The 72,089-nt window shown below is 42.2% G+C and overlaps 1 protein-coding gene across 1 annotated transcript; it reads left to right on the plus strand.

Moving 5' to 3' along the window:
- Window positions 1-19,193: 19,193 nt before the first annotated feature.
- On the plus strand, window positions 19,194-58,081 carry CHKA (choline kinase alpha). Its single transcript, XM_077819871.1, has 12 exons — window positions 19,194-19,507; window positions 29,334-29,445; window positions 37,225-37,278; window positions 50,519-50,632; window positions 51,232-51,365; window positions 51,709-51,813; window positions 52,241-52,299; window positions 52,676-52,763; window positions 54,244-54,352; window positions 55,203-55,309; window positions 55,831-55,912; window positions 56,768-58,081. Exons 1-12 carry the CDS (start codon window positions 19,194-19,196, stop codon window positions 56,825-56,827), a joined length of 1,338 nt encoding a protein of 445 aa, XP_077675997.1. The 3' UTR covers window positions 56,828-58,081.
- The last annotated feature ends 14,008 nt before the right edge of the window (window positions 58,082-72,089 follow it).

A 72,089-nucleotide genomic window follows, 5' to 3' on the forward strand; every position in this document is an offset into this window, starting at 1 on the left:
ACTTTTTGTCTGGAAATCCAATAGTCTGAGTCACTCCATGCTGCCTATTTATTCTGTTTCTAGGAGCTGCTGTGGGTGTCACTAGCTTGTCCGCTGCCACCGTGTACTGCAAGCTAGGTAATAACATGAGGACTTCATGTTTCTAAAACTAAATTCTCTTACACATATGCTGCAACTCCAGCTATCTGTCAAGTCGTGTGCACACTGTCAGATTTCCTGGTGCTTCTTCCAATTCTTTCCTCCGTCAACTTGCACTTCCCCCTCCAAGTTCCATGCAGGTTGCTACTCCACCCCCAGCTCTCATTTTCCACATCTCTAGCTCTCTAGCTAGCCCTACCTGTATTAATCCACTGACCACTGAAGACTTGGGTGCTGCAATCCCCGAAGCAATTTAGGTGCCCAAATTCCAGAGTTAGGTGCTTAAGTCCCCATGTGCGGCACCAGTACAATTCATGAAACTGTCACGGGGCTACCACCTAACCATACAGGTGCCTAAACTCCAGGAGGAGGAGGTGCTTGCTTTATAACTTAACCCAGTGGTGAAGACACTTACCTGGGAGGTGGGAGTTCAATTCCTCCCCCCTCTGCCCGAGGGGGAGAAAGGATTTGAAGAGGGGGTCTCCCACTTCTCAGGAGGGTGCTTTAACCACTGAGCTATGGGATATTCTCAGTCTCTCCTGCTGAAGTTGTTCCACTGTGGATAAATAATGAAAGAGTGATTGGAGCAGGGGCTCTGGACCCAGAGTCTCCCACCTCCCAGGTAGGTGCCCTAACCACCAGGCTTCAGAGTCATTCTGTCTCTCTGTCCCAATGATTCTTTAAGTATTTATCTACAGTGGAACTAGGCAAATTCTGAGCCGTTAATATATTTCCATTGAGGCAAACAGATGCTTAGAAACCTCTGGAAATAAAGTATTTTGGAACTCATCAAACCAAAACCATTGCTGGCAATACTCCTGGTGTCACATCTGCCACTGTACTGCAAGCACATATCAAGAAACATGCAAAAGACTTGGGGCTGAGGTTTCACACTGCTCTCTGCAGGAACCAGGACAAGGCTATAACAGGGCCAATGATGTGACACTTCAGGCTCATGAGGTCAATATTCGTGCTGTGACTGACATTGTAACTGTGATGACAGCAGAAGATGGTTCTAGTTCACTGCAGGGCACAGCCCTGTAAAAATCTTTGTGTGGTTGATGGAGGGATTCGGAGTGGGTTGTGCCACCTTCATTCTCCCCCAAGCATCAGAGCCAGGGCTCCCAGGAGTTCAATGCACAGTGCTAGAACTCCCGGAGCTCCTGCTGGGCAGCTCCCAGAAGCTTTTGTATCCTCTGAGTGCTATAATTAAAACCTGAGCCACCTATCTTCAGAGGAGCAGAGATGCACACGGAGAAACACCATCAGCGCAACAAGCTTGTAAATCATTGACTATACCATAGTGCTTAAGGCTACATAGTAAATACTAGGCATTGAGGGATTTCCCCAGCCCAACATCCGACTCTGTCCAAAGCTGCACAAATAGAAATCCAAGACCTTGAGTAAGAATTACTAAAACAAAGAGTGTGTGAAGTGGTGTGTTAGGGGACTGGCCTTCGCAAGGCCAGGGAGGGGGTGTGGAACACACCTTACACAAAGTGGCGCTGAGTAAATAAAAAGGCCATGGGGCACAAAAACACACGGGCCAGAGCATTGTGAATTGACATATTTTCATGAATTACTTTGGAGGGGGTAGGGGAGAGAAATATACACAATTAGTGTGTAGTCCATGCTAGATTTAGGAGCCCTCTTCTATACCTAGGGATGTAGGTCTCTTGCTGTGCCTGCTGCAATGCCATAGAGTTAGAAAGAGTTCTGTAGGCACAGCAGGAAGACCGTGTGCGTGATTAGTGGTCCAAACTAGAGCTGGGGGTGAGGGGGACTTTTTCCATCATGTGAATATTTTCAGGAGTTCTGAAATTTCCCATTCTGCACTGGAACAAAAGCGAGACCTTTCAACGATTTTCATCAATAAAGGATAGCAGGCGCACATGCCCCAGGGTAGCCAACAGCTTACTGGTTTGGGTACTCATGCGGGTTTGTAGTCCCATGGTGCCTGATCTGGAATAGGGATTTGAACCCTTCCCTCCTACAACCCAGGTGAATATCCTGGCTATTGTGGGGGGAAGGGGCAATTTCTCTCACTCTCTCTCATGCTACTTTGTATAAATTTAAATAATCATGGAGCCAGAAGAAGCGAGGAAGAGACTGACTCCATAGCCCACGGGTTAAGGCACTCACCTGTGTTGTGTGTGTCAGGGGCACCGGAACCTCTGTAGAAGTGGGGGGGCCACCAGTGCCAGAACCGAGGGGACCAAGGGGCCATGGCCCTCCACTTTTTAACATGGGCACAGTTTGGGGGGCCAGGGCCAGCATTGCCCCCCAAACTGCAAGCCTCGGGCAGGTATAGTGCTGGGGGGGCCTTGCAGGGGCTATTGCCATCCCAAAATTTTCCTTAGCACCCCCACATAGCTGCTGCCACTTTCCAGCCTCTGCTCTCTTACCACTGCCTAGCTGCTGCTCTCTGGCCGACCTGGGCCGTGCCCCTGGCCAGGCTGGAAGCTGGAGCCAGGCAGTGGTAAGAGCCGCCCAGAGAGCCCAGGCCACATTTGGACCCTCCACCTGCCCTGGGTGGGAGCGGGGTGCCTGAGAGCAGCCCCTGACCCGTGCCACCCAGAGCAGGTGGAGGTTCCAGGGCTCTCCACAGTGACCTGGGCTTCCTAGGTGACTCTTATCACTACCCAGCTCCAGCTTCTGGCCTGGACAGGGGCTTGGCCTCAGAGGGAAGAGGCTCATCTGCTGCGAAGTGCAGCCTCTGCCGACACCACTCCGTGCCAGCTCGTGGGGCAATGCCACCCCCTTGCCCTCCAAACTGTGCCCATGTTAAAAAAAGGGGGCATGGCTCTCCTATTTTTAAAAATGGGAGGGCAGGACCCCCCTGCACACACACACAGACACACACACCGGTTCCAATGCCCCTGGCATTAGTCAGGTTGGAGTCCCTGCTCCAGTGACTATTTAGCATATACAAAGTGGAACAGTTCCAACAGGAGAGATTGGGAGAAAACCCCAAGCTGTAGAATAACTACTGGACTGGTAGTCAACTGGGATGTGGAAGAACTGGGTTCAAGTCACTGATCAACTACATTTTTGTGAAATCCAGTACGTTCCCACTTTTGACAAACTGATATTTCCCAGAGATGAACCATTTTGTCAAAACATTCATAGATTTCAAGGCCAGAAGGTACCACTGTGATCATCTGGTCTGGCCTTCTGAAGAACACAGGCCACCATACTCATTTTGCATGGATGAAATATATGTTTACAACATTTTGGTCCCTATTGACCCGGACCACGTTCTAATTTGTGACTTAGGGTATGTCTATACTACCCGCTGGATCGGCGGGCAGCGATTGATCCAGCGGGGGTCAATTTATTGTGTCTAGTCTAGACGCGATAAATCAACCCCCAAGCACTCTCCCGTCAACTCCTATACTCCACTGGAGCGAGAGGTGCAGGCAGAGTCGATGCGGGAGCATCAGCAGTCGACTCACTGCAGTGAAGACACCGCGGTGAGTAGATCTAAGTACGTCGACTTCAGCTATATTATTCATGTAGCTGAAGTTGCGTAACTTAGATCGATCCACCCCCCCACCCCCCAGCTCTGTGTCCGTTTACACCAGTCCACAGCCAGGACTTGTTCATATAGCTGTATCATGACCTACCAGATGGCTCTGGTTTTGCGATAGCCATCCCTCAAAATCTGGAAATAAGATGGGTGTTAGTATTCTCTCTCCTAGAAGATAAAATTAGAAGATAAAGTTAGAAGGGAACTCCTGAGTCTTCTAGTCTGGGGTTCCCAAAACCAGATACATGTACCACTGGTGGTACGTGAATTTGGTGTTCCATCAATTCACTTCAAAACCATTTTTTGCAAGGTGGTAGGTGAACCGATAGTTTGGAAATCTGTCTAGTGCTTTATTCTCTCCCTGCATGACGGCAGGATTGTCCTCCACACTAATCTCCCAAGTGCAGTAATAATAGCAGTGAAGTTTTATTGTACTAGTTATCAGCCACCAGCATCAATTGAACCAAAGTAGAAAACATTAACCTTGTTGCTGCTGCATTCTGCTGCAGCTTGTGTGCTGGGTCACAATGCTGAAGCTGGGAAATCCCTAAACCTCAGGTATTGAGAAGTAACAAAGGTCAAATGTTTTTGCTTCAGAACATAGCTGGGACATTTTAAGACAGGCAACCAGCAAGCCATGGGCCTCTTGCCCTCCCCTTCTTCCAAGCAGGAGGATTTTACTGCCCTCTCATTGCAGATAAGCAGCTCTTTCTCTTCCCCCCATTGCTAGTAGTGAGCTGCCCCTACCCTCTTGTCCTTGCTAAAAAGGCACCTCTAATATCACAGTAGCCAATTGATTTCCAGCACACATCTCATCCCTACCAGCCAGCTATTCATAGGGAGATAATGCAGGTCTCTTTCCCTCCTCACCCCCACTGGCCAATACTTTACAGAATTTTCCACATCTCCAAGGGATGTTTTTCAGTCCTTGTGCCACTGCCAGTCATGCACAAGTCACTATTCTGAAATTTGATACAAAAGGGGGAAACTGAGTTTACACGCACACACTATTATAAAATGAAAAACAAATAATAGTAACAGCTTCACTTAAGGGCATTTCCTGGGGATTCATGACAACATGGAATTAATGGCTTGTTGTGGGCAATCAGCACTGCCAAGGTGTCTAGTTAGCCAGAGGAAACACCGTGCACTTTGATGGTGGTTACTTATTTCCAAGTTCTTATGATATATCTGGCATCTGGATTTCAGGTGTCACCATGCCACCAATTTTGGTTCCAACTATTCCTTCAGTTAAGAATATTGCTAAGGAAAGGACTTTGTTTTGAGACCCAAGACAGTGCTTGGGTTACGTTTCTGTATCATATTAAAAACAGGAAGAGAGGCCAATCTGTTCTGGGAGATAAAGATATGTGTATCTCACCGGAATTGTAAGACCATACATTGTGGACTGATTGTGTTGCTAGTCTATCTTCATTATTTGAAAACTAGTCCTTGGAAATAGTTTGTTTCTTCATGTTTACCAAAAATAGCAATTGTAGAGTCACTACCAAAAGTGAGTTTTAACAAGAGATGGAAATTTAGGGTAGACACTTGTGATTAATAAATGTCACACATAGGACTGGTTGGCAAGGGGATTTGCTGCCTCTTTCCACTGGGTCACGGGTTTAGATCTTTCCCAGTTCCAAAGTGACCAGTAGTTGTTAACTCTGTTGTTTCTTTGGAGGCATACGTGAAATGTGATGATAATTCCAGTCCAGCTCCCAGAAGAGTAAAAATCCCACCACAATTATATCCCAAAAGCAGCTGCATGCAGCTGGAAATCAGACTATTTTCACCCCTTCAATGGTGCCTCCTGGTCAGTGTTAAGGTGTCTTTGCACAGCAGTTTGGAGAAGCCTATACTGACACTGCTTTTGTTGAACCTCTTCTGTGGATAAATAAATGCAGAACCTCAGTCTGCAGGTGAGTGCAATATCTTTCATTAGCACTAAAGGCACATTTTAAAAAGAGATTAAGCACCCCAACTACATTGGGAAGCTAGTGCTTGCTTATGATCAGCAAAAATAAAATGTATCCAGAAGGATTTGTATTGCTCCCACTCAGCAGAGCAATTGGAATTCAAGGCTAAGCAAAGGAGATATCTGTATTGCAACAAATAGCGGATTACTAGTGTGGATGTAGCAGACAATTCCTCGAATCATTCTATAAACAAACCGAATAGGGGCACTCCCTTCTCCAAGCTCCTTGAAATCAATGACAGACCCATCCAGTTTACCAAAACTGGGGGAGGTATCATTATATCTTACGGTCAAATTCCATATGCATGCACCTGACTTATTTGGAGCCTGTTACTACAGCATCTGGGCATTGTATAACAAACTATGCTATGCACTGTCCTCAGTGTCCAGTGTAGAACAATTTATCCTACACCATCCCTTCCCTCTACTGCCAGAAAACCTGCCTGACTGCAGGATCAATAATCAGGCAAGTTATGGCCTAGTAAGTTGTATGTGGTATGGAGCCATGAAAAGCATCAAACCTAGGCTCTGATGGAGAAGAAGCCAGTTCCAAAAATGAAGGCCAGCTGCTGGGAATGCCGAGTCCCCAAGAGTTCAGATCGACATAGTAGATCTCAGTTGAGAACAGAGGGAGAGATTATTGCTAAGGTAACTCAGTCTGAGACTATAGCCTCTTAAACTGCAGTCATATCTATCTCTTGTTTGAACCAATATTTACTTAAGCCTGAATAATGATTTTTATATGGAGTCTTGATGTTGAAACAACTTCTACCTTACTCAGTTGGATTCCCCATGTCTGGTTAATATATAACAAGCCATATTTGTAAATTCATTTGTTTCAAAATAGAGTAGAACTGAGAACTCCTTGATACTTTATTTAATGTCATTAGTCTATAAGTATGTATTAAATATCTTTAAAGGAAAAAGGCTGGTGCTTAGTGGGAGCACACTTATTTTGAGAGCAGGTTTTTTGTTGGAGTAAAGCTACGTCAGATTTATTTCCTAGTGATGTGTCTTCTAGTAGTAATATTAATAATTGTATTACTCCTGCACTCAAGGTAAAATGCAAAGATAACAGAATTAAACCATTACATTGCAAAGTACAACAAACAAATGCCAGATAAAAAGAGAGGCCAATCCTAGAGTTAATCCATCAGTCTCACAGCCTACAAACTGGATGTGTCCCAAAATAACTTGCGGGGCTTTTGAAATATCATCACAGATAGACATTGCCAGTGATATTTGACACTGATATAATGCCTTTTGTCCTGAAGGATCCCTGAGTACTTCACAAGGTATGGGCCCAAGTCTCCACTCCTTCGCACAGGTTTTATGTCAGCATAACTCCACAGAAGTTCATGAAAAGTCAAGCCTCAGATATGTCCAATCATAATATCCAGCCACTTCTGAAGTGGGGGAAAGGGAGAAAATGTTGGCTAAGGATACCAGAGCAAGCAACTCTTACAAATGGCTTGGGATATTTAGGATGATATATTAAAAGCTGCTTAAGGGATTTAGAGACAACTCTTTGACATCAGTCGGGGAGTTGTGTGTCCCAGATTCTCTAGGAAGAGTTAAAAACCTCAGCATTAGTGCCTATGCAGACCTGACTAGACCTTAGTTTTTAAGGTCTCAGCCAAGGCCAGTTGGAACTTAATGTATGTGTCTCAGCAGGATGAAAAGCAGAGCTATCCCTTCTCAGTCTGTGACAATCTCTTGGATTTGGTGATCTTCTGGCCTTTATCTAGTCTGCTCTAGAACATCTCTAAGTGATGTTTTTAACCCAGTGACTTCCTCCTTGACAAGTTGTTCTCTAAATGATCTCACTGTTAGAAAGGGTTTCTAAATGTGTAACTTTAATGGGCCCTCTAGCTACAGGTTGTTGGTTGTTAGTTAGTTGTTAGTTTATCGTTAAAGATGATAAACCTCGTCTGGGTAACATATGAACTGCCTAAGCTTTTGTCCAGAATGAAAGCTGTACCCACCTCACCCTTCACTCAGTATGACATTCTGGGGTGCAATCCAGACCAGTAAGGGGGTATGTCCACGGCCAGTGCAAAGATGTTTCGCGCCCTAGGCAAAACTTCCACCTTGCACCCGTCCCCCTCCCCTGGTGGCAGCTTCCCGCACCCACTCCACCCTGAGGCGCCCCCCCTGTGGCAGCTCCCCGCCCCCCCCACTCCCCTTGGCCTGGGGAGCCGTGCAGCAGCTCCCCCCCCCCCCCTCGGCCCGGGGAGTCGTGCAGCAGCTCCCTGCCCCCCCCCCCCATTGGCCTGGGCAGCCGTGCGGCAGCCCCCCCCACCACCACCCTCCCCCGGCCCAGGGAGCCGTGCGGCAGCTCCCCACCCCAGCTCACCTCTGCTCCGCCTCCTCCCCGAGCACACCGCTGCTGTTCTGCTTCTTCTGCCTCCCAGGCTTGCGGCGCCAATCAGCACCCCCCGCCCCCATTACTTGCTGCAGGCGGCCCTTCCCGCACCCCCCTACCCCAGCTCACCTCCACTCCACTGCCTCCCTGGAGCACTCTTTTGGCCACCCACAACCACTTGGCGCCCTAGGCGGCCGCCTAGTTTGCCTAGTGGTTGTACCGGCCCTGCGTGTGTCACCATCTGCCCTGCAACCTGGGGTGCCTTGCAATGCTTTGCTGCTGTGGCTCTCAACCTGGGCTCCTCACAAACAGCATGTAGGCCACACCCTGAGGGTCTGTATACAGCCACAGCCCTGGTCCAGCAATTCTGACCCTAGCAGCCTGTTAGCAAACACCAGCCACACTCTGGCTTCCAGCAGCCTTGGCTATTACATGCAGGGTGACCCAAACACTCCCAATCCTGAATTTTCCCCAAAAAACATGTGTTCTGCACTGTCTAGCCCTCTCAGACAGTCCGGATATATTATGTCCATTGCCCCTTTAAGGGGTTCAAGATACAACAGTTTGCCACCCTATATGGAGTTACCCGGACAGTTCACAACACTGGATTAGTTTTGTTTAAAGAATAAAACGAGTTTATTTTACTCCAAAGAGAGAGGTTTTAGGTGAGTACAAGTATTAAGGCTTTAAAGTCAGAAGTGATTTCAAGAAAAATGAAGATAAAATGCTTCGTAGTACTAAACTTAACAAACTAGACGAGGTTCAAGGTGAAATTCTTACCACAAGTTTTCATTAGCATTGCTGAACAATTTTCAGGTACAGATCTGCTCCCAAGGTCCAACAGCTGTTTCTTTTGTAATATTAGTTGAAAACAGAGAAATGGATAGGAAGAGATAACTTGGGGTGTTTTTGACCCTCACTTTTATAGTTCAGTCAAGCTTTGAAATGCATTTTCCTGAGTGTGACACCTAAATAAAGTCCTTTCCAGCCAACGGCAAGGAGACATGGAGTCTGGTGGAGGAAGTTCCACATTGTTTCTTTTTACCTGTGTATGCTCAAAAGCAGATTTGCCTCGTCTCTTGCTTCCCGCTCCTTTCCATGCCAAAGAATGGCCACCTGATAGATGATGGCCAACTAGCTTTGATGACACCTGGCTAAGGGTGTCAACTTGTCCTTTGTCTTTGAGAAACAGATTCATGCACTTACCAGATTTGTCTGGTAAACACACTTCAGTCAAGATTTCAGCTTATGATCAAAACTTTACGTATAATGTTGCTACACACATTTCAACATGGTATTATTGACCAGCAAGTTATTAGTTCTCAAAAGATACCTCACAAGGCATATTTTGTAAAAAGATTATTACACTAGGGTATGAATACAGAGGTGCGGTCTGTTGCACTCAGGCATGAGAAAGTTTGGCTAACTTCAGATAATGTTGCACTCCTTTAGAGTGTATGGATGAGCTGTGGCTCTCAGACTATCTTCAAGGCTGTCATTTAAGTTGCTCTCCAACCATGGCCCCTCCACAATAGCTTGTGGCAACTATGACATCGATTAGCCAGGAAACTTTCAAAGTAGGCATAATTTTGTGAGGAGAGCTTCAGAGGTGATGGAATAATTCCCCTCCAGACCACACAGTCTGACCACAACCATTAGTGCAGTCTCAAGCATGCAACAGACTTAGAACCCCACCCCCACAACGCACTTGTTCACCATTAATTGAATGACTATGCTAATTATGCATGTTTGGTTATTTCCTTTTGGCTTATTAAAACCTATTTGTAACAGCTCTTATGGCTTTAGCTGTGGGCTAAGCCGAACCTCAAGAAAGTTACACAAATAGAAACAGCTAAGCTAAAACTGTAGCAGCTAGACTCCACTCTCTAAACACATTCTAAACAGACGAAAGAGTTGCATCACTCATGACTAACCATGCTCTCGAGTCACAAGTGCTATTACAAATGTTATTTCAGATTCAATTATTAAAACCTATTAGCCTAACATACATAGCTAGCATAGTAAACTACTGCACAATAAGCAAAAGTGGTCACCTTATCTCAAAAAAGATATATTGGAATTGGAAAAGGTTTAGAAAAGGGCAATAAAAATTATTAGGGATATGGAACAGCTTCCATATGAGGAGAGATGAATAGGACTGGGGTTTTTCAGCTTGGAAAAGAAATGACCAAGGGGAGATATGATAGAGGTCTATGAAATCATGACTGGTATGAAGAAAGTAAATAAGGAAGTGAAAAGAAAAGGAGTACTTGTGGCACCTTAGAGACTAACCAATTTATTTGAGCATACGCTTTCATGAGCTACAGCTCACTTCATCAGATGCATAAAAGTGGAAAATACAGTGAGGATGTTTTTATACACACAGACCATGAAAAAATGGGTGTTTATCACTTCAAAAGGTTTTCTATCCCCACCCCACTAAAGAAGTGTTATTTACTCCTCCTCATAAAACAAGAACTAGGGGTCACCAAATGAAATTAATAGGCAGCAAACCAAACAAACAAAAGTAAGTATTTCTTCGTACAACGCACAGTCAACCTGTGGAACTCCTTGCCAGAGGATGTTGAGAAGGCCAAGACTATAAGAGGGTTCAAAAAAGCACTAGATAAATTAATAGAGGATAGGTCCATCAATGGCTGTTAGCCAGGATGGGCCGGGATGTCCCTAGCCTCTGTTTGCCAGAAGCTGAGAATGGGCGACAGGGGATGGATCACTTGATGATGACCTGTTCTGTTCATTCCCTCTGGGGCACCAGACAGATAGACAGGATACTGGATTCGGAAGACGGGATTCTGGGCTAGATGGACCTTTGGTCTGACCCAGCATGGCCATTCTTATGTTCTTATAGGGAGAAGAAAATGGATTATATGGTAAACCAAGTCATTCTAGGATTAGTCTATGAGCTACTTCATCATATAGTTTGAATGTGCACAGGACAGCAGACTTTGAAGTAAGTGTTACAGAAATAGTTCTGGCAATTTTGGGGAGCAGTGGGTTCTTTTTACCTAATAGACATGGCTACCAGAAATTGGAAGGGGAAGGGGAACTATTAATGTTTTTCTTTCAGTTGCCCACTGAATTAATTAGGTACGTACTAGTTTGTCCAAGTGCAGAGCTTTCTCTCTTCCCCAGCAATCTGTTTGTTTAGTAAATATTAAAATTAAACCCTATGTTATGTGCAGGATTTACTACCCTGTTAACAAGAAATGCCTTAACATAGGAAGGAGAGTTTTAACTGGTTTGGCTGTTGTATTTTCCAAGCATCTGCACACAGAAGTATCTTAATGTTATCAAGTTCTTAGCCAATGTACACATCCTCAATTTCATATGTTTTACTGTAAAATCAGCATCAGCTGTCTCTGAAATATTATTGACAGAAGTGAGTAAGTCTTGGGAGAGTTGTAACATACAACTCTAACAAGTGACAGATGTCTCATCTGGGCCTTTCCCCCCACCACCACCACCTCTGTAAGCATACTTCCTCCCCGCAGCACACACATTGCCAATGGGAACATGCTCCTTACCACGCACAACTGAATGAAACCAGGGCTGGCTTTGGACGCTCTTTCTTACTGTGGGTTTGTGAGATTGTTAGCAGAAGCTTTTCACCACAGGGTACATATACCACTGGCAGCCATTAGCCCCGTGTATGGCTACAGTAGAAAAAGCAAAGAGGGACTGGATACAAACAAAATGAAATAATATTCTTCCTGTTCAAGGCACAGTTTAGGCTCCCATGAGCACTTATCACTGATTGTTTTCTGGTATAAAGAATGGGTATAAATGAACTAGAAAACTAGTATTTGATGCATGTCCTTAGCTAAAAAATACTCCCCTCCCACAACTGGTTGAGTGTGTGTTGGTTGTCCAGAGGTTATTGCCTTCCATCTCACCCACGGCTTCATTCCAGTGATAAAGTAATTCCTGTATGTATTTTGGACCAAATTCTTAAGTTTTTACTCAGACAACTCTGTTGAAGCAAATGCAAGTTCTGCCTGAGTAACCATCCCTAAGTTCTACTTGCACCTCTGCCACTGACTTGTCTTGTGATGTTAGGAAAATCATTGACCTCAGTTTCCTGTAATACTTACAAACACCAGCTAATGAATCCTCATAATACACCTGTAGATAGCACACTCAGAGCTCCTCAGATAAATGGTGGTATAGAGACAGAGGTGCTGGAACTAAAGGTGCTGGGGGTGCTGCCGCACTCCCTGCTTGAAGTGGTTTCCATTATATACAGGGTTTGCAGTTTGGTTCAATGGGTCTCCGCACCCCCACTATAAAAATTGTTCCAGCACCCCTGGATAGAGAGACATATAAACAAAGGGTAGCTACCTCTCCTCATTCTCCTCCCACCCCCCAATGTTTTAACGCAGGAAGTTCCTTTGGGGTAAGTCCCCCAACTGGATTGTTAATAACTAGATTACTTTCAGGTTGTGTTTTTTCCTAGACCCAGTCTTCAATTTGACAGACCAGAGCATGCTCTCCTGATGCCATCATGAACAAGACAGAACCAGGGAGCTGACAGACCATTTTGTAGCAGAGGATAGGCTGAGACATTGCCACAAGAAAGAGATATTTCCCCCTTTGCTTGCTCCTCGGAAAAGCCAACCTGATTTTCTACTAACAGCAGAATAGCATGAGGATTGATGGGGGCAGGTTGAAACCTGCTGGAGTGGGAAATGCACAAATGAGTTTAAGAAAGTGTGGAGGGTCCATTAACAGATTGGATAATTGTTCCTTTATATTTTGCACTGAAATTTGAGGGCAGGAGTTAGGACAGAGACTTAGTCCCCAGAGCAGTCCAGCTAGAGAGTGTCAGAGAGAAATATCGACTGCCACATAAAGAATGGCTCCCTACCACAACAACCTTGATTCAAGATGACTGCCTGTAGGGATCCATATTGTAGGTGAAGTGCATGAGCTCATAACTTCTAAATACTCATGTCCTTTGAAGAGGGCAGTGAGAATGGATCGTGCTGGTAATCGCCTCATGGTTGCTATGGTAAGTAATTACTTTCTTCTTTGAGCATAACCTGCAATGATTCCCATTGCAGGTCCAACTGGCAAGGAGCTTGTCTGAAGAATCTGAGTTGACTAAAAGACTGCACGACCGAACCCCATTGGAGGTTGAGAAGAAATAAGCAGAAATTTGAGGGGACATACACAGAAGCATTTAACTCCAGTGCTTAAGAGTAAAACATCTGTTAGAAACCCTGAACTCCCTGGTGCTATTACTAAGGTGGAACTGAAATAAGAGTGGGACTTATATCTAAATCTCATTCCTGTATTTTAACCACATGATCATTTGTGTTCTAGGAATTAATTTTATAATTCTATTTTGGGATTTTGGTAATGAGCTTCATTCCAATGTATTATGATGTTACCAGAAAGCCTTTGCAAAATTAAAGCCTTATTACGTGCATTGTCTAATTCCCAACAATAACATAGACTCCTTTTGGGGAATAAAGTGCTGACAAACACAGTTGCAAGCAGTTAAAATATGGTCACAGATTTTTCCTTTTAATTTTAATGTGAATTTAGCATTTGTAAAAAGTACCAGCTTGCCAGGTCTAGAGTAAAGTTCTCATTTCACCCACAGAATAGGTACAGCAGAGGCATGTCAGTACAAACTTTTCATACATGGATCCACCAGTGTGCCTCATGCCCAACCTGGAGGGGACCACCTCTAGACCCCAAAGAGTATTCTCTATATGTCTAATCTAATATCCATTGAAATCAATGGGAGTCTTTCCACTGACTTCACTCGGCACTGGAATGAGCTCTGAGCGCATTCATCCTTGGCCTGTCTGCACCAACTGCCAACAAAGTTGCCGCTAGTGCCAATGCTATCTGTTATGTGATCACCTGCCCACTCAAAACCGGTCTGACAAGAACAAACTCATGTCATAAAGGCCACAGAACAGCCTTGAGATGGTAACAACTTCTAGTCTACACTGACCTGGAATTTTCAACTTAGAGATGAAAGGCTCTCTCGCCAGTAACCAAGACCCTGACCCAAATCCACCTCCTGGGGATTTTTTTCAGATGAGAAAGTAGCTCAATATAACTTTTTTAAAAATAATTAAATTTGTTCTAAAAAAAAATTTTAAAGGAATAAACTAAAACATTAGAAAGAGAAAAAATGAAGCTGTTGATAATCAGACCCTGTATGTAGCTTTATATGAGCTAAGCAGCTTGAAGCTCATATGAACGATCATCTTCATTTGTCAGCAGTCCTTCTAGCTCTCTGCTCTTGAATTGACTGCACTGTATCCATTCAAGACTCCAGTGTGTGAGCCCCTCAAGGGATGGATTATGCTAAGCTGGGTGCATAACACTATGAGCTATTGTAAAGTTTTTATGTTTCTTATGTTTCTTATGTTTCGATAAAAATTACTAAAATTCCAATAATAATTAATAAACGGAATACCGAACAGAACAAACAGCTATAGGAAATAGCTGTATGCTCAACAGGTTTCCACATAGGTGCATGGAGTCTGTCTGTGTGGCTCTCAGTGTTGGACAGGGGCCTTAGTTATTGAGAAGAATGATGTTAAGGAACAAAGAAGGTGAATGTCCTGTAATGAGAAGGCTTTAAAACAAGGTGATTTTTCTGCCTCCGTTTAAGTTCTTTGAGCTGTTGAAACATATTCTTCTCAGAGTTTGAGACAGAAGGGTCAGGTAGAGCAAATGTCAGTGAGACCATCCATCAGTACCAACAGTTTGGAGTCTCATGAGGAGATGAGACAGACTCTTTGGACAAGTGGATTGAATCATCTCTCCACAGGAGAAGCAAATAATGGCTTTCTTCTTTGACTTCTCTGCTTTTTCCACTCTGATAGCAATTGTAGAGAAAGCTAGTCAGAAAATTCTAGTCAGAGAAAAAAATTGATGGAGCTAGTTCCTGTTTCCTACCATGTGATAAAGCAGAGTGAGACCAGGGCATTCAGGAAACACAAGGTCAGTCCTAAAGTCCAAGACACCAAAACTTCCCAGTGTTTTCTTGGTTCTCCTGCCTGCATGTTTCAATGACAGCTTGAGTTACAAGATGAACTTTGCAATTATAGAACTCTTCTTACTACTTTGAAACCTAGCATCAAAGGCTTTTCTGCTTCTCCAGATAGATCCCTGGAAAGAAGTATTTCTCATCAACCATAAGAAGCCACCTGTCATTCCCAACTGCCTCAAAACCTCTTGACCCCCAACATTCCATCCCTTCTTCTGTTACCAGGGCCCTGACTGCCGTTCTCAAAAGCCATGAAATATTCTGATTAAAGGGACACCACCTATAAAACATTCGGGGACAGACCCTCACCTGATCAGCCTAGTTTCACTGAAGTCAAATTGAACTATGCTGAATTACACAAGCTGAGGAGCTAGCCATTTTTTGTTTTTTTGTGTGAATAGCAGAGAGGAAACCACTGTCCCTTCATGCAGAAATTTCTTCTGCTTCTGTGGCCCCAGGACAGATATGCATCTTAGGTAGTGGCCTGACACCTCTATCTCAAATGCAGCAAAAAACACCAGCAAACAGCTTCAAGTCCATCTGACCATGGTAAATTGGACTCTTGTTCTGAGCTGTACTCCTCAAGGAGCACTGTCCACACCAAAGGAGGTGCTTCTGTCCACAGAATAGGTATAACAATGGGCCCCACCAAGGCCTCAGTTTGGCAAAGCACTTAAGATTTACTGAATCTATCTAGCATGAGTCATAGAATTTAAGACCAGAACGGACTACCAGATCATTTAGTCTGACCTCCATAGACCACCAACTCCTACCACCACCGGCACACTGAACCTAACAACTGAAATTAGATCAAAACAAAACAGAAGTACTCATATGGCACCCATTACCATAGTACCTGAGCACCTCACAATACCCCGGTGAGGTAGGAAAGTAGTATTATCTCCATTTTACAGATGGGAAACTGAGGCATGAGACTAAGTCACTTGTGCAGGATGTCTAGGATTGATCCAGGAATTGAATCCACATCTCCTGAGTCCTAGTCTAGCACCCTCGCCATTGGACCACCCTTCCTCTCAATTATTAGGGACTAATATGCCTCAGCCATGAGTCTGATTTTCAGTTGTGCTGTGGCTTCTTTATCAGCAAAAAGCAGCTCTAAAACCAACCCACAAAACTCTCCTGACTCCTCTCTCAAAACTCCTATGCTAGTGGGGGATTCTCCAATGGTGAAGAGGCAGGGCAGAATGCATGGGCCAGAAAGGGGGATGCCACTGTAAAGAATTAGCTAAGAAAAAAGTGTAGATGAATCTTCCATGCACCCCAATGATCGCCAGCTACTATACTAGTCCCTTGAAGCCACTGGCAGCTGGTATTAGAGGAGCCCTCCAGCTGCTCTGATATATGCACAGTCAACCTGTGGAACTTGTGCCAGGGGATGTTGTGAAGGCCAAAATTATAACAAGGTTCCAAAAAGAACAAGATAAATTCATGGAGGATAGATCCATCTATGGCTACTAGCCAAGATGTTCAGGGATGCAATCCCATGCTCTGGGTGTCCCTACCTTCTGATTACCAGAAGCTGGGAATGGGCGACAGGGGATGGATCACTTGATGATTACCAGCTCTGTCCATTCCCTCTGAAGCACCTGGCATTGGCCAGTGCTGGAAGACAGGATACTGGGCTAGACAGACCATTGGTCTGACCCAGTATGGCCATTCTTATGTTCTTATGTATGTTGGGGGACCTGGCTGAGGGAGAGGTAGGTCAGGATCATAGCAGTGCAAAGGTGGCATGTTTCTTTATTGCTCTTTTATGATAAAAGAGCATATTAAGTCTTAGGCAATTTTAACATTCCCTCCCACTCCACCTGAGGGCTAGGAAAGCTGACACTGATTTCAGCTGATTATGATGTCACCATTCCAATACGGCAAATATTGCCAGTCTTTCAAGAAAAAGAAGTCAGAGCATGATATTTCTTATATTTCCAATGTAAAAAACAAATGGATTTTTAAAAAACAAAACAAAACTTTAAAGCTATGTACACAGAAACAAATTTTCCTCTGGAGTTCACCTTTCAGTACAGGTCAAATATGTGCAGTTTGTCATCCCTGTGTGAATCAACTCCAACTGAATAAGACTGTTAATTAGCCTGCCTCTTTCCATAAGAGCTTGGGCTAAAGGAACTCCTGGTTACCATGAGCCAATCTGTCCTGTTTCAGAGTAACAGCCATGTTAGTCTGTATTCGCAAAAAGAAAAGGAGTACTTGTGGCACCTTAGAGACTAACCAATTTATTTGAGCATAAGCTTTCGTGAGCTACAGCTCACTTCATCAGATGCATACTGTGGAAAGTGTAGAAGATCTTTTATACACACAAAGCACGAAAAAATACCTCCCCCCACCCCACTCTCTTGCTGGCAATAGCTTATCTAAAGTGATCACTCTCCTTACAATGTGTATGATAATCAAGTTGGGCCATTTCCAGCACATATCCAGGCTTTCTCACACACACACACCCCACACACACACACAAACCCAATCTCCTGCTTGTAATAGCTTATCTAAAGTGACCACTCTCCTTACAATGTGTATGATAATCAAGGTGGGCCATTTCCAGCACAAATCCAGGGTTTAACAAGAACGTCTGGGGGTAAGGGGGGTAGGAAAAAACAAGGGGAAATAGGTTACCTTGCATAATGACTTAGCCACTCCCAGTCTCTATTCAAGCCTAAGTTAATTGTATCCAATTTGCAAATGAATTCCGATTCAACAGTTTCTCGCTGGAGTCTGGATTTCAAGTTTTTTTGTTGAAGAATTGCAGCTTTCATGTCTGTAATCGCGTGACCAGAGAGATTGAAGTGTTCTCCGACTGGTTTATGAATGTTATAATTCTTGACATCTGATTTGTGTCCATTTATTCTTTTACGTAGAGACTGTCCAGTTTGACCAATGTACATGGCAGAGGGGCATTGCTGGGACATGATGGCATATATCACATTGGTGGATGTGCAGGTGAACGGGCCTCTGATAGTGTGGCTGATGTGATTAGGCCCTGTGATGGTGTCCCCTGAATAGATACATGGGCACAGTTGGCAACGGGCTTTGTTGCAAGGATAGGTTCCTGGGTCAGTGGTTCTGTTGTGTGGTGTGTGGTTGCTGGGGAGTATTTGCTCATCTGTCCTGCGCAGCAGCAGCTCCCACAATGCTCACTGCAGTGGACAGATGGCACTGCCACGCCAAGCCTAACACCCCAGGACATAGTCAATTAAACACTAGCAACCGAATGATGTAATAATGCTATATTGAATTCCCAGATGTTAAAACAAACCTAAAATAAGGTGACCTCAGCTTGGCTCCAGTGCCCCTCTTCTGCTTGTTCAGCTGTACTCACAGCTCAAGTACCCCTCTAGCTGTGCCCCACCTTTTGCCTTCCTCTCCAGTGACTGCCCAGCTCTGCTAAGGCTTCATGTCCTCCCCCTCCCACCCACCCACAGAGAATCTTGCGGTTGGGAGGTGGATGCTGAGCACACCAGGAGAGAGCATCCTTGTGCTAGGCGGGCAGAGCTGGAGGGGGAGACGGAGCCACACGGGGAGGGATGGAGCCTGGGTACTGAGGGGAGGGGTGGTGGGCACAGGGGGGAGATGGAGGCAGTGGGGGCTGAGCTCAGGAGGAGGGGGGCGTGAAGCCTGAGCACACAGTGAGGGGGAGCTAAGCTCAGAGAAGGGGCTGAGGGGCGGAGCTCAGAGGGAAGGGGGATGGCGGCTGAGCACGGGGTGGGGGGAGGTGGGGCTGACCTTCGTGGATGAATCACCTTGCTCTCTCTCCACATCATTGTGATGCGCGCGAGCCGCACCGATCGCCGGGGCAACCGGGAGCAGCCAATCGGCTGCTTGTGTGCCCCTCACAAAAGCCTGCGTTGCGGCAGCTGGAGCCGCTGCTTCTTTTCTGCGCCAATCAGGAGGCGTCTGGTGCCGGAGCCCGCCGGACTGGTGCGGGTCGAGAGCCAATCAGAAAGGGCGGCGAGGGGTGAGGGGGAGGGAGGCGAAGGGGGTGTGAGTGGGATGAGCGGATCCGCGTGCCGAGCGGGTATAAGAACGGGAAGCAGGCGCGCGCCTCTCGCATTCCGTCTGCGGGCACCGACTGTAGCGCGCGCACCTCCCCCACCGATTTACCTCACCCGCCCGCGCTATGAAGACCAAGTTCTGTAACGGCGAAACCGAGCCCTCCCCGCTGGGGCTGCTGCTCGGCTGTAGCCCCGGCCCAGGGGTGGTCCTGCCCGCCGCGGGGCAGCCGCCGTCGCCGCCCACTCACCCTGAGGCCGACGGCAAGGAGCTGGCGGGGGTGCGGGCGCCGCCGCCGCACCAGCCGCCGGCCACGCTGCCGCCACCTGAGGAGGAGCCCGACTCCCGCACCCGCCGCAAGGCGTATCTGTGGTGCAAGGAGTTCCTGCCCGGGGCCTGGCGGGGGCTGCGGGAGGAGCAGCTGCGCATAAGCCCCATCAGGTCAGTGCTTCCTGGGGGGCGGGGCAGGGACCCCTGGGGCTACATCAAGGGTGCTATGGGGGGGCGGGGCAGCGAGTGAGGGCCGGGGAGGAGGGCACTGTGGAGATGGGGCGGGTGGCGGGCGCTCTGGGCCTGAGGGGGTGGGGAGCCAGTTGGTTCCTCCTTCTTCTCCCCCCCCCCCACCCCGGGCCGGGTGACGGGCGCTATGGGGCTGAGTGGGCGGGGACCTGCTCCCACCTGCATTCTCCTTCTGGCCTGGGGCACTGTAGGATGCAAGGGGTAGCCCCCCCACCCTCCGCACTTGTTGTGGGGCGGGGGGAAAGCAGGCAGGCTGAGCTCCTCAGGCTGGATTCTTCCTCCTCTCCCCCTCGCCAGGAAGACCAGCTGCAAGGTCAGCGCGGCCAACCAACCTAGAGTCCCGCGGGGGCGGGGCAGGGAGGACCTACCTTCCGCTGTATCCTCCAAAGCCCAGGCGGCAAAGGGGGCTGGGCAGCAGAAATCAGTTGAAGTTCAGCATTGTTAAGTCACGGCATCGAATCCAGAACCACAGTAAAGGGGGAGGGTCCGGCACCGTTACGTCTGTGGCTCAACTCTGAGCCAAGAGGAGGTGCTCTGGGTGGTTACCAAAATATGTTTGATTCGTGGCTCAACAGGGAGTTTATGGGAGCTCCTGCACTGCTTGTACAAATGCCTAGAAATGCTTGCACTCTATTTAGAACAATTTGAGTGTTTCAGACTTGTTCCTTGGTCTCAGTGGCTTTTTTCAGTGTTCAAAATTTCATATTTTCTTTTCATCCTGTAAATTGCAAATGGTAGTGCAAATCCCAGCATTGTGAGCCATCTTTAGGTTTCTGTAGTGCTGTGATTCAGCATGTCAGTTGGTTACTATAGAGTAACCAGGTTTGTATGGCTTGGATATGAAAATGGGGGCGTTATGAAGTGTGGATTCTTTGGTCAGCAACGGTATAATGTATTTTGAAACTGCTCTCTGAGTGAAAGAGCAGTATCTGTTTTTTACATCAGTCTTAAATAATTCCAAATGCCCAGTAGTTCTGACCATTATTGTGGTTTAAGGGTTTGCATTTTCAAAATCCACTATGTGAAAGGGATTTGTGACTTCAAAATTATTTGCCCAACCAGTTTAAAATATTGTAGGATCTTAATTAACTTGAAATCTAGTACTGTTTAATTCTCTAACTGACCTTCAGGAGCTACGCTTGTACCTGAGCCCCCCTGGCATTGTTTGTGGCTCTAGAACATGTTCCATTTTTAAATTTCTCCCATCCTTGTTATGTGAAACCCATACAGAGCACTGATTATTCAGGTTAAATGGTGGAAATGACTAGACAGAGTTGTTGGAGTATACAAGTATAAAATGAAGACTCTTCTTGAATTTCTTACGCTAAACTAAGATGGTGTCTGTTTTTTTAACTATTTATACAGATATGATCTGAGTCGGCTGTTTTCTATAATTAGTTATTTAAACATTAAAGGATCACAATCATTGTGGTTTTCTAATATTCTGACTTTACCTGTCCAAATAGCTGCGAATAGTCACCAGAATGACATTATCCAAAAGTCCTTTTGTTGCCAGTTAATAGACTAATCTTCTTCCTACTGTGTTGGATACTTATTTTACTCTGATCTACCCACTCCTGTTCTCCTCTTTCAGTCTGTTTCACCAACTGAGGCTAAACATTTCCATTTTGCCTCAGACTGTGGTGCGCTCTCCTGCATTTCTTGGAAGGTTTCCCTTTTGCCTTTGAGACAAATTATCCAGGTCATTTGCACTGGCAGCTGCCCTCAGGAAGGGGGCTGTGACAAAAAAACTTAAATTGTTGCATTTTGCTGGCCGGAAGTTGCACTCTACTGCCATAGAACCTCTTGGACTCAGTTTCCCTCTTAAGGAGAACATAGCCCTGGATTAACAAAATTGGGTACTCTGTTACTGGCTGTTGATAGAAAACTGCTCTGACACAGTGCATCTAAGATGCTCTGAGCACCATCATTGCCAGAAGGTACTGGAGCTGGATCGGTCGTGTGCTTCGGATGAAAACTGATTCAATCACCAGAGTAGCAATAAGATGGACACCTGAAGATAAGCAAAAATGAGGCTGCCTGAAAACAACATGGCGAAGAGCTGTGGAAGCCAAACTGAAAAACCTGGAGCACAGCTGGGAAACTTGAAAGATTTGACACAGTAGTGGAGGAGCTTTGACACTGCCCTCAATGCCAGCCGCATAGTAGCCAATGTGGCCTGTGGGGCTCTAGCAGTTTTGGGGTCTCTCCCTTGGCCCCACCTGCCACCCCCAGGTGCTTCCACTAGGCAATTTAAAATGGCCTGGGGCCCTGGCAGCATAGCAGAGCTGAGTGGTGTCTACCTGCTTGCTCTGGCTGTCTGCCAGCCCCTCCCTGTGGCCCTGGGGTGGGGCAGGGTTGTGCCTCCATGCATTACTCCTGCCCCAAGCACCCCTGTGGCCAATAGTAAGCTGTGGAGGCGGTGTCTGGGGGCAGCAGCGCATGGAGGCCCACTGGCCCGCCCCGCCTTACAGTCCCAGTTAAGCGCCACACCTCCTGACTCTCTCCCAGAGCCTGCACCCTCTCTGACCCTCAAACTCTCTCCCAGAGCCTTAGGCAGGTGGGGGCGGGGTGGAGTTTGGGGCAGCATGAGTGACATTATTAGCCCACTGGGAGGATTTGAGGACTGGCACTGGCCCTAAGGTAAATTGAGTTTGAGATCCCTGCGTAATAGGATGGTAATGGAAAACTGCTACCAGTTTACATATAGAATATATTGATCCTGATGTCAGGGAGGGTCAAAATATTGTGAATTGATAGCAGAGTGAACCACATTGCTCTGGTTAATTGCACAGCTTTTATAAAGCTGCAATTCCTATAAAATTTTTATATCAATTGCTTTTATGTAACAGAACGAAGTAATATGTGACAATGACAATCATGCTGTTTTTGCTCTGCTTTGGAAAACTGAGCAGAGACATTGGAGATGTTGCCTCTTGCAAAGGTGTTACTTTTTTCCCTATCTGTGGCCATTAATCAGAAGCGCAGGGATGGTGTATGCCAACCTTTACTGAGTAGAGTAGCACCTCTCTACAGGCTGACGGAGGAGTCCGTTTGAAGTGCCAAATCGTACGGTGCCACAGAAGCCGATTAATTGAATCTTGTTGCTTTTTCACATACCTTTTTTTCATAGTCACATTGGAATTGTATTCAATAGCTGTAAATACAGCTTTAAGTGACTTGTGTCACAAGGAAAGCCTTTATTGGTCTCCTGTATGATGTGCCTTGATTAAATCTTTCAGAGATGAAGTGCATGAAACTATTGCCCTTGCAAAACATAGTCGAGTCAAGTTCAACCTAAACAAGTTAAATGGGGTAGCACAAGGATTCCTGAGCCTTGAAATAGTGTCACCAGTAGAGCACCAGACTAATACACTTCAAAATCAGTCATTCATGTAGGAATTGTCCTTCACCCTGGTTTTGTATTGTTCTAGAAGTAACTTGAAAGGACCGTTTATCCTAAGCTCTGGTCAACACTACAAGTTTAGGTCGAATTTAGCAGCAATAGGTGTATTTAACCCTGCACCCGTCCACACGACGAAGCCATTTTGGTTGACTTAAAGGACTCTTAAAATCAATTTTTGTACTTCTCCCCAACAAGGGGATTAGCACTAAAACCAACAACGCTGGGTCGAATTTGGGGTAGCGTGGACACAATTCAACGGTATTGGCCTCCGGGAGCTATCCCAGAGTGCTCCATTGTGACTGCTCCAGACAGCACTTTCAACTCAGATGCACTAGTCAAGTACACAGGAAAAGCTCTGGGAACTTTTGAATTTTGTTTCCTGTTTGGCCAGCGTGACGAGCTCATCAGCACAGGGGACCATGAAGTCCCAGAATAGCAAAAGAGCTCCAGCATGGACCGAACAGGAGGAACTGGATCTGATCGCTCTATGGGGAGATGAATCCGTGCTATCAGAACTCGGTTCCAAAGGATGTAATGCTAATATATATGCGAAAATCTCCAAGGGCAAATGCAAGGTGTTTACAATGCTCACAACTACAGCGGTGATCGGAGCAGGCTCCCGCTTGCAGTGCTATGGCATATGCATGGGCAATCCAGGAAAAAGGGCAAGAAATGATTATCTGCCATTCCTTTCACGGAGGGAGGGACAAAGGGGTCACTGACTACATGTACCCAAAACCACCAGTGGCTTCCTTGTCAGTTATCTCAATTTTTTTAATTAATAAAGAATGCATGGTTTCAAAACAATAGTTACTTTATTTTGAAGGGGGGAGGGCGGTTTGCTTATGGCGAATTAAAATCAACAAAGGGGGTGGGTTTGCATCAAGGAGAAACACGCACAACTGTCACTCTGTAGCATGGCCAGTCATGAAACTGGTTTTCAAAGTCTCTGATGCACAGCGTGCCTTGCTGTGCTCTTCTAATAGCCCTGGTGTCTGGCTGGCCAAAATTGGATGCCAGGCAATTTGCCTCAACCTCCCACCCCACCATAAACATGTTCCCCCTTACACTCACAGATATTATGGAGCACACAGCAATCGGTAATAACAATGGAAATGTTGGTTGCGCTGAGGTCTGACCAACAGCGCCAGCGAGCTTTTAAATGTCCAAAGGCACATTCTTCCACCATTCACACCTGCTCAGCCTATAGTTGAACTGCTCCTTACCACTGTCCCAGGCTTCATGAGCCATGGGAGCAAGGGGTAGGCTGGGGTAGGTATGACCACGTGGTACTGCCAGCTGGGAGAGCAGCCTGAGGCAGAAGTTTCCAGTTCGCAGGATAGCAGAGTTGAAGCGGTGGAGTGAGCAAAACACCATTGAGGATGGCTAGCAGTGCTATGGAGTCTGCGTGGTTAACCCAGGAAAAAAGCTGCAAAACAATTTTCTGCCGTTGCTTTCATGGGGGGGGGGGGGGGGCAACTGACTACATGTACCCATACCACCCGTGACAATGTTTTTGCCCCATCAGTCATTGGGAGCTTAACCCAGACACTAGCCATGGTACTGCGGACACATTCTGCCGACTTAATGGACTTGGTGGGGACACACAATCAACTGTATAAAATCACTTCTGAAAAATCGACTTCTATAAAATTGACCTCATTTCATAGGGTAGACATACCCTAAGACCAGTAAACAGACTATACCATTCTCAAGGGCTTTACAAGGGAAGTAAACATTAACAGTTTGTTTTATGTTAAATGCTATTTGGAGATGTAGGTAGACCTAGTGTTGTAGTCATGACTCTACATGATCTATTTTTGCTCTTCATTTGATCTCCCTTATCTTTCTATTACTTTCTTCTCCCTGCTTACCTGTATGGTTATAAGTTGCCTAGTCTTCCCCCTCGCTACATACTTCCCTGGATACTTGCCAGACCACCTGGTCCTTTTTTCCTTAAACATAGGATCTGGTTGCTTTGTACCATGTTTCCTTGGATATTTGTTTCCCACAGAAGATTCTGGTTCCAAAGGATTGCTGCTGTTTTCTCTATGTAATTAGCAGCCCCTGTAGAAGCACACAGGCTAGCTGCTTCTCAGTGGTGGCTTTTTTAATTTAATTTTTATTTTTTTAGTCCTTCATCACAAAGGGCATAGATATCTGTAAAAGCAGCTGAAAATGAGTAGCTAGTGCTATGTGAGTAGCTAGCTCTCTGCAGATAAGTTTACGAAGTGCTGATCTACACAGCTTTTTTTTGTGGGCCTCTGACATTCAGACTCCTAGGATCCCATTGAAGGAAAACTTGAGCAATACAATATGACCAGGTCTACCATGCTGTGCTTTTCCCAGACCTCTGAGCTTTTGGGCATCTGAAAGAGCTGTACCTTTTTAGATAGTTGAGATCATGGCATGACATACACAAAGTATTGATTTAACTTAATTGGTGTAAAACAGCGCAAATTTTAAGGGACATAATGAAGTATAAAATGTAGTTTTTAGCCTACTACTTTATCCTGGTCACCTTTTTTGAAAGATGAACCCATATTACCACTGTCAACAATTATACTCCCATCAGTATTATACTATTTTTTCTTTGCTGTGAAGGGAAATTCCTGATAATGCTGATAGGAGAGGCAATAATGAAGACCTGCTGCAGAAAAGCAATATTATAGAGACAATGTGGGGTGAGTGAATAAGCTTTTTTCCCCAAAAAGCAAAGTGGAACTGGGAACCTTTAAGTATTACTAAGTAATGTTCTGAAATCTGTGGGAGCCAAAATAAAGGCTATAGTAATATGTATTGCATGCTAACCTTTTCTAAAAGATTAATTATCTGTCATCTTCCGCCAAAATTTGATACTGGTGCACTTTACTAAGTAGTTCCAGGATACTGGCACAACCACTTAAAGGACTGCAGGATTTCCTAAACACCTTATCCAGCTAAAATATCAACCATGATTTAGCAGTTTTTTCCAAATGCCTGTATAAGTTCCTGTTCCTAACAAGTGCCTCAGCCATTATTTGTTAAAACTCAGTTGTGGTCTGAAAATGAATACTAAATAATGGCAGCATAAGCGACTCGGTTTGTCTCAATTATTTCCTATCCGGTGAACTCAGTTAAAGTAAAAAAGATGGATTTCTAATTGCTGTCCCAGCAAACTCAACCTGGGATCCTGAAGTCAAACTTAAGCTCTTTCTCCATGTTACCAGTAGAAAAAGGTTCCACAGGCCAGATTTTGCCCTCCATAAGTGTTGCACAGGTGTCTTCAGTGGGTTTGCACAAGTGTAACTGGTCCTGCAACTGTAACTTGGTAATCAATTCTTAGTCATGCTCAAGAATGATTTGAAATCACCTCTCTACATGATCACAAGTCAAAAGTAAGATGTAAATCACAGATCTACAGTGCTCACAAGTCAAAAGTAACAATGCATTAATCAGCCTGTTATGACTCTATTATATGCAGGGAGCATACCTGTTGAGTAAGAATGAACTATATTTAGTCACGTTTCAGGGTAAAACTGCATTTTAAATAAGACTCCTTAATTAAAGCTAAACTGAGACAATAACTTTTATGTTGCATACTGGAACTTAAATGGTTGAACCAACTTATTTCAGCTTTTAAAAACAAGGTTCTCCTGGGCCCTTCTAAGCCATTTCAGCACACTGGAAATATTAAAAGATAAGACTAATAGCAAGTGGAGTATGTGGCGGTAGCTGGCTTCTTTGTAAAACACCACTGTCATAAAGACCTTTCTTTGAAATGCAGTACTTCAGACATTATGAAATTTTGTAATGAACATAGCTTTATGCATTACAGGTAAGAGGTGATGCCTATCTGTAATCACAACTGCAGGATTTTCATAGGTTTCAGTTATCCTATGATTCTATTTATAAGTGACATCAGTTAGTGTTCTCTTCTTTCCCTCTCAATCTGCTTGCTGCTGCCTTATGAATAATTTACTGGGTGGGAGTATAACATCAGAATTAGAGGGAGGAAACAGATATGTATGGCTGTCTTCAAGGTAATCAGATCACTGATTTACATATTAGAAACAAGTAGGCAATGTAGTGGTAAATTCTTCTGTAGTACTTTTTCACTTGAAATAAGTGAGCATAAATGGGGTATGATATGAGCAAAAGTGTTCAATCTTTTTTATCTTGAAATGATTTAAAGGAGGAGGTTCAATTTACTATATAAAGGTACTGGATATCCAGGATGTTGCCAAGATAATTAAATGCTTGAAGGCTTTCAAAAGATGAACTTGTAATTGGGGTACACAAAGCAGTATTAACTCCAGGATAGCAAAGCAATGGGATCTTGCTGACACGGGAGAGAACCAGAAGTATACTGACATTTTCCCCTTGACAGATACCTGTCTAGCTATAACTAATTGAGGTACCATATTTAAATTTGACTAGATATTTAGCTTGAAAGTATGCTAACTTCCTGGGGTGCCTAACTCAACTTTCATTTGTTCACCCAACATCTCAGTTCTTTGTGGCTCTTGTGATTCATCACTGCAAACTGACCACCATCTTCCTTTCTGAGCTTTTGCATGTTTCCCTGATGTCTTCGATCATATATTAGTATACTACCTAGTAGGGATGAGTAGCTATGATAATATAAACACTTTAAAAAATGCCAGGCTTGCTCATAGAGATGAATCCATTTGCAGGTACAAGTGCCAAACTACAGCCCTCTGAGCCATCTGACAGATGGCAACTATTATCTTCCTTTTGGAACTATTACAATTGACAAACTTATCACTCTGTCCCAACCACAAGGAACAAAAATAGCCCTAAACACATCTATCATTTTTAGCTGTCCCATTCACGAAGCTGTGAACGAATTCTAACATTTTCAGTTTTCATCCTTTGACCTGCCTAGCTTCATCAACCTTCTTATTCCATTTTTCTTTGCCTATAAAAGGGGCTTCAAACAAATATTCTGCTTGCTATTGGACCACCAACAGAGGAAAATATCACTCCAGATGTATTTCATTTCCCCTCTATAAAACTATCGTCACAGTTGTAGGCAGTATTGTCTCCTCTGACGCTGTTGGTTACTCTTTAAATACAAAAATAACATTTAAAGATGCTATATGAAGATATTTTATTACTGGACTTCATAAGACCTAACACCACTGCAACCATAGGTACAGACCATGTAAGTCTAGTCTGTTTGCAGAATGAGCTGACATGCAATAACACTAAATTGTTGTCCGTGGATAGTTAAATAGGTATTTTGACTGATCAACCTGCGCTGGAAGCTTTTGTTCAAGTAAAATTTTAAACTATTCTAGTAAAAGGGGTACAAACTGAAAACCTGGTTCTTTAAAACACACAAAAAGGAACCTCTAAGATTAATCATATCATATGGAGAGCATATAGTAGAGATGTTTCTTTCACAATCTCTTGTAACAGGTGCTAGTCCCACTACAGTAGGGCTCCCCAGATGAATATTCAGCTAGTTAAACTGAGAGCTAGTGCAAATCAAATTTCAATACATTTTAGATCTACAGGTTTCTGCATATGAAACTACCATGTGACTCTTACTTTTTTACTATGGGTAATCAGGGCCAAAATCATGCAATTTCTTTGGAGTTCTAATTAAACCATTAATTGATGGTATCCTTCAATACCTGATGTTACAAGTAAATAAAGGGAGAGAGCATAGTACACAATCAAGTTCGCAGAAGCAAATGGAAACTCCTGCAAAACTTCTGTGTTCATAACTGCATGTCTCTTGTGATAAACTGACTGAACTTTTTTCGGTGACTGTTAAATCTAATCTCTTCATAAGCACTAAATCTCCAGAAAGAAGAGTACAGCTTAGAACAGCATCATTTTAGCTACTGTGGGAGAAGCTCATTAAAATATGTCAGTCCTGACCTGCACCATATCTACTATTCTGCTCATGAGCCTTTCCACAAATAGATCCTGTTGCTGTTCACTTAAATAATAAAATGGCCTTTGAAAATGTGGAAAAGTCTTCATTCCTCAGGCTAGATTCCAATGATTCTCTTCGGCAGAAACACTATCCCACAGTAATAAGTCAAACACCTATTTTTTTTCTTCCCCCCCCAAATAAAAAGGTAGATTTCTGTCCTATACAGCTTCTAATGGCAAGCTATTATCAGCAGTCTTAAAAAAATTTCCTTACTGATTTGTGATTTAGTGATGTGCTGAAGAGTTTGAATTTAGTCTGCATTTAGATCAGGTCACTTATTCCAGATCTGACAGTCCAAAGCCTTGAAATATGTAATAAAGCAGGAATCTGCTCTTCACGGATATGAGACATGAGAGGAATGATCAGTTTTCTGATTGCCTTTCTTTTGTTAGAGGTGGCCTTAGCAACATGCTGTTCCAGTGCTCGTTACCTGACACCATGGAGACGGTTGCAGATGAGCCACGAAAAGTTCTCCTCCGCTTATATGGTGCAATCCTACAGATGGTGAGTACATAGAACATTTTGGGCGTGGGAGGGTTTCTATAATTTATATCTGGATAATTATTTCAAGAGACTTAAATTATCAGTGTCAAGGCAAGTGTGTTCTACTCTTATTGTTGGGGGATGTTTTTTGGTGGTGGTGGGAATACATTTCTAGTTTCAGTTTGTTTTAATTTGTCGTTGCCTAGAACTTGTACTCCTTTCTATACAGAAATCCTGGCTTGTGTCTATCAGCTGAAGGCTCATTTGCTGTTGGTTTGGTCCATAATGTTTATTTCTGGTATTAAGAGTTTGGAGTGTGATATTCCAAAACAAGGTATAAAATCTGCTGCTGTGTAATCTATAGGAATTTCTTTGGCATCATTAAGATTTCAAAGGACTAAACAATTTGTAAATCCTTTAAATCTTAGCCTCACTTTCACAAACCCTTCTGAGGTTTAAGTTGAAGCTTTGTCAAACTTACTCTGAATAGTCTTCAAGCGTTTTGTAGAGACCTGTGCTGAGTAGGTGTCTATTATGGTTACTGTAAAACCTATTGATGTACAGTATTTAATAGCATTAAAACTTCAGACACAAACATCCAGTACCCTGCAGCTGTCACATTCTGAAATACAAGTTTTGGAATGAATGCTAGGTGTGACAACTGCTATAGCAGCTTACTAACATGGAGCTCTTTATCAAACATTCTTTCAGTATTGCTCTCATTGCCAATTGGTCAGTACCAAGATTAAAACCCCTTTTAAAGATTGACAGAATTATGTGGCAATATTTATAGAGAATTAACAGGTGAACTTCCAAATGGCATATACAAAACACTTTGTAAAGGTGACCTATTATAAAATTCTTAACAGCTATAACTGCATAACTATGGAACAAATTTTAACCTTATCTACCTTGTTTGACACGTCACACAATAATGTTCAGTTTTTCCCATGTGATTGAAATTTGTCTCTTACTGACCGTTAGTTGGTGGCAATTTCCTTCAATTCCCAATCATTTCCTTGGAATAATCTTCTGAAGGTTTTATTACATCAGTTAATTATTGAAAATGTAATCCATGCTTCCTTCTGTGAATTGACCAGAAAGTGATAATAGCATCCAATTAAACCTGAAGGTGTCACTTACTAATCACAAAATGCATCTTATTTATATACACAACCTAAAAATGAGATTCAGGTCCTGACTTTGATTGCTGAAAGCCTGGACCATCGTTCATTTTAAAGGGTTATTCTTTTGGCCCACTGTAGCAAAGTATTGCGGCAACAGCCATAAGATTATCCACTGGTCTGAAACCACCCAGGCACAGCTGGATGTAAATTAAGAATTCAGTCTGCATTTGGCTTAACTGAATACTGTCTTTTTAATATTTTTGTTTTAGTTAAACCTTCTGAAAGAGAACCAGTTATTTTTAAAAAACTTAATCCATAGTCAATTTACAAAATAAGCTATAGAGATTGATATTAGTATAATTCAGTAAATGATTTTCACAATAGAATAACTTTATTTAATGGCTTTAATTTTAGTCTATCTTAAAATGTTTTTAGTACAAAATGGACTGCAAAACATCTGTATTTGAGTAATGGAAGGGCAGAACATCTGTCTTTTTTTAATAACGAGGCTTTGAATGTAATTATGCATTGAAAAAGTTTGGAAAAACAAACTACAAATACTAGAGCTTAGTCACCTGCCTCCTTCCCTCGGGGTTTTTTCTTGACCTTACCTCTTTTCTGCCCTGTTCATAAAGGAATCAAAACAAGATTTTGGGCTTTAAAATCTAAGAACTAATTTGTGTAAATTGGTTAAATCATTTGAAACTGTGCATTCAGAACTTTTCTAACCTTTTTCATCTTGGTGTTGAAGGATCTTTTGAGATGTCTAACTTCCTTTATTTCCATAGTGGCAGTGAAATGACTGCTCTTGTTGGTGCAGTTCACTAAGGGTTAAGTAAGCAGAGAAAGTCCCAAGGTAAAACTTTCAGATTGCATTGAGGTTCACAGTTTCTGTCGACCAACATTTGTCTCTTCCAGCACCTACATCTTAAACTCAAATTAAAAGAAGCAAACTGCTTTTTTTTAATTGGGGTATTTTGGAAGCCTCATTTAGGATTGCAGTGAATTTCTGGTGGCATAAACTAAAATGATTAAGCATGGTTAAAAAGAACGAGTGAACAAAATTCTTCCCTTTTTTAGTGATTAAAAAGTAACACTTGCTCAATTTTAAATAAAAATAGAAATAGTTAAGAAGTTCCTCAGTTTTGGGTCCTAACACTAAAATTATTTCTCTAAAGACCCAGTGATAGTTTTAGAAAAATAAGTCACCACTTGTAAGTTTTAACTCGTTTTGCCGCCTTTGGAATAGCAGTTTTGAACACTTGTCAGTTTCAATTTCTGTTGAAATTGGTGGTGCACAAAGCAAGCTATGCTAGGTTCCCTCATTCAGTGAAGACTGTATTCATAATAAATAAAAAAGGAGTGAAACACAGAAAAGTAGATGACACTGACTTTTTAAATGAAGGATACTGGCACCTTTGGGAGAACCATTTGTTGCTAATAGAAAATGATCCCAGTTTGCTTATTATGAATTTTGGAAGACACAAATGTCAGTACATATAACTCATCAAATATAAACCATGCCAGTTGGTTAAAGCTGCCACACAAGGATAGCTTTGTCCTTCCTCTGTCATAATAGTTTATATGTTTAAGAAATTTTCTGTGTGCATGAATGGGGGGTGGAGGGCGGAGCTGAATTGGCTTGGCCATTATGAATGGTCTCACTGGCATGGATGTTTATACACATCAAGGACTTCTCTTGAGTATATCCTTGAGCAGATCTTTATTTTATTTTTTTAAACAGGACAAGTATTTGTGCTTGTGAAAGGTAAAAATACTAACCACATTAAAATTGAAGTGTTTGAGGCACAATGCAGATATGTCACATACATTCAAAGTAAACTAATGCCTTTTGCTGCTTTTTTTCTCATTTCTGCCCAAAAGAGCTAAATTGTTACGGGAGCATTTAACTTTAAAACCTCTCAATGCAACCAAGTGACTATTGAAGTGTTGTCTATCTTGGTGTATAAACTATTGAACTGAAAGATTTGCCAAAGTGCACTTAACGTTTTGGACTTTGAGACTAGATTTCATATGCAGAACATTCTAATATTATGTGCTGTTTTCCTATTTAAATTCAGAATTAAATCTCCCTCAAAAGCTCCCACATTATTACAACAGTTGGTACTATAACTTTCAACTTAATTTTTTTATTTATGTACGTTTACCTACCAAAAGATGACTGGAGATTGATTCACATTCCCACTTTTTCTGTCAAAATAAAAGCATTAACTCAGCATTACTGGGGCTTTACATTGTTTAACAGCCAAAACAAATTCCTACATATAAATGAAGACAAGTAAGACCTGGGAACTCTAATGTTCTATCTGGTCTCTAACCTTTCATTCAAGCAAACAACTGAACAAGTTAAAATGCTTGCCACATTTCTGTAGAAAATTGTTCCATACCTGCCTTGCTGCCTTTTATTTTTTGTAACTAAATAAAATGCAGACTGCTGTGTAACTGTAATTATCAATGTTTTCTGTGATTGTTGCTGTTTTTAATGTCTGTTTGTAGCATGGAATAACTACAAATCCCTGGCACTGGCAGATAGCTTGAATGAAGCCAAGCACCTCTTACAGGGGATATATTTGTGTTGGGTGGAGTTAAGGGTGTTCTGAGGGTAATGTACCACTTTAGTTGTATATGCATGTGTTCTCTGCTGCAGGCTTGCCCATGCGATCGTGCCTAGAGCACTCTGGTTTCCAGGTGACAGACACGATTCACGGTATAGTATGAGATCTCTGAAGTTGGAGCATTCTCTACAGCTTTCATTTTTTTTAGTTCCAGGTTTTGATATGTTTAGAACTTAGTAAAACTTAAGTAGAACAGCTAGTTTATGCTGTCTAAATATGTAAAGAGTAACTACAAATACCAAAATATTGCACAAAATATTCCCCATTCCTTTCTTCTGCTCCCTCATTAGAGAATGGTAACTTTGTCTGAAGTCAAGAGGATTAGAGATGTCTTGATATAAGGCAGAGTTCCTATTGCAGGTCCTAAAAAATAACTAACCAATTCCCAGTTGCTAAGATTTAGATGAAGTTACTCTGGTCTCATTTCATTCAGATTTGCCTAGGTACAAGGACACACATAACACAAGCTATAATCCTTTTCAGGTGGAACTCAGTGTCTGAATCGATATATTACATTCTGCTTAATAGAGAGCTCTGGGCATCCCTCTTACCAGGTAACTTACATATCAATTTTCACCATCAGACTTTAGAGTCCAAGGAGGACTTCAGGTTTCTACTGGTACTTGGTAATGAGTTGTACTGACCAGATTTCAGGGTTTAAAAATGTTTCCATTCTGTGATTCAGTATACATTTAACTCTTTTGGTCACTTGAAACAGTCACCAGCAATGGAGTAAATCCACAAAGTTGCAGGTTCCAGTGCTAGAAATGAGCTTGCAAACTAGGAGCTGGGGACCATTGCTTAAAGCATAGCAAATTTCACTACCCTCAGGCTTGTGCTGACCAGCTCACTTCCTCCAAAGACTCAGGGTTGTGTTAATTCATCTTCCAATAGAAGCCAGCTTGTCCAGTAAATCCTGGGGTGTCAGGATGAAAATGCAGAACTTAAATTCTCCTTGTCAAACTGGCATATGTGATCAGTGTAGATGTAAACCAGTAATGTTCTTAACACTTAATTAACAGTGAAACAATCTTTGCCATCAAACAGCAAGAAACCTTCACATAGGTCAATAGATTCTGTATAGGGTTGGAGTGGGAAAAATTTAAAGATTAGTTACTCAAGATCAAGGGTCTGTTGGGAGGGAGGGGAATCACCTTTGGCTACCAGCTCTAAAGACTTGCAGCAACTTTTCTACCCCCACTTCCCCTCCTACCTGCATCTTACTATTAAATAGTTGTCCTCACTGGCACCTATTAACCTTGAATTTATTAGGTTTACTTTTAATCTGTTTTGTAAGCAAACTCCTTTCTGCAATAACAAGAACACTAGTATACAGTCCTACTTCAAGGAATGGCCCACCACCTTAAAATGGATTTCAGAACATGTATATGTGCTTTCCAGTTAACAAAATATTTCCCTACAGAAATCTTGGGAGCCAGTCCTGGTTCTCTACTTCAAATAGTTCATCACTTCTAAAAAAATCTCTTCATTGCTCTTAAAGCAAACATAAGATCAATAGCATTGGCTCTTATAAAAACTAGAGTTGAGCTTCTGATAGCTTGTGAAGTGAGCTCTATTATGGGAAAAATGCATTCTTGATGGCTGTTTGGTCAAGAGTAGGAGAACTACATGCACTGTCTGTTCACTAACTGGTGGTGCAAGAAAATAATTGTCTCTCAAACATTATTCTTACAGGTGACTTCCTGATCTCCATTAAAATGAGTTTTTCTTAACCTCTAATATCTAAGCCTTAAAGAAACTTTTCTCACAAAAAGCTCAGTCCAAAAGTATTCACTAGTTACAGATCCTCCTTGTCAGACTATAACAGGAGCTTTATCTAATTTTGCACCATGACTAGATGGATAGCCATCTGTGTACTACTCCACTCTAACCCTCTATTCATAATTGCAAACGATTAATTTCAGAACTTTCCACATTCCATCTTCTGCCTTGCTTGAACACTTCTAACATTTTGTGCTGAGGTAACAGAAAAGAAGGAATGCTGCAGAAGTCTCGTTTTCTGATGAATCTGCAGTACACATCAATCATTACTTTCTCCTAAAGATATAGTACAGTAGATGCCCTTAAGATTCTCAGGCACCAATCTGAAGAATAGTAATACAAGAGTACTGACCAATCTCTTGATACTGGTATGAACCAAATAAATTGAAAGTGATACCTATTCAGGTCTTGGAAAAAGCCATCTAATCCACTTAACTTCTGATAAACTGAACCATTCTAGGAGCATCATGAAGCAGGAAAGACTCCTGGATGGTGAGTAACCCTTGGCTGTTCCAAGAATATTGACATAAGATGCAATAGTGATATTGACATAAGACACTTTTCAGAGGAGTCCTTTTGTACAAGGCTTAACATTATTGCTTAATTACACATTAGGCTCAGTGGGTGTTTAAGACTAATTTCATTGGAAGGAATATATGCTAATTTAGTAGCCTTCATATTGTCTGCTAGGAGCTTAGTACCTTGGTGGAATAGGAAGTACTTTCTGACAGATTCTTGATTATATCAACTACATCCTTGCTGTAACTTTTGAAATAAATACTGTAGCTGTATTGTTTGTGTAAATCATTAGTTTGCTGTGTGGTACTTAGGGCAGATGGTGATTAACTTGTATTTTGTTCAGTCCACACTTCCACCCTTGGTACAGATATGATGTTAGAGCTTTGGAACAGAAAGGTATACTCATGGTTCCATTAATCAAATGTTTCTGTTCACATCATGAGATGGAGGCTTCCTTTATGGGCCTTCACAGTTAATGTGGTTTGAATACACAAACAGCAATGTTGCAGCAGAATTGCAACATCAGTAGCAGCCACACACAAAATGCTGAATAGAACTAAGCAAATATTTGCTTGTTTGTTTCCTTGCCTTCAAACCCTTTAAAAGACTATGGTTTTTATTCCCATTTGCATTTTAAATGTGCAACTTTATTAAAAGCATGTGCCACTGAGGGTTCAGCTGCTGAGGGCATGACTTGTTAATGTTTTGAAATTGCTTTATGATAGCATTAACAAACATAGCACAATGCATTACGCATGGAACTGAGTGTTCGCTTGTATTCAATTTCATTGAGGCATCTTATGCTTGTTCTCCATATATACACCATTTGTTTGAAAATTTAAGTCCTAGATTTACAAGAACCTACAGTACATGTAACAAATAGGATACACATATAGTAGAGCTTGGTGATTAAACTAGATAAACTTTAGTATTTGTGAAAGCTAAAAGGTGATCTGATTATCTAGATATAGCAAAGCAGGTACTCTGCAAGCTTTCTATTGTAACTCTGCCACTACTTCTCTCTTCATTCAGACTTGTATGTCATCTGACTATGATGTATCTAATGATAGGTCTATATTTTAAAAGCTGCAGCAGCACAACTAGACCTGTGCCGCTGTATCACTTTAGTGAAGATGCTACTATGCTGACAGAGCTTCTTCCATTGGCATAGTTAATCTCCCTCTGCAAGAGACAGTTACGTTGATGTGAGAAGCACTCTGCTCAACATAGCACTGTCTATAGCAGGGTTTAGGTCAGTGTAACTGCGTCACTCAGGTGTGGATTTTTCACAGCCCTGAGTGATGTAGTCATACCAGTGTAAGTTTGTAGTGTAGACCTGGCCTAATGTCTTCACTGTTAACTTTACTTACAGGAGGGATGTTTTCCAAAGTAAAATGTACATTAATATTTTTAACATTAAAAAGATTCTTCTAAATATTCAATAACAAATCAAAATTCTGTCTGAAATACTGGAAAATATTTGGCTTCCAGTATATTATGGGAGTGGCATGATCTCAATGGCACATCCTTTTGAAAGCTTTGGAGTGAACTACTGTATGCAGTGAGATAAGAGTGGTGTGGTCAGATGTTGGAAACTAGTGTTGTAGATATTACTGATTAAGTCAGTGGAGAGTTAAATAGTTAACTGTAGCTGGTTTTATTTACTCCCTCTATTCTGGTGGTTGCTGATTATGTTGGCTTTCATCTTCTCACTATCTAATTTTTCTCATTTATAGAGGTCCTGTAATAAAGGAGGATCAGGACAGGCTCAGAAGGAAAATGACTTGCAGGTAAGGGTAATACCTCTGGTTAATTTTGCATTCCATAGAGATGAAGATAGGAGCACATTTGTCTCCTGTGTGCTCATAATTTCAGACCGTCTAATAGCCTGTCTCAACATGGGTATGTATGACCACTGTTGCTCTTGGAATTGTCTCCCTTTCTCTGAGCCACTGATCTACGAAAATGGAGGTAGTTCAGCTATTTGCTGTCTTTCCCAATCTTCTTTCCTGTATCATTCCAGTGCTTTTGGTTAAAATGCCAGAACTTGGACTCCATTTTCTGTCTGCATGCCAGAGATTTGTGACTTGAATAACACAAGTCCTATGCATTGTCTCAGAGTTGTCAAAATGTTTCTTGCATGTAGAAAAATCCTCCATGATGTTTTTTCAAAATGGAATTCTCTTATATAAAAGATATCATTTGTGCAGGATTCTCATTCCTAGTTCTTAACTCCTTGGTACCAGACTGATAGAACTCCCCTCGCAGTCCTTTGTCCTGAGTAAGGAGCAGTAGAACATGAACCGGGTGCTCTGCAGGCTATTGTGCAACACCATTCTGCTATCCTCAGTCATTTTTCTTCTTGACCATGGTTGGAGAGGAAAGGAAACACATAAACGCTGCTCTAATGCAAAAATACTACCACCTTTTCCCATACCCGCTACCGGCTAATCATTCCATTTGAAACTTGTAAATTCTTAAGTATTTTGCCTCCAGCACTTGGCATGTTTTCTGGTGGTTTGGTGGTTGGTTATCTTTTTGCATTTAGCATCTGCTTTCGTGGTTCCACATAAAAAACCAAGGCAGAAGATGTGTCAAGAGCTCTCTGATGCACTCCATGCAGCACTGTATAGAGGACTCCAGAATTTCTCCCCTCTGCATTTGTAGACTCTGACAAAGCGTCTATTCAGGTATTTGATATGATTGTGGATTTAATCTTCTGCCATAAAGACCACAGAATTGGCTTCAGGACATTCCTCTTGGGGCACCTGGCACTGGCCACTGTCAGAAGACCAGATACTAACAAAGGTTAGATGGACCTTTGGCCTGACCCAGTAGGGTCATTCTTATGTTCTTGCCTTGCTTCAGCGAGTTCATGAATTCCTGTCAGGGTGGATTTGGTAGGTTAAGGAAGCACACTTGGCTGGCTCCAGGTAAAATTTCAGAGAAGGTTGAGGCTATTTCAAGGAGAGTAACAGCCTCCAAGTTAGAAAGATCAACACTAGTAGAAATATTCAGGGTTGTCATGTAATTATCTATCAATTAACAAAACACTAGTTCTTGATAGGTCAGGATTTCCTCCTTCAATCCTATAAGAATATATACTTATAAAAATGTTAATATCTGAATATTAGCTTTGATCCAGAATAGGTTTTAACTGGTTTACCACAATATATATAAATTTACATGGTTATTTGGTAGCTTCTGACAGATGAGAAAACATTCACTTGATCCTTGCTCTTGCTAGTGGAGACTGAATTGCTGATTGGGAAAGATTTACAGCTGACATTTGGCTGCAGGTGTCATTGTATAATTTCTCAGTGAACATACTTTCATTTTGCAAGTGATACAACTTCAGAACAACTGAAGCTTTGGCTCTGCATGGATAACAGGTGTCTGATTATGCCTGCAATTTGTTGCTTAGTTCTGTAACCTTGAAACATCAATTTTAATTAGACCATTTGCAGGCTAAAAATTAACAGGTCATTTTATACTGTGTAAAACAATACAGAATCTTTTTTCAAAGGCATTTGGGTAAATCATTAACCTAGTAATATGGCAGTTTCTAAAGGGCCACTTAATCAGATTTGAGATGATAAACTTGCCTCTAGGTTTAAACTGAAACATTAGACCTTGAAAAATTTCAGTATAGATAAACAGTAAGGCTTTGTAAATATCAGTCTGTATGGTAATGTGACCAGATTTTCAGATGTGCCTTTTATTTAATATTTCCAAACAATACATGTGGATTAAGCATATGAAAGCTAGAGAATCAGGAAAGATTAATCAGCCACCCTTCTTCTGAAGGTTCATAGAAGAACCACACTGACCTAGCTTGAGTTACCGTGTCTCTAATGCAATATTCCAGAACTTGTCCTTAGAATTTGTTCTAAACCAGGCAGTCCCTAGTTCTTAATGTGAATTTTATTTATTTTAAAACCATGTGCATATTGTGGTGTAACACGTGGGGTTTCACTAATGATGGTGAGACTTACTTTGCTTACATTCAAAGTAATATGAATGCTTTGGATTACAGTCTTGGGGCCTTTTAGATTCTTGCCACACCATTGGTCTTACAACACACTTTTTAGTAAAGGGAAGGCAGATTCCTTCCATAGGAATACATAAGTTGTTCCTAGTTTTCTTTCTAGTACTATTAGAACAATTTAGTAAATTTGATAAGTATGTAGTTGTGGACAATCTTATTCCTGTCTTCAACAGTTTGGCAGCTGTTGCAGCTTAATGCTGGCAAGGGCAAATGGGGAAGCCATCACTTAGGTGTGGTCTGTAGAGTACATGAAATTCCACTCCCTCATGACTGACTTGCTTCTCATGCATCAGAAGTCCCAAGCCTTCTTGATAACCTGGAATGAGCAAGTGGTCTGCAAAAGCATGATCCATTATGCTGCCCCACCAACAAAGCATGACTCCATCACCTTTTAGTCTCCAAGTATAGCCAGTCAGTCTGTGGTATCTTCAGAAAAGGTATAACTATAATTCTACTTTTCTGAGTATACTCTTTGAATTGATTCCCACATTTCCCTCCCAGCTTTCCTTAGGATTAAACAGTCAAAATATTATCTAATGCCTAAGGAATATTTGACAGAGCTAAATCATCTGGAATAAACATTTTGTCCTTTAGTCTGAGGAGACAGGGTAGATTAGTAGAAATCCAGTCAAATATCTTCAGAGGTGTAGAATTAGATGAGCAGTCTCTTCAGCTTTGTCTAAACCAAATATGTCTTTATCTAATTAGGTACTTGCCTGGCCCCATCACCATATTATCCAAGTACCTTCAGAGGAGTGTGCCGCTTCACCTTCTAGAAATGTGAAAGTATGACTATCCAGATGACCTTCATTTTGGATCTGAAGCATCAGTTTACTTGAAGCTTTAAATCTTAGATGATCCAGAGTGCGTAGTCATAAATAGGCTATTTGTTAAAAATCTGGTGCCTCTGCTAAACTTACCTTGTTGATTGTCTATTCTAACTTGAATTTTGGTGCTTGGCAAAGCCTCAGCAAGAGCATGTGAAACTATCGGGAGTGTTAGAGGTATTAATTCTGCCTCAGGAAACTAAGATGGAGAAACACTGCATGAAGGAAGGGGACACAACCATTATGTGCTGCACATGTCATACCCCTCAGATTTGCCACTAGCAGTATTTTGAAATCCTTAAGCTTTGCCTTGTATTTTTAACTCAGTATGTTAAATACTTGTGGATATACCTGTCTTTCTATCCTTCCCATCTTACACTGTAGAATATTAGAGATTTGCAAGAAGGCTTCCACCAGAACACCTTAAAACTAGTACAAAAACTTCCCTGACCAGAATACCTTCATTCTAAAGGTTACTCGCTAGGGTATCTGATTCCAATATACACACATTTCAAAGTAAGAGTTGCTCAAAAGACCTCCCAAACCTAGATTTAAATTGCTTACTAAGGAATCCAGTGTTGATGGTATATTTCCAAGGGCACATTGATGGGGCCATTCTACCATTCAGGTCAGGAGTAATTTTGCAGAGGAAGATCTCAGTTTCCACCCTTTCTGCAAACACTTGATGTGTTGGGAAAGGGGCTTCAAGCACAAAGGATTTGGCAGCAGGGGAAATCAGGGAAGCATCTGTCTCTTTGGACCTCCTGAAGGCTGCAGGAGGGGAGAGCCTTAAGAGGTTTAAGATGCCCAAGCACCTCCTACAAGCCTTAGACATATTGGAGGTTATCCTGACCCCTAGATGTTTGACTGTCAGTGTACTTGAAGACACCAGAGTATATATTCCTACTTGGTTCATGTTCTCGTGGTTTTCTTTCAGCTGTGAGGGGTAGAGACTGAGTCAATACAGCTGTAGCACAAACTATAGTACAAATATAGTGAGGCCAGGGAAAGCATTGTGAAGTCAAAGCTATGAGAAAAATAAAGAACTATGGAGAATAAGACCTAAGCCAGGAGCCCAACAAAGCCAAAAAAGCTGCTGGAAGCAGGAGCAAGGGAAGAAGCAGACTCCAGAGTGTATTTGCCCCTGGTAACTCTTGCAGGAAAAACGCATTCTGCACCCCACTATCTGAAACCACTTTTTTTTTCAACCTGTCTAATGCCAAAAAAGTTATGAAGAGCACAGTGTGAAAATTGTCCTCATTCCCTACATTGTATAAGCTCTTCTGGGCAGAGGCTGTCTTCCTGTGTTTGTACAACTTCCATCAGTATCCTGATCAGTGCTTTAGGATTTACTGTAGTACAAATAACTTCCTCTTAGCATAACAGGCAGATCCAATATGGTCTCTTCTATATTATGGTTTTTACATCTTTACAGAGCTAATCTTGCACATGGTGACAGCTACACTTCTATGATGTTGACCTTGAGTGAGCAATGTACAAAAAGGTCTAGACTGATCATGGCTAATTTCTAATTCCCTTCCATTCATATAAAAATACTGGAGTTGATGGTGTTCATGTGATGCTGCTGCTGGGATGTTTCCAAGGAGAGGCAGCTTTTGTAGAAGAAAATGTTTAATATTTTTCAAATGTAGTACTTGCATATCTACTGTATAGATTTGATAGTTTTGGTTTATTGTATCCTAGAGATGGAGCCAGAGTCTTAATAAAAATCTATTTGCATTAGGGTTTTATAAGACATTGGGTTTTTTCTTCCCACCTTTGTTTTGCAAAGGTTTATTACATTATTCCTAAAAATAACTAGGTCTGTTGCTACTAAAGAATGACCAAATTTGCATAGGTGCAGGGAAAATGGATCTAAAGTGTTCCAATTAAGGATACACTGAATATTCTACTTTGGGTCACTAAATTTAGTTTCTCAAACTAAAATTTTCACCTTAGTCCAAACAGCCATAGACAAAGTCCACTTTTTTATTTTAAATGCTGAGCCCCATAGTTAAGTGTAGATAGTATTGACTTTTTTGTATTGCATGAGATTAATTTAGAGTGTTAGGATACCTTAATGTTATTCACTAGTATTTATAGCACCAGTCCAAGTTACCATCTTCCTGTTCATACATGGTCTGCAATGTTGTAACAAGTAGAATAATTGTAGATGGAGGTGGTGCTGGAAAACCAAAACTTGTAAGGTTTAATGTACATCAGTTTTGTGTAACCTAGCCTTGGCAATGATTTGCTTACCACAGATACTTGATGGTTCTCAGGGTACCCAGGAATGTGAGTCATCTTGTTACCCCTACCTTCAATTAAAGAGAGTCTTACCTGTGGTAGGCAGGTGCTATTCGGAACCTAACAACTAGCTATCACCTAACTAGCTATCACCATCTTTCTCTTGAAGGTTAACAAGAGGCACACCCAGTCCCCAAGTGCCCTTCAAGCATTCCCCTGTGATATCCAACCCCTGATGCTGGCTACTTACAGAAATCCCAGATCTGTTCCCAAAGGAAAAGCATACCCCAGTTTGCTAGTGACCTTATATCATGGCTTCCTGTATGATGTACAGCACCTGTGAGCACTTAAATAAACCCTTTTATTTTAAGAAAAGATAAAGGTTTCCCTAGAAACAATAAAGTATGATGGAAACAAGTCCATTACAATACAAAACAAAATGCAAATTAGGTCCTTAGTTACCTTTCCTATCTAATAAAGAAGGTTTTCTCCCCCAAAGTTTAGTCTGTTGCAGAGCTAGTAGACTTCACAGGAGCCAGGATCCAATCTTTGATGAAACACCCACGCTCAACAAGATGGCTCTACAGTGAATGGGTATTGAATACCTTTCCTTACACTGTTATAGTGAAAACTTTATTCAGAGCCAGGGGGATCTGCTGCCTGCTATAAATGTTTCTTTTCAACTCCAACTGGTTTCAGTTGTTTGCAGTTGTCTTTGATGGTTTTCCATTGTCTATATGGGGATGAGGCAAGGGTAGACAATTGAACTTTGCATTACATTATTGACTGACCAGGGAAAAGATGACCTCTCCCTCTCACTTGAATGGGCCATCTCAGATCTGATTCCTTGTTGACTTGGTTTTACTACAAGACCATAAGGCCTAGTCCTTCAAGCAGTTGCATGTGCCCAGCACACTAAAGCCAGAGAACTTTGCCTAGCAGTAGCTGTAACGGTGATGTTCATGTCCTTTCCTCATAGCTTCTACCATGACTATATAAAGATGGTGCTGCTCCAATCCCCCTCTGTTCCTTCTCATTACCCATGGCCAGAGTTGGAGTGTTCAATGTGGCATTTTCTTGATGTTGATTTTAGGTCTTCTGCAGCTTTCTTGTAAATAGTTTATAAGCTTGAGCATAGTGATTGTATCTTGGTTAAGTATAGTTAATTAGGTTAGCGGTGTTATTAGTAGAATGCCTTCACCAGGATTCAAACAGTCTATCATGTGGGGTTGCTATTCTTAACTCTGATCCACACACACGTTGTTTACTGTGCTTGAGAGTGGCACATTAAAGAAAGGTGCTCCGTCTTCAAATCTTTCAAAAAGAGAAGACAGATGGCAAGGGACTTGAGACATAAGGGACTTGATGGAGCTGGCCATATAAAGCCTGTCAGCACTGGGAACCTCCACCGTACCAGCTCCTTAGACAATGTTAGAGTCTGAGAAGAGATTGTTCCTTGGCCAGGTGCTGAGGCCTCCGCCAGGAAGAAAAGGGATGGTTTTCCTTCCTCTCACTTGCTGAGGAAAAGAATTCCTAAAACACAGTGGCCGTTCCAGGTGCTGGGATAGTCGTCGTCGTCCTCATCAAGGAGTGCAGACTGGCACCGTGACTCTTCAGTGTGGGTGATGGAGTCAGGCCTTTCACCCACTCTCCAGTACTGAGACATCAATTTGAGACACTCTCATTGACTTCAGCACCATCTGCAGGATGTTTAGTCCAATACTGATGGAATCAGCATCAATTGTTTGCCTGGTATGTCAGTGGCAAGGAATGTCAGACCTGCTTTGCCTTTTAGTCCATTTCCCAATTGTCCAGGGACAGATACCTGCAGGGTCTCTTATAATAATGAAGGCAAAGGCTGAGCTGATTAGAGGTTTTCCAAGCATCAACAATGCCTTGCAGAGTGCAGTCAAAGCTGTCCTCTGTACTGATCCTAAGTTCTTCCCTGGCACAACTGCTCTCCTCAGTACAAGTATTGTCTGCAGTACAGACTTTGCCCTCAGGGTCATTACCAGCCTCCACATCAATTCCTCCCTTCCCGCTGATATCAAGTGGGAGAACCATACAATTTCCAGTCTTCAGAGCAGATTTCTTTATTGGCTTTTGTACCAGTAGAACCGGCTCACTGGATCTCAGACAAGGCTGGCTGTTTCTTTGCTCTCCACTGTGGCGCATCCTTTTCCTCTGGATGCTGATAGCAGTTAGAGATCAACTCAGGTCCTCATCACCCTCTCCATCTTCCACATGCCAGTCAAGGAGGTAGAGGCCTCCATCTGATTCTGATTGGTGTACCAGTGCTGGCACCATTCCCACAGCAAAGACGGGCTCTTGGCCTGGTACCTTCTGGCTGCTGATGCCTATCTCTGCCCCAGAGAGAGGCCTTGGAATCCATGGAAGGTTCCTTTGTTCCTTAAGATCAGGATTTTGAAACCCACTATAGGGCAAGATCACCAAACCAACCAGTGGTATCCCTTCAGCCACCTATGTTAAAAACTTAGGCAGAGGACATTTGTCTTGGAGCAGGCTCAAGCAGACTCTTGTGGCTCCTCTTACACATAGACTTAAGGCCAAAAGCGACCATCATGATCATCTAGTCTGACCTCCTGCACATTGCAGGTCACAGAACCTCACCCTTTCTCTCCTGCAATAGACCCCTAAAGTGAGTTACTGAAGTCCTCAAATCATGATTTAAAGGCAAGTTACAGAGAATCCACTATTTACACTACTTTAAACCTGCAAGTGACTCATGCCCCATGTTGTAGAGGAAGACAAACAGGGTCTCTGCCAATCTAACCTGGGGGAAATTCCTTCCTGGCCCCATGTACAGCAATCAGTTAGACCCTGAGCATGTGGGCAAGACTCCAACAGCCAGATACCTCTGAAAGAATTCTGTGTGGTAACTCAGAGCCCTCCCCATCTAGTGTCCCATTACCAGCCATTGGAGAGGTTTGCTGCTAATAGTCACAGGTAGCTACATGCCATTGTAGGCAGTTGCCTCACACTATCCCCTCCATGAACTTACCAAGTTCAGTCTTGGAGCTAGTTAGTTTCCCCCACTGCACCCCTTGGAAGTCTGTTCCAGAATGTCTACTCCAATAGTTAGAAACCTTTGTCTAATTTCAAGCCTAAATTTGTTGATGGCCAGTTTATATCCATTTGTTCTTGTGTTCACATTGACACTGAAATACCAGGGAGGGAAAGGAGTTTGTATCTCTGATCTATTTATAGAGAGCAATCATATCTCCCCTCAGCCTTCTTTGGCTTAGACTAAACAAGCCAAGCTCCCTGAGTCTCATCTCATAAGGAAAGTTTTCCATTCCTCAGATCATTCTAGTAGCCCTTCTCTACACCTGTTCCAGTTTGAATTCATCTTTCTTAAACATGGGAGATCACAACTGCATACAGTATTCCAGATTACACTACAGTACTGGATGCTCCCTCCCTGGTGCCCAAAGACTTCAAGGCACAACAAAATCTCCTGAGATGAATGGCTTCACCTTGGGAGTACAGACTGGGTTTGTGCAGGAGAATATCCACAAGCTAGTGCACTTTCTTCAGTCCTCAACCCCAGGGAGAAAGCGCTCCATGTTGAAGCACTATGGAAGCCTGCCAAGGCTTTGTGGACACTCCAGCTTCTTTGAGGCTGACAGCAAATATGGACAAGTGGTATGTCCCTTTGCAGAGGGTTGTTTTTATGAACATTCTGCCCCTACCTTGCTAGCTGTGACGGCCAATGAGAGATTGTCAGGGGAGGTTCAGGTCTACCCCCAAGGACAAAGAAGCTAAGAGGTTGGATATCAGGGGATGGAAAATCTATTTGACCTCCTTTGTAAATATACATTGTGAATTAGCAGGTATGCCTCTCTAAATATAACTTTGTGAATGGGACTGTAGAACCAATTTCGAACAAGTCACTTGAATCCTCTAGGGAGGAGTTCAAAGCTTTTATTGAGGAGGGCTGTCTCATAGCCAAGGAATCATTAGTCTGCTCAACATATCGTGTCAGCAGTCACAATGAGAAGGACATCATGGCTGTAAAATTCAGAAATAGCACCAGATATCCAGTGTGTGTGGAAGACCTGCTTTTTGATTGAGTTTCTATCTTGGACAAAACAGATGAGACGTTGCACCCTTGTCCTTAAACAAGTGTAACTCTGCTCTTTGGGAATTCATACCCAAGCCTCCAAAAACCACCATTTTTCTGGATCAACAGCAGTACAACCCCCAGCAGTATTTTAGAGTGACCATACCAACCAAGATTTCTCTTGAACAGGGTCTAGTTTTACCCAGCCAGCCTCTCTCCCCTCCATTTTCAGGCAGGCAGCCTATTTGATATATACATTGAGAAGATCATATGACTGGCAAAGGTTTCAACCCAATCTTCTTAGTTTGGAAAAGGCTATCTTGCTTCTACAGTGCTTGGGAAGCAATAATGGTGGACAGATGGCTCCTAAGCACTTTGGGATTGGGTTACACAATTTGGTTCTCTCCCTCCCATTTCCCCAACCCCCGGTCCCTTCTCAGGGACCTCTCTCCTGAATCAATGCTGCTACAGCAGGTCCAAACCCTATCTACTTTGTGGGCTATAGAGAAGATTCCTCATTGGAAAAGGATTTTATTCCTGGTACTTCTTGATCTCCACCCTTGACTTGAGGGGAGGGGAGGAATGGCACATCCTCAATCTCCAGAGTCTCAACCAAGACGTAAAGTATATCAAATTCCACATGGTTACATTGGCTACTATTTTTCCTGCTCTGAATCATGACTAGTTTGCTGATCTTTCTCCAGGATGCTTATTTCTTCAAGGCAAGTTCTCCCAAGCCACAGAAAGTTCTTGAGATTCCTCATCACTGGCTAAAATTACCAGTGCACAGTTCTCCCTTTTGGCCTGTTATCTGCCTCAGGTGCCTTTGCCAGAATGCATGACTCTCTTGGGGCCTAAGAAGGGAAATTTGTCTTTCCATACTTGAAGATTGTCCACAGTCACATCCACTTGATGCTGGCCCTTTTTGATTTGTCTGGGACTGATCGTCAACAAAGAAGACTTTGAACCCAACTCAAAAAATCAAATTAATTGGGGCTCCACTAGAGTGTATGAATTCAAGGGTCTTTCTCCCATGCCAATTCTAGATAAATCATTTCTGCCTGGACCTCCATTTGCATCTTTCTACCAGAGTCTTCATACGCTTGAGGTTACTAGGCCACATGCACTTACAAAGTGCAACAATGTGAGGTTGTGTCTTGGCCTTCAGCTGTTGCTTCAGTTTGTCACCCCAGTTGCCAGTGACTGGGCAGCCTTGTAGAGGTCCCTCCAGAGATTAGACTCCCTTCCATGGTGGATGGAGCAGGACAGTGTCAGTCTCTCCATCCTCCACCAGCAAGAACGTTAGTCATTGTCTCCAATAGATTAGGGAGCATATCTTGGTGTAGTTAAAGGTTCAGAGTTTGATCAGAGCAGAAAGCAGACTATCATGTCAATGTGTTGAAACTTTGAGCAATATTCAACACATGCCAGGGGGCTTGGGACCAGATCAAGGAAACAGCAGCTAACAATTCAGACAATATTACCACTATGTATTATGTGAACAAGCAGGGAGGAGACAGCTCCGATCAGCTCTGCCAGGAAGCAAAATTCTGGTATGGCTGTATCAAGGAAGATACCACGCCCACACCAACTCACTTGTCACCAACCACCTTGGCAGCATTTTCTCAGACAACCACAAATGGTCCCTAAAGTATGCTGAGGCCCACTTTCTGAATATGGGATATTCCCATCGACTGACCCATACACAACAAAGGACAACAGGAAGTGTCAGTTCAGTTCCCAAGCAGGGCTCAGTCCAGGGGCCCTAACTGATTTCTTCCATCTGCATTGGGGACTGAACTTGATATGCCTTTTCCACATCCCTCTGATCTTCTGTTCATCAAAAAGCTCAAAATGAACAACACCAAACTAATTCTGATTGCACCAGCATGGCCAAGGCAATGTTAGAGTGAAGTTGGAAAACCATCAACTTGACTTTGCAAATTTCTCCCTCTTCTTCCAGTCTTGCTGTCTGAACTTCACGGCCAAGTTATTCATCTGGTATTGGATAGTCTGCACCTGACTGTGTGGGTGCTGCATGGCTAGATGAGGAGAGTGCTCACAAGGGGTTGGTTTTCTACTACTAAGCAGAATTTCTCTAAGTGGAAACCATTTTCTATTTGGGCAGTGTGAAAACAAATTCAGCCCATTTGCTATGTTTGAAATCTTCAGGCCTACCTCTTGGCTCCCTGAAGGTTTGCTTAACTGTGATCTTAGCTTTCCATTCTCCCATCTGAGGAAAGTTTGATATTCTTGAGCCCTATGATAGGTTTCTGAAGGGTATTGTCCATCTTTTTCCACCAATCAAAGAAATGGTGCTGTTGTGGGACCTTAATATGGTGCTGGCAGCACTGAGCCTGCCATTTGAGCAGATAGCAACACAATCATAGGCTCCCCTCTCCCAGAAGATTGCCTTCCTGGTAGCTGTAACATCTGCAAGAATTGCTTGTTGTGATGGCAGATCCTCCATGTGATCAGTTCTTCAAGGACTTAGTGGCTTTAGGGCACCCTAAGTTCCTCTTCCTCCTCCTCCTCCTCCTCCTCCTCCTCCTCCTCCAGTGATATGTTTCACCTCCAAGTTATTTACTTAACCAAACCATATTCAAGGGCAGAGGAGCAAAGTCTCCATACCTTAGGTGGTGGGAGGTGGTGCTTAGCATTCTGAGAGGACTAAATTTTGTTCTCACCTTGGCTCTTAATATTGTCTGGAGACTGGTCAGCCTTTCATCTGTTCAGCAGTCACTCTTTCCAAGTAGATAACTGCTTGTTACCATAGGCTGTGGAATGGCTCAGATGATACTCCCATAGTCACTGTGGGCTCATTGGATAAGCGCTCAGGCAACATCCCTTGTGTTAAGTGTGTCTACAATGAAAATTTGCAGGACTGCAACACTGTCTTCCATGCATACCTTTGTTAGACATTATGCTATCACCACAGCATCAAGGCCTGATGAAAACCTTGGGAAGGCAGTTTTACAATCTCTATTTAAATAAATTCCAAGCCCCACCTCCTATGAGTACTGCGTGTGACTCACCTGAGTGGAATACACATCTGCAACCACTCAAAAGACTGTTATCTGTATTGTAACTGTTCTTTGAGAGAGTGCAGATATGTATTCCATGACCTGCCCTCCTTGTCCTCCGTATTGAAGTCTCCAGCCTGGCATTTTTGTGCAAAGAAACCTGAGGGAGCTCGGGGTGTTGCTGTCCTTATATAGCCATGGGAGGAGCTTTGACAAAAGGGCATGATCACTGCTCCCTACAAGTACTGCTAGATAAAGTTCTCTGACTTCGCTTCAGTGCACTGGGTGTGCTCATACATGAGTGGAATACACATCTGCACCTACATCTCGAAGAAACAGGAATGAGCCTTTTTCAATATAATTACATTGTTCCTTTAATATTAACAATGTACACATCTTGCAATGATTGTCAATTGATAAGTTATAAGTTTCAATGGAGACCTCATATGCTACCCTTCATGGATAAATATCCATGAAAGTGGTATTCAAGGTGTGGTGAGGTCAAGTGTGACAGGAGTTGCTTGTAAAGAACAGTGAACACCTTGCCAGTAGGCACCAATGGGCCTGTCATAATTTCATTCACTAAAGTTTCCTCCTGAAGCTGTAATGCTGCATGGCTTCCATATTAAAACTTCTTGTATTGAGCAACCTTTTTTCTTTGCTGTCATAAAAAAAGCCTACATCAGTTAATCTCAGAATTTATTTAAAAACTAATCCTAAACAAACTTTCACTTTGGGAGCTTTGCTCTTTAGTATACTAAACTTAACTCTTTTTTTTGTGTAAACCTTAATTTTATGCAGGGTGCAGAAGCCATGGTACTGGAGAGTGTTATGTTTGCCATTCTTGCAGAGCGAAATCTTGGCCCGAAGCTGTATGGAATCTTTCCACAAGGCCGATTAGAGGAATTCATTCCAGTGAGTCACATTCATGATTAGTCAACAGGCTAGTAGCTGTAAGTTGTTGTAATTGAACATGACCAGGGCGTCTTTGGACTGTATACAAGAGCAGAGGTGTGGGAATGAAATATTTGGCACTTGTAATTGTTAGCCTTAATTTGATGCTATAACTAGACTTCCTGACTCTAATTATAATATCTTTGGGGCAGGAGGGAAGAGGTCTGTAAAAATTTCTTCTCCAGCTGTAGTTTTAAGTTGGATCATAATAAATATGGACTGAAACAAGCTTGAGAGCAGCTGTTCTGTTAACAATTAAAAGAATGGCACAAAGATTTGGTTTTATTCTCTTCAATGACCCACTTAATGTATCCCCTGGACTCTTGTCCAAGGGTATAAGACTTTGGGTGGGACTTGACCCTCTGACCTTATAGGACAGAAGATCAGAGGCTACCAAATGAATACTTAATAGATATTCCAGCTAACTTCTTCCCAAATATAATTGTGCTGAACTTTGATGAAACAATTTAAACTTTTGATTGTTACTTCAAAGCTATCGAGTGATATTCATGTTTCTCTGACCTTATCAGCTTTTCTAAGTGTGCTTTATTTTGTTACAGAGCAGGAAATTAGATACAGAAGAACTAGGCTTACCTGATATATCTGCAGAAATAGCTGAGAAAATGGCCAGGTTTCATGGTATGAAAATGCCATTTAATAAAGAACCTAAATGGCTTTTTGGGACAATGGAAAAGTAAGTCTTCTCACTTTTATTATGAAGTTTATGAAACGTGGGGGGGGTCGGAAGACAGCAGCCAATGACATTCTTAATAGGTAGAAGTCTTGCTGTTCTAGAGAGTCTCTTCTGTAAACTGGCAGGTATTTTGTAAGGATGAAGGCTTGCTGTCTATAAGCAGCTTTATCTGGGGGAGTCCAGAAGACTTGACTCTTTTTCCAGAAGTTTCGATTTGATGCATCTTGAGTTTGAAATCTTACATTTTTTAAGACTAAACTAAAGAAAAAACTAAAAGGTCTCAACTGTAGTACAATTAGCATTCAAACTTGGTACACTTTTTTACAATTTTATTTTTGGGTAGGTATCTAAACCAAGTATTGAGGATTAAATTTACCAGAGAATCCCGGATTAGAAAATTTAACAAAATCCTCAGTTACAATCTTCCCCAGGAAATGAAAAGCCTAAGGTAAGATTTTAGCTTTTGCTACCATTTTACATTAATTTATTAATTACTACTGACACTAGAAGAGTGTGTATATGTAATGATGTATTTATTGAATTCTGAGAACTGTATTAACTTACATTTTCAGGTCAAACTGATATGGTTCCCATAGCCTGCACAACTGTCCCTTGTTTGTACATGCTTGCAAACAGATACAATAGTGCATTCAGTAATAACGTACTGAGTTGGTTGTAGTGTAGAGCCCTACCTCTGAGTGTCCTGATTGCTGTGCACTTAAATTCTCAGCCTACATGCAGCATTAAAATGTAGGTTTTGTCAGGAATGCTTTGAAACCTGGACTTCATGCAATAAACAAGTTTTACATTTAGCTGGGTCTAAACTTTTTTGTCTTAATTAGCTCTTTGTTGGCCCCTTGCTCTTGGTTTTTCAGATCTATGCTTGAAGCTACTTCATCGCCAGTTGTCTTTTGCCACAATGACTGCCAAGAAGGTAGGATGACACTACTTTGGCAACTAGGTTAATACTGCAGTGCTAAGAGCTGCCTTATTTCTTATTTCTTGCTTGATTTCTATTAATGCGGTTTTGGGCTATATATCTATTCAATCCTGTGAACTCTGACACCTTATATTATGATGGGTTGAGTTGGGGGACAGGTAGGGGTTTGACAAGCTTGTTACAACTTAAATATAGGTATCCCGATGCCTTCACATGTTTTCCTGTTTTTGTCAAAAGGAATGCCAGGATTCTCGAGTGACATGTTTTGTTTTTTTTAACTTTTTATATTAGAAGTATTGTCTGAATTTTTATCAAAATAATTCCAGTGATTCTGCTCACTACATATTTGTGTTTTTTCAAAACTCTTCAGGTAATGTCTTGCTCTTGGAAGGCAGAGAGGATTCTGAAAAACAAAAGCTAATGCTTATTGACTTTGAATACAGCAGCTATAATTACAGGTAAACTGTTCCAAACATAAGATTTTCCTGTTTGGCACATCTTTAAATAAACTACAGTAAAAGGAAATAAAACTCTTTTCTAAATCTAATCTCTTCCAATGAGTTGTATTTCTCTGCATTACGTTCTATGTCCTGCCTTTGATTCACCAAAACCCTGAATGCCAAAAGCTCGGAGCACAAGCCAAATTGGCAGTCTCACAGATGACTAAATCAGTGTATCTGAAATCTAATTCATCTGCAGAAGTCTGAAGACTGCTGCAGTTCAGTTCACATAGTATTTGTCTTGTGATAGCATGCCTCCTAGACATGACTTTTTTCCCCATAAATGGAGCAGAAAAGCAAACATCTCTTTAGAAAATGCAAGAAATCTCTCTATTAATCAGAAAGATGTGATCATTAGTGTAACAGCTAAGTAATGTGTCCGAAATCTTTACTGCAAATCTTAAAAATTCTCCTTTTATCTTAATTACTTCCACTGTCCTGGCTTTTATTACCAAAACCTTTTCCTAGCACTGTAGTTCGCTGCTTTTCTTCTGAAATCAGTTCTTGCAGCAACCTTGTTTTAGCACAGGAAGATCTGCTTTGTTACACTGTTCTGAGGCAACATCAAAGAACTTTCTCACCTATGGCCACCTACTGTAATTAAGAAAAATGCATGAGTTACTGGTGTTCTGAATGTATCCAAGTGCAGCATAAGCTTCCACTTCCTGTACATGAACATCTGTGAATTAACTCATTTAGCAATTTCTGTAAACATAGACTCTTGCTACTTTGCTTTCCTTTCTCATGACCCTTTTGTCGAATTCCTTTCCTCCTGCCATGTGTGCAAGGATTCTTAGGATGATACAGGACTACTCAAAAATGCCTTCATTCAGCATCTTTCTGATTTAGTCTTAGTAATATCATATATCAGTCTTTGCCAAGTTGAAAAGTATGCTCTGAATGTACTACTCCATTAAATCTTATCACAACAGGAACTTAATTGAACTCAAAATGCCAGTGGAGTATTAGCCACTTATATAGAGGTGGGTTTTTACAGTATTAATAATTGACTTGTGATCTAAATTACCTCTTACATTCCATAAAAAATGCTGGCAAATAGTTCTCAATTCTTTGATATATTGGACCCTTTTTGTTTTGAGTCAAGGTCAGTTTCTAGTATTGCTGATGTACTCCACACAAACAGCAGTAGCAAGTGCTCCTGCATGGACAATAAGGACATTGGTTTTACCGCTAGCTTTTTTAAAGACAAAAGGCTTGTTGATGCATCTTGCACTATTTGCTTTGTGTGTTCATCAATAAGCTTTTACTGCCAATTCTGATCTCTATTTGTAGAACTTAAAGTACTTCATGCCAACGTTCTCCTCATGCTTTATAATACTAAATCAATACAGTCTTGAAATTTTAAACAAGAGCTAATATTTAAATATTCTGGAAACTTGAGGAACTCTAACCTAACTATTGAACAATTAATTTTCAGAGGATTTGACATTGCAAATCACTTCTGTGAATGGATGTATGACTATACTTATGAAAAATACCCATTCTTCAAAGCCAATTTTTTGAAGTATCCCACAAGGATGCAACAGGTAGGTGCATGAAAGTAGAGTTACTCAAATGTCAGGGTCCACAAGCTTCAAATCTGATCTCTTTTCTGATTACCAGTTTGTTACTATACATCCTGTCCACCAAAATTCCTCACTGTCACTGGATGTAGTAGTCATTTGTTCATAAACTTTGTTAGTGTACAATGCTTTAAAAAATACAAAAGCCCTGATAAACTTTACCTGAAAAGCTATTGGCAGCAATGCAACACTTAAGCCTGGTCTACACTGCGGGGGATTGATCTAAGATACGCAGCTTCAGTTATGAGAATAGCGTAGCTGAAGTCGACATATCTTATATCGACTTAGAATCACTTACTTCGCATCCTCGCGGCGTAGGATCAACAGCCACCGCTCTCCCGTTGACTCCACTTCCGCCTTTTGCCGTGGTGGAGTTCCAGAGTCAATGGCAGAGCAATCGGATCAATTTATCGCATCTACACTAGACGAAATAAATCTATCCCTGATAGATCAATCACTACCCACCAATGCGGCGGGTAGTGTAGGTGTGGCCTTATTGTGCTCCCACATGTATATACAAAGGTGGTCCTGATGTTCCACTGGTTTCAATAGCTTTGGGTTGAGACCAAAAGCAAAAGGGTTAGATAGAACTAAAGGGATACTGTCTTTATATACTGAATTCCTAATCTGTTACTCAGTGGCATTCTTCTTTGGTGCTCAGGTTTTGAAATGATCCAGAACAGTTAATACTCAAATTTTCAATCTTGGAAAAAACTAAACTTCTTGGTCTTTATAAAAATTTAGCATGCTGATATTAACCATTCTTGAGTCTAAGAATTGTCTGATGTGTTCTCATGATCACTATTGTCTTTAGCTTCATTTTATCTCCAGTTACCTGACTGCATTCCAGAATGGATTTGAAAATCTAAGTAATGAAGACAAGTCCAAAACAGAAGAAGATATGTTAATGGAAGTTAATAGGTAACTTTATATTTGCTGTAGTGATAGTGCAGTGTTGGTATTCTGCATATGGTCCACCTGTTTAACACTTGCATTTTGGTGTCACATTCTTGCATCACTGAGAAATTTCTAGTTAGGATTTGCCTTAAATAGCATTTCCAGGGTAAATGAGGAGAGAGCCCATAATGGTTGTAAATGAGTCCTTGTTCCATGTTAAAACTGTTATGGCACAATGTGAATAGTAGGCTATAGAAGTTACTAATGGCATTATACAAATTAGCTGTGCTATGAAAACTACCTTAAGATAAAGGTACATTTTCCAAGCTTGGGGATTAGTCAGTGGGATACTGATGTCATATGGCTGCTTGGAGCAAGAAGGAACTCTGTTCTGGGATGCTCATTATAATATATATGAGCTCATCTAAAAGATAGCAAGTTATAGTAATTGGCACTGTTGATTTAGACTAAGTGGGCTAGATAATGCAGTTAAAGTGAGATGCTAGAAGAGTCTTTCAGCAAGCCTTTTGTTTTGTAATTTGCAGGTTTGCCCTGGCATCACACTTCTTCTGGGGCCTATGGTCCATTATACAAGCAAAGATTTCATCCATTGAGTTTGGATACATGGTATGTTTTTTTGTTTTTTGAAAGAGTAAAATCTTAACCTTTCATTTAATTAAAAGTAAACCTTAATGCATGTTAAGAGCAATTTAGTAATTTTAGTCAGTGTTGCTTTCTTAAGAAATTTATCTGCGCCGCGCGCGCACACCCATTTAGTTTTCTTCCAAGTACAATTGTCCATCCTCCTATACAGTTACCATGCCTAAGTCAAAAGATTCTACAGGTGGTACTATAACTTCTGCTAATCCTCTGTCCAGTAGTGAACAGAAGTGAACTTATTTTTCGCCTCCCAGTGAGCTGATTCTTTCACACTCCCAGACATATTCTCCTGTAGTTGAAAGGGTTGTAGCATGTGCCCTCCACAGTACCTGACTAGCACATGAACAGTGGATTTAGTTTTAATACTAGTTTTTGTTTTGGAGGAAAAAACAAATCTTTCCATAGCTTTCTTCTCTGGGACTAAGAATGGTAAAGATATTACAGTTTAGTTACTTTACAGGGAGAAATTGCTGATCAAGGTTTAGTACACTTGAATAGTGTTATAGCATTGGCTATAAGCCCTGCTTTGTTGCTAGACAAACTTAACTGACATGAAACTAATAGCCAAGGGTTAGATAGGATGCAGAAATGCTACTAAACCTGAAATTAGACTTTAACATGACACTTTAACTTGTTTAAAAGTCTCTTCCTTTTGCCCCCCAAATACTCTTGGAAGGTGATGCCAGGAGGATAATATAGAAATATTTCTATCTATATTCATAATATATAGCCTCCCAAACTGCAGACAAGAATGCATGTACATCATGGCAGCACACAACTGACACTGTTTCTCAGGAAATTGATTTACCTCATTTTATTTAGGACTATGCACTGTCAAGATTTGATGCATACTTTGACCAGAAGAGGAAACTTAAAGTGTGAATGTTGGAAGAATGGACAATCTGTTACTGTACAAAGAAAGCAGCTGGACAGAACTTCCACTGTGCTTAGGCTACTGTATCTGTAATGAAGGTTTCAGTGGATTCCAGTTTTTTTTGGAATGCAGATATACAATTTGTGAAGACTGTACAAAAATCACTTGGTTTATTTGTTTACAGTTTCATAAGAAATCTTTGGAATGAGATTGGGAGGCAAAAGTATAATACAGCAGTGCAATATCTTGAAATCCTTTTAATCTAAAGGGTGTATTATATTATGGGGAAGCTTACAGTTAAGTGTGGAATACCACATGCATCCAGAGCAAACAGTGTTACTGTTGGTACTTTTTTGTTTTTAGGGGGTTTATTGACATTCTGGTGAACATTGACAAGAACATTTGTAAATGGTAATGCATTGTAGACACTACTGGTCAATGGGAAGATCAATTGTGTCTGAGGACAACTGTTATACTGTGAAGCTGGCTGAAAGGCCTTATTGTGAGTTAATTGTATTAGCCTCATTGTGTCCCCTGAACATTGTCTCAAGAAAGCTGCTGCTATGTACAGCAAAATGGTTAAAGGACACATTAAAGCAATTTGCTGTCAAGTCTATCTAAATATAGATGAATGTAGTTGTCGTCATGTACATGTCTTTGTAGAATGAAATACAGATGAATCTTAAACTGGAAATTCTGAAAAGATTTGGGATGACTAACCTATTCATTTCACATCCTTCATCAAGAGCATGCTTTATTGTTCAGCCTGGCTATCTAGCAGTATTGCAATGTGCTGTATATGAAGCTCTCCAGGCTGGGAGCACTGGGATGAGTGCCTTGAATTACTGTAGCAACCCCCGATCACTGGATTGGCATTAACAATACTCCCAACTGAAGGCAGCCCTTCTCCTTGACCTGAGGGGCGTTACCACATTACAGGTCTGTAAGGAAGGTGTGTTGGGAATGAGGGAAATAAGAAAATTTCCTTTCCCTCAGAGCATGAGGAGAGGGAGACGCTTTTTACCAACTGAGGCATATTGTTGGCTTCTAGGGGTGCTTTTTTCCTCGTTAAACCTCTGACTTCAATCTTGTTCCAGCAAGCAATCCAATAAAGTTGAGTGTGTTGTGGGAAACAGTAACATGATGTTGAAACATGTATATATCTGTGAAATCTACAGCATATGTGTAAATGTTCTCTGGAGAAATGTTTAGATTTTGGGAACTTGTTTTACTTTGGCCATTGTTTTATTTCTTTGCTTTCTGCTAAGACATTGTATTATATTACAATAAATTTTTTTAAGTATTCCTGTATAGGCTTGTGTGGAAGATAGTGTAGTGTATAAAACATTTGAGGGAATGTGCAGTGTTTACTAATAGCATGACTTGTTCAAACGGCCATTTCTGATTCTTTAGAGGGTCAGTTTGCAAATATTTTGAATTTGTAACACCTTTAATCCAGTGGTCGTGGTTTTTGAAGCTGACATTACTCAATCTTATCATAGTCATAACTTTAGCAATGTTACATGGTGGGAAAACTAACATTTCTGCAGAAATATGTGAAACAAATTGAGGCATAAGCATTAAATCCTAAATGTAGGAGAATGATCAAGTACTAGCAAATCTTGACTATGCTGAAGGGAAAAGCAAAGGTCCCTTCGGGAGAATGAAATTGTAATTTTCAACTGCAGATACTTACAGTACATGTTCCAAAGAATCAAACTCATTAAGAAATATATTAAGGGCTCACTTTGACAGCACTACTGGGTTTGTAAGCTCTTGACCAGTAACATTTGCAGCTTGGGCCTCAATTAAAATATGGGATTGAAGCAGTTTGCCAGTCAGTGGAAGATTGTTCTAATTACTGTGCAATGCATGTTGCACTGAGTCCCTGCCATACTTCATAGATGCCAACTAACTTTCAGAGATGCAGCCATGCTATATGTACGCTGCACCTGAAATGTGCTGTTGCACAGGTACATCAGTGGCATCTATTAGTTAGGATTGCTTCGCACATCCATCTAAATGCAGAGTGAGACCTAATTGCTAACTTTCCAGAGAGATTCCTCATGAGGGACAGTTAACTCCAGCATGTTAGTTCACTGAATGCTACAGAATTCTCTGCCAAAAAAAGCAGCTTCTAGGAGGGGAAATTCACCTCTTATGCAAGGGGCATACCCCTTTCTAATGAGTTTATAGTGGAGGCACTACTGTAGGATTTTTTCAGAAATGTTTACTGTTGGCTTTACTGTTCTTATTGAAGTCCATGAATTTCTGAAAATCCCCCTAGCTATTCAAATAGCCCAGAAAGGATAAACTCACTTTTTTTTTCTTTTGAACAGCTCTGGTTCACAGCAGTTAAGAGAACAAAGTCACTGACTGATTTAGAGAATCATAGGTCTTGTTCCTTAGTAATTTCTAAGAAATATTACATTAGCATTAGTGGAAACTCTAGTACAGACTTGCTGCTGGCGTTCTTGACCTCTAATCATCTAGACTTGCTGTGATCAGGCTAAACTAAAACAAAGATCCTAGCAGCTGCTCAGCTAGTGCTTTCCCTGGTGGAGTTCACCAGAAATGTGGGCAACTTCCTGAAAAGTGCCAGTGCAGAAGCAGTTGTAACTTCAGTAACATGCTTTTCCTAAAAACAGTTTTAGGGTGTTGAGTGGTGCTTTTGTCACCTGAACTCTTGAGCTTTCTGTGAGTTTGAGTTTTGCATGAAAAATGTTATGTCTCCACTTCCCCTACAATATGATGTACTTAGCTAACATGCTTACGATCACTTTACAGGTACAGGACTAAATATACCTAAACTAGGTCTTTGTCTAATCTGTTCTTGAAAACCACCAATGATGGGGATTCTGCAACCAGCCTTGGAAGCCTATTGTAGTACTTAACTGTCCTGTCAACCAAGCTCACGTATCTGAAAATCATTGCAGGGCAATAAATGTGGAAATACCATTTTACAATCATTCTTGTGAGATGAATCTGGGCTGGGTTAATGAAGCTGTATCCTTTTATACCAGTTGAAAGCTGGTCTTAGGCGTGTAGAACAGGAGGAGTCAATTCTACCCCTCTCCTTTATTTTATGTGGGCTGTCAGGTGCCATCCAAAGATATCAATCTCCAAAAAGTCATAGCAATTTTTCTGGAATAATAGAATCATAGGACCAGCAGCTAAATATAGATGTAACTGTCTGTCTTTCCCTCTCTGATCAGCCAGGACCTCAGTTGCTGTTTCTCAAGCACAAAAGAGCTATTTATAAAGAGATGAAAATAAAGCTGGCCCCAGGGTTTGACAGGAACAGTCAGTCAATACAGCAAGGCTGACTGTAGTGTCTTTCTGCAGCATAGCAGGAAGGTGGGGGGGAACTACTTGCTGAACCTTACAGAGAAAATAAGGCTTTTAGGGATTCAACTCCTCCTGAAAGATCAGTGAGGTAGCATTGTGACTGCTTCCATAGTGTACAGGATGCAGTTGGGATCATCTATCATGCCAGACTGAATCCATGTGAAGCAGTAAATCAAGTAGTTCACCAGAGATGGATAAATAGCAGTAATGGTTCTAGACTGAAATAAAATAAAGAAGTGCACTTAGAGGGCCCTGACATAGAGTAGGAAGGAGCTACTGTACTAACTATCCAGGCAACAAAGCTGATCTGTAGCCAACTGCCTACTTCTTTCTCCAGAAATGAAACTGGCTTATAGCTCTAATTTTGAGAGTGCCCATATATCCCACTGATTAAGTGTGATTCTATTATCATAAACAGAGAAAGAAACTCTCTCTATGTGAGTATTATCCACCAATCTCAATCAAAATGGATCAGCCAATCCACCTTGATACATTTATGTGCCTATTCAGATTTTTGAAGTGAGTTGCAAAGCTCAAGTGCAAATCAATTTAAAATCATGATTGGCTCAATGCCTGTGACACTTCGCATTACCTCCCTAGCAAAGCACCCCTCCCCCAGGGAGAGTTTGAGCAATAGGCCTTGCAGCATGGCCAGGCATTCAGTAAATTTGGTCTCTGTCAGCCCAATGAGTGTAGTAAATTCCAGAACTGAAAACCATTCTCTTAAAATGCCTGGCCACCAGCACCCTCCTGTTTGCATGTGGGCACTTTTACTAGATTGTTAGAGCAGCTTCTAGAGGCCTCAACTGTGAGCTGGGCCCTAGTGCACTAGATGCTGCACAAACATATAGGAAGAGACAGCCCCTCCCCAGAGTTCACAGTCTAACTAGACAAAGGGTGGGTGGGAGAAAGGGAGTATTATAAATCCCCATTTCACAGTTGAGGAGCAGGGAGAATAAGTGGCTTGCCCACAGTTACACAGGAAGTCCGTGGCAGAGCACGTAACTGAAGGCAGATCTCCTTTGTCCTGCTCTAGTGCTTTGTGCTCTAGTGCACAAAGGGACTTAGGCATTGCAATGCTGAGCATCATGGCACCTAACTTTTAGGTACTTACAAAATGACAGGATTAACACTGTCATCCACAAAACCAATGTAGGCACCTAGATTCATTATCCAATTGTGATGGGTTTGGGACTGTCACCTGACATGCTGGAATTACCACTGAGCCTGTTTTCCCTGCTAGCTTGGGGCTCCAGAACCCTGCCTTGTTGAGTCAGACACACTAGCCTGCTGCAACACAGACCCAGGATCTGGTCCACACCCCCTAAGCTGCAGGCTTTAACCAAAAACTGCTCAGCAGGTTTCCTATGTCAGCACCCAGACACCCAGCTCCCAATAGAGTCCAAACCCCAAATAAATCTGTTTTACTCTGTATAAAGCTTATACAGAGTAAACTCATGAAGTCCGCCCTCTACAACACTGATAAAGAGATATGCACAGCTGTTTGCTCTCCCATGTATTAATCATTTACTCTGGGTTTACTAATAAACAAAAGTGATTTTATTAAGAATAAAAAGTAGGATTTAAGTAGTTTCAAGTAATAACAGACAGAACAAAGTAAGTCACCAAACAAAATAAAGCAAAAACACGCAAGTCTAAGCCTAATACATGAAGAAACTGTTTACAGGTAAAATCTCACCCTCAGAAGTGTTCCAATAAGCTTCTTTCACAGACTAGACTCCTCCTTAGTCTGGATCCAATCCTTTCCCCGGTACAGTCCTTGTTAGTTCCAGCTCAGGTGGTAACTAGGGGTTTTCTCATGACTGGCAGCCCCCCTTGTTCTGCTCCACCCTCTTTTATAGCTTTGGCCCAAGGCGGGAATCTTTTGTCTCTCTGAGTCCCCACCCCTCCTTCTAAATGGAAAAGTACCAGATTTAAGATGGATTTCAGCATCATGTGACATGGTCATGTGTCCTGTGAGACCTCATTCTGCATTCTTCCAGGGCTGGCCCACACGTACCCAGGGAGGTTTGCAAGTAAACAGAGTCATTTACAACCAATTGTCCTAGTCAATGGGAGCCATCAAGCTTCCAAATCCACCATTAATCGCCTACACTTTTTATAATTACAATAGGAATTCAGAGTTATACTTCATATTTCTAGCTTCAGATACAAGAATGATGCATACATACAAATAGGGTGAACACACTCCGTAGATTTTAAGCTTTGTAATGATACCTTACAAGAGACCTTTTGCATAAAGCATATTCCAGTCACATCATATGTACACTCATAAGCATATTTCCATAAAACATATGGAGTGCAACATCACACCAATGAATGGGGAAAGAGAGGTGCCTTAGAGAACTAAATTCAGTGATGAATCCTGGTCACATGCCACCTGAGGCACATTGCACATATGCTAAGAAGAAGGTGCCTTACAGTGCAATCTGCATAACTAGCACCCTAAGTAGGGAGCCACCAAAGTGCTAAGCCCCACCCCTCTCTCAGGGATAGGTGCCTTAATCCAGACTTCGGGGAGGTGCCTAGCACTGCTAGTGATCCATGACCAGGAACCCTTCTCCTGACTTTGGCACCTCCCTTGCGCTACACAAAATGACCAGAGGAGGATGTAGTGGTGGTGGCGGTAATACCCATCTTTTTCCTTTTTTCCTGGTGGTTAGAGCACTCACCTGAGATGTGGGAGGCCCAGGTTCAATTCCCCCCTCCCTGTTACAGGGGGGAAGAGGATTTGAACCAGGAGCACCTACCTCTAACCATTGGGATATTCTGATGTGGTGTCTCCCTCAGTCTCTCCTGTTAAAGCCCTTGCTCTCTGGGTAAATAAAGAGTGACTGGGCCAGAGAGAGACAGTGGAGGTGATTCTGTAGTCCAGTGGTAAGGGCACCCAGCTGCAGGGCAGGAGATCCTAAGTCAAGTTCCCCTGCTCCAGACTGAATCTGGCTCCTCCTCCAGCTGAGTTGGGGCTCCAGTCCAGTAGATATGCTCAGAGGGCCCCTACTGGACTGGGCCTCTAGTTCAAGTTAGGTGCCTAAATCTGAGGTTAGGTGCCTAAATAGCTTTGTGGATTCCATCCCTAACCACAAACAAAACCATCCTCTGTGAGCGTTAGCAGCTCATCTTTCCTTATCTATCAGAGGAGAACATAGGCAGTCTCCAAGGTATGCAGAAAGAACCCAAATCTTAAAGGGGTTTATAGATCAAAGCCAAGACCTTCAATTGCACTGCAAAACAAATTTGAAGCCAGTGCAGTCTCTGGAGCACGAGTATAATCTGCCTCCTGTATAAAGCATGGGACTGCTGCATATGACACTAGCTAAAATATCCAAGTGATCTTAATCGCTTCAGCACAAGGCAGCAATCCAGTCTGGAAGTGACAAATGCACAGATCACAGCAGCGAGGCCTGCACCAGAAGGAGAAAATCTCTGGGCCAACTTCCAATTTAAGACCCGCATCAACAAAGTACCTAATTCTAAGTATGTGAGGAATCCCATTTGAATAAGGACAGGAGAGGCAACAGCAAGGGAAAGTGACTTGCCCCAGATCACACACCAGGTCAGTGACAGAGTCAGAAACAGCAACCAACATTCCTGAGTTCCAGTCCAGTGACCTCTCCATTGGACTACACCACTTCTCAAAGAGCTCTGCTGAATGCTATCTCTACATCTAGTGCAAAAAGAAGATCACTTCTATCCGTTCCCTTCATCTGATGGATGATGTTTAATAGTCACTGGATTTTATGATTAATGATTTCCCTGGGATAAAATCAAGCTGGTCAGTGTGAATCAGTAGCGAGAGGGCTAGAGAGAGCATTTTGCTAAGATTTTTTTGGGCAGCATTTTGTTGTCTAAATTAGTTAATGATATAAACTGGTAGGTATGAAGATCAGTCTTCTGGATCTGCATCTTTTCTCAGGAGTATCGGTATGTTGGCTTCCAAGCAGGAACTGGGCAATTTTCCCTGTTCAAGAGGGTGATGGAACATTTGAACTATTCAAGGCTATAGAAACTCTTGAAAAGAGTTACAGAGCTGGCTGCTAATGCCGGCTGACCCTGGAGATTCGCCAGTTGGAAAGGCCCATATGACATTTTGAACTTTGATGATATCTGCTTCCAACTGCACTTTTTGTCCTTTTTCCTTTGAACTGTTATGGTCTCAAAAACAGTCTAATTTTTGTTACCAGGGGAACTCCTGAAGGTGAATACACATTTTCGTAGAACTTTAAAAATTCATGTCTGTGATGCTGATTATTTTTAATTAGCTGTTCTTTTATTTGTTTTCCATTATGATTGTGGGTCAGACATTACCAGGATGACGTATTTTTGAAAGCACACGGCCAGCTTTATTTCCATATTCAAAATACTTGTGTTGTGTGTTTGAGAGAGCTGTTTGTGGCGCAGATGTGAAAATGCAGCTGAGTTTTTACAGTTTGAGCTGTGATTTCCTGGGAAGCACCAAAGATCTATTGTGGAAGAGATTTTAGTTTCATTTCTAAGATCAATTGTGCGGCTGAAAGGGTTGTGCTCTGTATGTATGTATTGCTCGTTGTCTAAACAGCACTACCGGGGAAGCTAGGACCCAGGGGAATTCCTCCCCTAGCACAGAGTTGATAGAGGCCACCTGAACCCTTTGAACCTGAGTCATGGAAGATTACTGTGCTGCATACATTCCTAATAGAGAGGCTGATAATGAGAGGGCACTGGATTCAGGAAAAGAGTTGCTAGAGGGCCTCTCCATTTTGCTCAGAGGGCTTGGGCAGATCGGAGTCTAGCCCTCTCTGTATGTGGTTTTGTTTATGTATATTCTGCTTTTCTTATAGAAGTAACCAACCCAGGAATGCTGGGCAGGGCATGGGAGTCTGGCTTCCTTTGTTTAGTCATATCTAGTGCTTATGGGACATGGCTTCCTTTGTTCAGTGATATCTAGTGTTAATGAATACGGTCTCTTGGAGAAGTTGGCTTCCTTTTATGGAAGAGGATTGGAACTGTGGGACAGCCATGCCCTTCTTTAGAGTTCATGCTGATTTATGCAAGGTCGCTGGCGGTGAGTCCTCTGGTGGCTGTGATTTCATGACTCTGTAAATGATGCCTCTGGCCTTGCATGAATTGCCAAGATCGGGCTGGATGTCCCTGCAGGGCTCTGCTAGCCTAGACGTCTCTCTGTTCAGCTGGCCTTATAGGAAGGTCAAGGAGGTAGCGGACTGTGAACGTTGTATCTGATCATAAATGTAGGAGGTCTCCCACTCTGAGACTGGGTTTGTTTGAGTGTCCTGTGTGTGAGTCCCAGAATGGAAATAGCAGTGCTGGACAGTCCACTGTGCTATATCTCCCCTTCCCTGGCTACAGATCTGGTTCTTGTCTGATCTGGTTTTTGAGTCACCAGACCTAAACAACTTCAGAGTGCCCACAGAAGGGGGTTCTAGGCTAACCTGGTATTTTATGCTGGTAGGACGACAGGTGTATACAAGGTGGCTTCTCTCTATGTGTAAATAGGACTAAACTCTTGTCTGTCTTTCTTGTCGGGATTTGAGATTGGGCAGCGGGAGATGAGGATTATATCCTTAGCACCGTTGACTTGGCCTAGTCCCTTTTCTGTTGCTGGGACAGGATCCACCTCTGTTCCTGTCAATGTGGAGGATGTATTTATCATTCTGCCCTCAGAGGGGTCAAATGAGGGTGAGAAAACACTCAGAATGTCACACTTCTTTGCAGTGGCTTAATCCTCAAGGGGCTTCACGGTAAAATATTATGTGCCTGAAATGGAGTCACCCCGGGGGATGCAGGAGGGAGAGACAGCCAGTGGGGTTGTCCTGAATGGCTGTATGCTACAATGCCCCCACTAGTCTCATGCTGTGTGGAGGACACCATTTTGAGAGCAAAATGGCATGCTCCACGCAGCAAAGTGCTGGAATGCCATTCTAGCTCCACTATACACCTCTGGGGACAGCAATCTCCTCATGCACAGGAGCCTTTGCGATGGTGCAGGCAGGAGAGGAAAAGGTGTCTATCGGAAGCTCTGTGAAAAGCACCTGGACAACTCGACTAGTGGCACTGACTCCTTGATGACTCAGGAGATCTCCATCCTGCTTTACCTGCCACACTTACAGCTACTGTTTCTTGATGCTGTAAACTTGTGCTATTGTTGTGCTAGCATCTTTCTGACCTTCTGCCAATGTGCCTGTATATGAGTTTTCTCCCTCCTGGCCCACTTTACCTGATTTTGTCTTGGCCACTTCTGTAGGGATGAGGAAAAGGAAGTCGTGTTAAATACAGTTCTGTAACAATTAGCATACATAGCAAGGCAAAGAGCAGCATAATAGATTTACCTTCTTCAGGAAGAGACTAAAGGGGATTTATGTTTAAAGTCTGATAGGTCTGGTAAGTCACCCTGGTGTGAGAGTCCCAATACCTCTATCCTGGTAAAATAAAATAGTTGTTTTACTATTTACTCCTCCAAGGAGCACTCACTGGTGGAGCTGGTTAAAAATGCTAATTTTTTTCTTGGAGGAAAAAAAATGTGTCTGAATTTCCTGTAGGATTTTTGGTTTGGGATGAAAAACCATAACTCAAAATTTTGGGGTTTTTCTTTGTTTTGTTTTGTTTTTAAAAGATTTTGGTAAAAATTCATGTGTCTGTATGGAGGGTGGGGGTGTCTTTTGAAAATCCCCCAAATTCAACCAAACTGAAAATATTCCATGAAAGTTTGTTTTGGTTGAAAAACCTTTTGTTGTTGTTATTGTTGGGGTTTTTTTGGTCAAAGTTTTGATGAGAATTCTTGACCAGTCACCATTACTCATACTTTCTATAGACTAGGCCCATGATTCTGGCTTCTTATCCTTATTTCCATCTGCTACATTTATTTAAAAGAAACCAAAAGTGCTTTTCTTCATAAGCAATTGTTCTAAATGTTCTAAGGCTGCATGCTGTATTGTTTATATATTTTTAAAAAAATGTTTAAGACTCTCTGAAGCAGAGAATAACCCGGATGAGAAACTCTGCTAAGAAATTGCCTTGATCAGTGATGCAACACACTTGTGTTCTTTCTTTCTCCAAGTGACAGTCATCTGAAGACCCAAAAAGAGGAACATAAGAAAAAATAGAGAATGAAACTAAAGTTGCTCTAAGAAGAACTTCTGAATGAGTTTCAGTTTCATGAGTCACCAGTTTTCATGAAAACCACTTCCAGTAATTTATTCATAACTCTTTTATTTTGAATAAAGCACCATAGACTTACATGACACTTCTTAGACAAAAGGCACACACACTGCCCTGAGGAGTACAGTTTAGGTAAGAAAAGACTAAATATCACACAGGCTCTGTTTCTGCTGACTCTGTGGGATTTTGCATGAGAACCAGTGTAGCTTCATCCATGCTAGCAATAGTGGCAGTATTAACTGTAGAAAAATGAACCCATTTGATGTAAAAGTCATTGTGGTGCTTTAACATGGAAACTCCCATGTCACTCCTTAGCCACTCTTCAGAAGTGAATTGGCAGCAAGGATTGAAATGCACGTGAGAAAGGTATATTACTAGCCTTGACTTATGTAAGCCAGCACTTGAATTAAGAAGGGCTGGGGCCAGAAACTGGTGTAGGAAGGGGAACCAGATCTCCCCACTCCTTATGTGGCACTCTCTTACTTGGCCTTTCCCCATAACCCCTAGCTAAGCTTTGGCTAGCTTCACCTTAACCTTTACTTCCCTTAGAAGAATGCATACTGATCCCTGTTAAGTGCATCCCTGTTACATGCCATAAGCCTCATTACTCTCCAGTGGTGTAACGATTTGCTTTGTTGTTGCTTGTTGTTTTCTTCTTCCTCCTCATTTATATCTTCAGTTGTGAATTCACTTTATTCCAGTCCTTGTCAAGCCTGAATCCTTCTAAACGACAAAGGTTCCAAATACCAGAGTCCCCTACAGGTCAGAGGCACATATGTCACCATACAGCCCTCTCTTTGTGCCATGAACTTAAATTAGCTAATGGTGTAGTGGAGTAATAAACAGAGATGGCCAAGATTTTCAAAACATGTGCTCAGAACAGGAGCAACAAACTATCTTGTATCATGACCCTGACTAGTTGTAGGGTTGTTCCTGAGCACTGGGCTACACATGCTGGTTTATTGCTCTAGGATTTTGGTAAGGGCTGCTCATGCTGATTTGCCTTCAGAAGGGTGTTATGCTGGCAGTGGAATGATTGCTTATTTTTAGAAGAAAGCTATTGAAGGGATGCTTTGAAACATGCATAGGAAGAACTATGTGAGCTCTGCAAACATACAACAGGGTGAAAGGGCTGGTCGTATTTTTAGCCCCATAGCCTTGACAGTCTCTGTTCCACTATTTGCTGAGTAAAAACTGCTGACTCTGCTTCAGATCAGCTCCTGCCTTCGTGCCTGGTCTGTCATTTGGTGCCATTACTTTATTTTTAAGTCCTGCCCTCCACTCTCCTGACACACACTTCCTGGATGACCTTGGTCCTGCCTGTTGCCTGTTGTATTCATTGACTGTTTTTGGCTTCACCCCAGTGGGTCTAAAGGCAAACATCGTGTGGATCAACAGAATTCATGTTACAAGAGTGACTGAAGGATTGCTTGTGTGCAGAAATGCTGGGCTGAAATATGGGAGGGGATCAGCCCCTCAGCACAGTGCAATGCTTGGCATATCAAAGGCATAATTGCAGTGTTATCAGCTCGTGCAGTTTTATCCGGCCTTTCAATAGCTTAAGAAAAGCAAAGCCCCAGCTCCTGAAGTCATGTGACTACATGAGAATCTCAGTTTCTGGTAATTTTAAAACAGTAAGTTTTTAGCCCTGCTGGGTGCAGAGAAAAGCTTGAAAATATGAAGGCTCAAAAAGCACAAGGCAAATAAAAGCCCGCAAAACTAATGTATTTTTAAAATCTCATGGATTTTTGTGGGCCCAAGTCATGACTTCAAATGCTTGGGGTTGGCCACACTTTAGCTGAACAAGTTTCCACCTGCTGGTGGGAGATGCAAGAACATTGTGTGTGAGGGGGGTGGAAATCTGGAAAACGTGGACCTGAGAACTGCTCAGCCGTTCTATAAAGGAAGAGGTTCATCCCTGGAGGAACTGGTGTGACAATTGGATGGTAACATGAGTCTGGATTGAGAAGCCTCATTCTATGATGTAACAGGACTGACCCATCTCTGTAAAGAATCAGTATGGCCAGAATTTTCTCTCTGGTCCGGTTCTCTTGTCCTGGGCCTGCAGAAGATGGGAGTGCAGCTGATCAAGGAACAGCATTGATGGGCTCTGAAGGGAGGTCTGCTCACCTGCTGCCAGCTGGAAGTATAGTGGCTCTGGGGGAGAGTACTAGCAAGAGAACAACCTTGGCTCCATGATGCAGACATACCTCTTGTACCGTATAATGTTCTGACATTGCTGGATTGAGCCTGACAATAAAAATGGGCATTTGTTTTTGCGTCCACCTAAAGAAAAGTCCTGTGGTGGTGTTGGTGCACACCTAAAACACAAGGCCCTTTTGTATAAACTCAGGGAACCTATTCACAGCCAGAAACCTGGCAAATAGTGCCCATAGAGACTAGCAGCTTCTCTGATGGCATAGGTTGATTCTTGCCTCCTGTGTAGCTACAGTAGCTTCATTGTTTCAAGGTTCATCCCAGAATCCATAGTGAATCCATTGGTTTCCCAGTACCCTTTGTCTGCTCTCACCTCTCTGCTCTCTCTGGCTCTCTCCAGGGGTTTACATGGGTATACAGATAGTTGTAATGCTTTCTTGTGTTATGCTTATAAAAAGCACATGGGTTTTTTTTCAGGGGAAAAGGCAATACGCCACATTTATTGAAGATGCAACAATTAGCATATGTATTTAATTACACCACACACACACACACATAATGTCCCGCCAGTCAATATTATAGTTACCAGTCCAGAGTCCGGATCAATCTAGTGGCCAGCTAGGTTGATCACGGGTAGGGAGGAGCGAGGTTCTGTCGGTCACGACACGATGCTCTGGGGAAGTCTTGGCAGGACAAACCCAAAGTTTCATGGCAAATCACCCTGTTTATATAGTGATTTTTTTTTATTAGGACCAATGAGTTTTGCACCATCATGCTGTAATCAATTGTTGTTTGACGAGTGCTTGTTTTTTTAAGTTGTTTTCTTTTGTTTGTTTGTTTTTTTATTAATTTTTTTAGGGAGTTATTCTGTGCTGTGTTTGATTACAGCTATATTGTCCACATTGATAGGTGCTTGTTTTATTTTTAGAGTCTTTAATTTGCCCTTCTTTGACATTTCAATAGGGGCATGTTGCAGCCTCCTGGCACCCTTGCGTTTGTCTCCGGTTCCTCCCTAGACCATCTGGTTCAGTGATGGCCTTTACACTTTTTTTTTTAACACACACATTTTTTATTTACACACAAAACAGCATTAATTTACACTGAACATTTTGAACAGGAACATCAAGTTGCAATGCAAAAGAAAACAATCAAGGCATTCGTTTACCAATTTTAAAATGCTAAATCTACAACAAAATGGCAACCCTCAAAGGTTTGTTGCTGCCTTGAAATTAGTCCAGACACAAAGAAATTTTGGCTAATGCATTTCTACCAATGGCATATTAGGCCTTTTTTTTTTTTTTTTTTTTGCTATTTAAAAAGGGTGGCTTGCAGGATATGGTGAAATTATACATCAATACATTTAATACATGCTACATTGTTATTTTATTATTTTTTATTTTAAATTACACAAAATTCAAACATTAAATCCTACTGCTACATCTAGACAGCAGGAAACTGCATCTTCTGTGGTTAATCATTCAGATCTTGCTGTAGGGAGTCCTGAGGGCATTGAGGGCACAGGCTTATTCATTAACACATGTTTATAAGCATGTCAAGGGCATCAGAGCTTTGGAAAGGCTCTTTCTTAGACTAAAATCCTAAATATTCCCCTGCACCCCATGGACGCCCTCCCTCAAAAGAGAAAAATTGATGGGCTTCAAGTTCTCAAGTGAGTGAATGTAATGAGTATGCAGACTGCTAGATGGACTTAGTCTCAAACTCCCATCATCTTCGTGGGCCTTCAAAAGGAAAATGGAGGCATTAATTTGACACTCCCACATCAAGAACAAGATTATGCAATGCAATGCCCCTGCATGGGTCACCATTAGTGAGGATTGTACCTTGACTTCCCGAATCTAAAAGTCTGGGCTTCTATTGGCTGAGCCACAGAACCAGGTGCCCCAGCTCGCAAGCTGAAACTTTTGTGTGGACTCTCCACTAGAGGGAGACAGAGTTACACTGTTAATATGGCTTACAAATTGTGGAGATGCACAAATATCGGGCTGGATTCTCCACAGGAAGAGGAGTTGTGGCCAGAGTATGATGTGCTCTTGGCTATTCTTGGTGACTTGTGGCTCAGAGGCTGTTCTAACATCCACCTAAGGGCTCAGCAGGTTTCTGGCCAGGCTCCAAATGCTAGGAGACACAAAAGGGGCTTGAAGCCACTTTTTCTTGCCCCCAATTCTTGTGTCTAGTACCAGAATACAGGTATTGAGAACCACAGCATCCATGTGTATCTCACCCTTTGGAAAATATTCTGTAGTTCAAGCCATGCAGCAGTCCTCTTTAACCGATCTGGCAGCTCATACACAAAGGAGCCTAATCTTGGGAAGTAAACAGACAGTAAAAATATCTAATCTCCCTGAAAACAAATAAATCTGTAGAGGGAAGTTCCTCCCACCTCCCCACCATCCTCCCAGCACTGAAAATCTTTTTAATAAACAGTAGTGTCTGTCACTCTGTCTGGAGTGGCTCATGACTGTGAGGGCCAGCCTCAGAGCAGACTGTCAAGAACCAGGGCAGGGACCCCAAACTGGCTGTATGTTCTATCATTAGATATCACCAACTCCGTAACAAGTGTGAACTCCT

The sequence above is a fragment of the Eretmochelys imbricata genome, chromosome 6 (assembly GCF_965152235.1).
Source record: "Eretmochelys imbricata isolate rEreImb1 chromosome 6, rEreImb1.hap1, whole genome shotgun sequence".
In the NCBI taxonomy this organism is placed as follows: domain Eukaryota; kingdom Metazoa; phylum Chordata; order Testudines; family Cheloniidae; genus Eretmochelys; species Eretmochelys imbricata.

Coding starts and splice junctions, on each gene's coding strand:
- CHKA (XM_077819871.1), top strand. CDS start 19,194: ATGAAGACCAAGTTCTGTAACGGCGAAACCGAGCCCTCCCCGCTGGGG. Junction 29,446..37,224: donor ATGGTGCAATCCTACAGATG/GTGAGTACATAG, acceptor TCTCATTTATAG/AGGTCCTGTAATAAAGGAGG. Junction 50,633..51,231: donor GATTAGAGGAATTCATTCCA/GTGAGTCACATT, acceptor ATTTTGTTACAG/AGCAGGAAATTAGATACAGA.